We start from the raw sequence: 72,089 nt of genomic DNA on the forward strand, positions 1-72,089 counted from the left end.
AGGGTAAGGGTAAAGGTAAAGGTAAAGGTAAAGGTAAAGGTAAAGGTAAAGGTAAAGGTAAATGTAAAGGTAAAGGTAAAGGTAAAGGTAAAGGTAAAGGTAAAGGTAAAGGTAAAGGTAAAGGTAAAGGTAAAGGTAAAGGTAAAGGTAAAGGTAAAGGTAAAGGTAAAGGTAAAGGTAAAGGTAAAGGTAAAGGTAAAGGTAAAGGTAAAGGTAAAGGTAAAGGTAAAGGTAAAGGTAAAGGTAAAGGTAAAGGTAAAGGTAAAGGTAAAGGTAAAGGTAAAGGTAAAGGTAAAGGTAAAGGTAAAGGTAAAGGTAAAGGTAAAGGTAAAGGTAAAGGTAAAGGTAAAGGTAAAGGTAAAGGTAAAGGTAAAGGTAAAGGTAAAGGTAAAGGTAAAGGTAAAGGTAAAGGTAAAGGTAAAGGTAAAGGTAAAGGTAAAGGTAAAGGTAAAGGTAAAGGTAAAGGTAAAGGTAAAGGTAAAGGTAAAGGTAAAGGTAAAGGTAAAGGTAAAGGTAAAGGTAAAGGTAAGGGCAAGGGTAAGGGTAAGGTTTCAGTTTCGGTTTCGGTTTAGATTTCGGTTAAGGTTAAGGTTTAGTTTTAGGTTTAGAAATAGTTTGAGGCTAACGCTAAGGCAAAGCTTGAAGTTGAGGTTGAAGTTTAGGTTAAGGTCAACCTTAAGAGTAAGGGTAATGGTAAAAATAAGGATAAGGGTTAGTGCTTGTGTTAGTCTCATTGTTACGTTTAAGTTTACGTTTATAGCTACTGCCACAAGATTCGAAAAAAAAAAACACACTAAGAGGCTAACACACATACACACACACGGACGCAAGACTGCACACTTCATGCACGCAAGCATATACACACGCACACACGTATACATGCCTTATGTTACAATCAGCGCTATAGTAGAGGTTAGAGAACAAAGAAACGAGGAAGCTATATGAACTATTCGCTAGCACCGGCTCGGATAAGCACATACAGTGTTTCTTCCAGACATTTTTCTCAGTGGGGGGTGGCACTTGATATTTTCATGGGGGGGGGGGGGCGGACAACATTTTCCGGGGGGCGGACACTGCTAAAAGTATATGTTTACTCTATAAATTCCATTTCTTTCGGCAGGGGGGGGGGGGCGGTAGACTGTCTTCGGGGGGGGGGGGGGGGCTTACCCCGAAGATATGCCTGGAAGAAACTCTGAGCACATACAAACCTAAATTATATGTATATCTAGGAGAGACACTCAATTAAGGTGTAGATCGAGAAAGTCTTTAAAAAACGGGGAAATGGGAATTAAATTTTTTTAATAAATCTAGAAGCGGGAAATATAGTACTGCCTCCCGTCAATTCATTAAAAAAATGGCAAAGGTTTGTCTTGTCAACCAGGTTTATTACAGACATTTTTCTTGAGTAGACACTTGAAGTTTCCGTGAGCGGGGTGTTGGAAGCGGGGGTAGTTGGGGTGAGGACACTGGTTGAATATATACATTTTCTATATAGATTTAAGTAATAGATGGCCAGTAAGCTCATGGCTACTAAGACGAAAAGTCCCGAGTTCGAAACCCACAGAGCTGATGAGACTCGATTAATGGGGACAATAACACATTTAGGAAAAAAAAGCTCCATGAATCAAACAACTTTTGCCTTCTAGTTTGTTCTTGATTGGACAAACGTTCTAGAAACAAATAAAAAATAAACCGGGAGTGATCTCCCCTTAACTTTCTCGAATATTCGTTTATAACACTACGAGGGATAGCAACTCGGGATATAGACAAGATTTTTAATCCATTTTTAATTACTTAAACTTTTAAAATAGAGTAGAATCTAGTAGAAAAAAAGAATTGCGTACCAAGTAATCGCAAAAAAATAATATGTGTATAATAGTGTGGAATATTATTATTACTTTATAAATTTACATGCGTTTTTTGAGAAATCGGAAATAGCGTAAATTACGTCTTCCGGTCAACGGAAATAACTCAAATAACTTCAAATGCTGCAATCAGATCTGGGCAGTCTAAGTTCTCTTCAGGTTCCCATGTGTTCTCTTAATCTGGATATCCTTTCCTTTTTAACAAGTAGGCCTATTCCATTTTTCCACCACGCATTCCTGAATCAACAACTTTTTCTACTGTAAATTCTTCTTCTTCACCTTCTTCCTCTTTCTCCTCCTCAACTGGATCATCCTTAGATTTTTCAGCCTGGTTGAAGAGAGGCCCAAACTTACCAGACATTTTTAAAATCAATGTATGGGGGGTCGAGCCGAATGACAAATCGAAAGTTTGCCTACGCTAAGCTTTGGACACTATTATAACCTAACATCATAGAGAAATCAGTTATTTTAAAGCTTCTTATTATTACGGTTTGTTTTATATGCTTTATTTAGCTCTCATAAGCGACCACAGTTATTATGTTCTTATTTTCAGTGCATTTAAAAAATCTGTGTTATAATAGCCGTTTATGTTTGTTTTATTTTATAGCGCAGACTACTGGTGTATTATTTAACCGTTCTATTTAAAAAGCTTGACTGACTTATCTCCCATGTTTACTCTACTTGTCACCAAGACCGACATTGTGATCACAGTCAAAGACCACAGAATATGGTTCTCAGGATATCGTAGATGTGACCTCGATGTTTTCTTACGGTGGGAGGGTTAGTTTGTCCCAAGGGGACTAGTTTCTGGACAGACCAGGGCCAAGTTCTAAAGTTGTGTATAGTGTGACTCACGTCCCTCCTGAAGGAAGGTGTAGACAAAATTTTCAGGTGGTTCCTTGTCGAAAAATATCAGACACTTTAGAAATTGTATATTTATACAAAAATAAAATCATCCTATAATATTATACTGTTTTAGTTATATCAATAACTAAGAAAAATAACTTTTCAGATGGAAATCCTAAACCATAAAGATGAAATTTAAAAAAAAGTTAACGCAATTTTAATCTAATTTAGAGAGGTACCCGTAATACATGTTTGATATATTTCAAAGTCCTGAAGTTTTTCAGTCACTGGCCGTTCAACATCTAGGCCAACCCGAATATGTTAAGATAAAATCCAAATAGGCAACGGGCCTGACAATACGAGGCTCCGTGGTGTGACCGACAGGTTTACTTTGGTCTAGATAATTATCTAATCCCTGTCGTAGGCTTACACAGACGTTATCAACGGGAGCATAACGTAAGTAGTGACTGTATGTAATCGTATGATTGTATGTCTCCATATAGCAAGGTAGCATAACGTAAGTAGTGATTGTATGTAACCATATGATCGTATGTCTCCATATAGCAAGGTAGCATAACTTAAGTAGTGATTTATGTAATCGTATGATTGTATGTCTCCATATAGCAAGGTAGCACAACGTAAATAGTTATTGTATGTAACCGTATGATCGCATGTCTCGATAAAGCTAGGTAGCATAACGTAAGTAGCGATTATATGTAACCTATGATCGTATGTGTCTTCATAGCCAGGTACAACAACGTAAGCAGTGATTGTATGTAACAGTACGATCGTATATTTCTTCAGAACCTAGTAAAACAACGTAAGTAGTGATTGAATGTAACTGTGTAATCGTATGTCTTTATAGCCAGGTAGCAAAACGTAAGTAGTGATTGTATGTAGCGTGCGTGTGATCATATGTGTCCTTATAATTCGGTAACACAAAGTAAGTAGTGTTTGTATGCAACCGTATGATCGCATATGCCTCCAGAACCTGGAGACATATGCAGCTTCAAGCATGTAACTAGCTTTTGTTTGATTACAAATGTGTTGGCCGAATGTATCAGAATGAAAACGGTAGATAAACTAACCTGAATTCGGGTGTGTTTCTGTGGCATAACTTTATGATTAGTTTTAACATTAATTTCTGCGAGCGTAATGTCACAATTGTTTTAGAACGTTGTGTTAGAGTACTAAACTGAACCTTCAAGTTTGAGTAGTGTTCCCCTACTCGAGTTAGCAGCAGCCATGAATCCAACCCGGTTAAATGATCGAATTAACGGCAGCAAAACACGACCACCGCCTGTCCCAAAGTAACTGAAACAGGTATGCGCTCCTTCATGAATCTAATAGACTGAATCATGTAACTTCATGTTTCTACGTTTTTATTTTACACCGTATTGCCTACACTGAGGTTATCTTTAAAAATTGAAATATATATCTCAGTGGGTTTTTAACATTTAGATTTAGCCTTTGATTGCGTTAGCTTTAGAACTTTTGTTACGGTCTTTAAATAAATTATACCCTGCACCAAATAATAGAACTCTAAAAAAAGTGTGTCATTTCAACTTTCAGACCATAAGAGAACCATTAAAACAGGATTTCAGGATTGAAAATTGAAAAACCTGAAAGTTTAAACATGACTGTAGCAGAACTATAAAGAGAAAACAAAATGAAGTCATTTGCTTTGCACGTGCTCTTCTTGTCCATCACGTGGTACGTGACGTGTACACTCGGACTAGCGAATCAAATATCGGACAATGTGACGTCATTGGCGAATGACAAAAATGAATCATTAGCCAGTGTCAGTGTTGGTGTTGATGATAAATCAGTTGCCAGTGTTGCTATTGATGATAAATCAGTTGCCAGTGTTGCTGTTGATGATAAATCAGTTACCACTGTTGCTGTTGATGATAAATCAGTTACCAGTGTTGGTGTTGATCATACAACAGTAGCCAGTGTAGGTGATACAACATTAGCCAGTGTCAGTAATTCAACAGCTGCCAGTGTCAGTAATTCAACAGCTGACAGTGTCAGTGCTTCAACAGCTGCCAGTGTCAGTGATTCAATAGCTGCCAGTGTCAGCGCTTCAACAGCTGCCAGTGTCAGTGCTTCAACAGCTGCCAGTGTCAGTGATTCAACAGCTGCCAGTGTCAGTGTTTCACCAGCTGCCAGTGTCAGTAATTCAAAAGCTGCCAGTGTCAGTGCTTCAACAGCTGCTAGTGTCAGTGCTTCACCAGCTGCCAGTGTCAGTGATTCAACAGCTGCCAGTGTCAGTGATTCAACAGCTGCCAGTGTCAGTGATTCAACAGCTGCCAGTGTCAGTGATTCAACAGCTGCCAGTGTCAGTGCTTCAACAGCTGCCAGTGTCAGTGATTCAACAGCTGCCAGTGTCAGCGCTTCAACAGCTGCCAGTGTCAGTGCTTCAACAGCTGCCAGTGTCAGTGCTTCAACAGCTGCCAGTGTCAGTGATTCAACAGCTGCCAGTGTCAGTGATTCAACAGCTGCCAGTGTCAGTGCTTCAACAGCTGCCAGTGTCAGTGCTTCACCAGCTGCCAGTGTCAGTGATTCAACAGCTGCCAGTGTTAGTGCTTCAACAGCTGCCAGTGTCAGTGCTTCACTAGCTGCCAGTGTCAGTGATTCAACAGCTGCCAGTGTCAGTGATTCAACAGCTGCTAGTGCCAGTGCTTCACAAGCTGCTAGTGTCAGTGCTTCAACAGCTGCCAGTGTCAGTGCTTCAACAGCTGCCAGTGTCAGTGCTTCACCAGCTGCCAGTGTCAGTGATTCACTAGCTGCCAGTGTCAGTGCTTCAGCAGCTGCCAGTGTCAGTGATTCAACAGCTGCCAGTGTCAGTGCTTCAACAGCTGCCAGTGTCAGTGCTTCACCAGCTGCCAGTGTCAGTGATTCAACAGCTGCCAGTGTCAGTGATTCAACAGCTGCCAGTGTCAGTGATTCAACAGCTGCCAGTGTCAGTGATTCAACAGCTGCCAGTGTTAGTGCTTCAACAGCTGCCAGTGTCAGTGCTTCACTAGCTGCCAGTGTCAGTGATTCAACAGCTGCCAGTGTCAGTGATTCAACAGCTGCCAGTGTCAGTGATTCACCAGCTGCCAGTGTCAGTGATTCAACAGCTGCCAGTGTCAGTGCTTCAACAGCTGCCAGTGTCAGTGCTTCAGCAGCTGCCAGTGTCAGTGCTTCAGCAGCTGCCAGTGTCAGTGATTCAGCAGCTGCCAGTGTCAGTGATTCACTAGCTGCCAGTGTCAGTGATTCAACAGCTGCCAGTGTTAGTGCTTCAACAGCTGCCAGTGTCAGTGCTTCAACAGTAGCTAGTGGTGGTGACGCATCAGTTGCCAGTGTTGATGATAGAGACAACACAACAACACAACCACAGCCAACCACTCTCTCACCAGACAACACAACACAGCCTGCTTTAAGTACAGTAGCCGTACCCAGTCCATCAACCTCTGATGCTAACAACACCATCACCGTTGTAACACCTGTAATCAACACCATCACCATTGTCACGCCTTTAATCAACACCACCACCGTTGTAACACCTTTAATCAGCACCACCACTGAAGATATTCCAGTTGATAACACAGGTATGCCAACTAATGTTTTTAAAGCCATTTTGACTCTTTATTTATCAGCACTGAATAATCAAATCACTGATAGAGTGAAGTCCCTTGCTATAATCTTTCTCTACTATTGTTCTTAGGCTTAAATAGTGTACACATATTTTACACGTGTAGTAGATCAGTACACAACGTGTGAATCAGGCGGTAATAGACATTGTATGATTAACTTTATATTGCTCACGGTTACTAAGAAAGTATGTATATTTACTCGCACTATACTAGCACATCGTGTTAAGTATATATGTTTGAAACATACAAATTATGGATTTGATGTTTAAATTTAAGTCAACTTGTAACGTCGATTCACATTGATTAAATTAGTAAATGTAAGCTTTTTTTTTAAACCTGATGTAAATTATTTTACACTTTAAATATCGAGATAAAAACTTGATTTGCCTAACATTATAAATACAACTGGGAAGCCTGCTGTCTTATAATAAAACATGTTTTACTCTCCATCTCACTTAGATCAAGCGGAACTAAAGCTTTTATTAGTCGTAAAGATTGATCGAGAGTTTGTGGCTGATCTAAATGATACGAATTCTGAAGTGTTTAATGAAACATCTGTTTTCTATTCTCTAAAGGTCAGTGTTTAAGTTGTATTTATTTCGCTAAATCTTACCCTAATACAACACCACTTAAATCACAGTTGTCTAGTGTTTTTTTTGTTACACTTTGAAATATAAAGTATGTAGCAGAAGATCTATTAGGTCTACCACAGAACCATTGTGTTGATAACTTGACATTTTATTGTTAGTAATTATAATTCAAAATAGATTACTGAAACATATTGCAAGATAGAAAAAAACCCACCATGATTAGTAATTTTCGGATACCAAATGTGTTTCAAAGTTATACTATGTTAAAGTATGCGCAACTATTAAGCTTATTTAGTCAAAAATTACATACGGCGTGCATACGCAGATTTTTGGGGTCGGGGCAGCGGCAAGACCAGAAAAAGGCGCCATTTATTTGATATTTTCAATATTACAAGACTGACAGAGATCCTAAAATCCAAAGATAGTAAAAAAGGTATCTCATATCAGAGACGAACTGCCAAATTGAGCGTAAACTCTCAAGTAAAAGCTACAGCCGTGAAGTATTGTGGTGTAGATGTAGATGTACAGATGCTAAAGGGGACTGACTTGACAAAAAGGCGTCTGGTTCTGTCAAGCGCTCAACTAGGGGGTCAAGATGTATTTTTTCTCCTTCTTCGTTTTAAACGTATTATTGAAGGTGATTTCTTCTAACGCGGGTAGGACGTGTCAACGTGTGGTACGACATATTGCCCTTTAAGTCCGACTTCAGGTTTCATTTCACGATTTTTCTGAATGATTTACCAGGCAGTGGTTGTTTGACTTTAACGCTTCCTCTCCTTGACGAGTTTCTGTCCCCAGCTAACAAGCCTCATACCCTCCCCGCCCGACCGCATCTAACCCCGGCGAATTATTAAAATAAAAGATATTTACAAAACATATAATAGACAATTGATAACTGCAGTTTCAATTTATGAATTTTATGCATTCTTATGAAATATATTTTTAGCTGGAAGTTGTTTAAATGTGTTTTTGAATTAATCTCCAAAAAGGCGCCGTTATCCTGAAATCTGTCCCAGGGGGTGCGCCTCTCCCACATCTCCTCTGCATACGCCTTTGCTTAATATCTTCGTATTGTCCCCAGCTAAGCCACGCCTATGAAAATGTCACAAATTTCAAGACAATTGAAATTTTAGATTTTCGGTAAGCTATTTGTACACATTTTAGAAAGATTACCACACATGTATTAAACTCAGGGGCGTAGCGAGAGGGGGGTGACACCATTTAGGGGGGTGACACATAGGCAAAAAATAGCAAAATATATAGAGAAAAACTTGAGGGGGGGGGGTGCAAATCGAGAGTTTGAGGGGGGGGGGGTGCAAATCGAAAATTTGAAAGTTTGTTCCCGGGAAGGGTCGCTACGCCTCTGGGGGGGGGGTGACACCATTAAGTGCCGCACCGGGTGACACCCGACCTCGCTACGCCACTGATTAAACTTAACAGCTATATGCAAGGATTAAATTATACATTAATCTCAAAACATTTTAACCTCATTTTAGAGTCTCTTTTCACCTAGAGAACATGAGAAGAGAGGCTATTAATCTATTTTTGTAACTTCATGTAAAATTAATTGAATTAATTTGACTTACCTTGGTTGTTTTAATTACTGCTGTGGTTTTTATGTAACATCAGACCAGGGAGCATTTTGATTGATTACAATGTTGTGTTGGAGGCGACGTCATCCACCAACTTCACTATCGACACGTCGAGACTGAGAACAGATCTAGATGAGGCTCGAGCAGAGCTGGAGAACATCCCACAGATGAACATCACTTACCTGGATAACACATACGAGGGGGCTGTGGAAGCAGGTATAGTGAATACACAAACAGAACACTTAAAACATGCGTTTTTTCCTAAAGCTACATCGTGTGATTTATTTCTTGACCATGCGAGTTCTATTAAGATATCACTTGCAATGATGACACTGATAAAGTATTTTCACGTGAGATTCTTCTACTTATAATTTTATAGACTGTCAACATCATTTATCTTGTAGGAAGTGAAGATGTTTTATAGGCCGAAGATGGGGTTCGAGGTGGGGTTATTGGTTCTAGTATCTCGAATAATACGTAAAAAATACAATTAAACATTAAATTCTTCATTGATTACGTAATTAGGTTATTTAGTTAAGTCCTGAATAGGGAATATCCGTGACCTTGGTAGTGTGGTGAGAAAACAAAGGGGAACGAACTCTGCATGTCTTGTGTACTAACATTACTAGAGTCGTATCCCTTGACATATTTGGTAGGTTCCTAAGTGCTTTTGAAAAATTTTGTCTAATGCTGAAATATTACTCAGTTCAAAATATCTGACTCTTATCACAAAAAATCAAGGTACTTTATAATTCCCTACATGTAAAGTTACCCCTTCTAAGCTAGTTCCAGGGGACAAATGAAGTAGAGCTCACCTATTTCACCTGTACCTTATATGTCTGTATGTTGTGTTGAGTAATGCAACTCGTGATATTCGCCTCTAGCTTATATGTCTATATGTTGGGTTGAATAATGCGACTCATAATATTCTCCTCTACCTTATATGTCTGTATGTTGTGTTGAGTAATGCGACTCATGATATTTTTCTCTACCTTATATGTCTGTATGTTGTGTTGAGTAATGCGACTCATTACATTCTCCTCTAGCTTATATGTCTATATGTTGGGTTGAGTAATTCGACTCATGATACTCTCTACCTTATATGTCTATATGTTGTGTTGAGTAATGCGACTCATGATATTTTTCTCTACCTTATATGTCTGTATGTTGTGTTGAGTAATGCGACTCATGATATTTTTCTCTACCTTATATGTCTGTATGTTGTGTTGAGTAATGCGACTCATGAAATTCTCCTTTAGCTTATATGTCTGTATGTTGTGTTGAGTAATGCGACTCATGATATTCTCCTCTACCTTATATGTCTGTATGTTGTGTTGAATAATGTTACTCATGATATTTTGCTCTACCTTATATGTCTATATGGTGGGTTGAGTAATGCGACTCATTACATTCTCCTTTAGCTTATATGTCTATATGTTGGTTTGAATAATGCAACTCGTGATATTCGCCTCTACCTTATATGTCTATATGGTGGGTTGAGTAATGCAACTCATGATATTCTCCTCTAGCTCTGACAAACGTGAGCTCCGAGCTTAAGGACGAATGCTTCATCTACAACATTTGCTCAAGACAATGCTCCAACGTCACCAACTCAACAACATGCAGCAGGTACGTCACGTGATAGAAACTACAACAACATTGTTCATGTTGTTTTGGTTTGCTTTATGTTTGTTTAACACTTGCTATTCCTTATAGATATGATTTGGACTTTTTACTTTTGTTTTGGTTAAATAGACGCCATGCAGCAAAAAAGTGTTTAAAAACATCACCAACTATAGTTTAAATAACTTTAAATTTATTACTTTCAGCGTGTTTTATTTAAAGTCTAGGATTACTTTTAAAATTGTTTAAACAATGACATATCTTCACACTGTATGCTCAAAATCAGGCTTAAAATCAATTAAATTATTGATTGCTAATACATGACTGGATGCTAATCTAATGATACAAGTTAAACACTTCAAAGTCCAATAAATTAGTTGTGACAAGCAGAATAATCTGCTGTTTGAAAACACTCACGTAGTCTGATGTTGTATCTTTGAACAGGTGTGTGGAAGCTAAAGTCACGTGCCAGAAGCAGAAGACCAGCGACGATCTATCGACCAATGATATCATCTTCCTAGCCATTGGCTGTGGCTGCGCATGCGCCGTCATCTTACTGACCATCATTGTGCTTTGTAAAATAAGGTAGGCTCTACAGTTTACATTAGCACACCCAACAAAAGATAGAAAAGTGATGTGTGTATGCAGTTGTTTCATGATTGTGTTATCGTCCTCTCCCTGCCAAATATTATGTAGTCAATCATTATACACAATAACAGTTATGTAATGTGGTTTTAAAAATACAACAAAGTAAAGGTAAATAATTACATTAAGTAAAAATCGATCACTAAACTTAACGTATTTCGTATTAATTTTCTTAAAGATATGTTATTCATTTATTTCATGATTGCGATATATTCAGGAGAGATACGATTCGGTCGAAGAAAGGGTTAGATGACATGGACGGCAAAGTAGATGACTTAGAGGGGAAACTAGATGACTTAGAGAGAAAGTCAGACAAACAGGAGTCAACCGAACATCAGGCCATGGCTTATAAATCTTCCAGCAGGTCCGCTATAATAGACCCGGAGTTTTATGAAGGTAAGTGGCATTAAGTCAAGCTATATTAGACCCGGAGTTTTATGAAGGTAAGTGGCATTAAGTCAGGCTATATTAGACCCGGAATTTTATGAAGATCAGTGGCATTAAGTCAAGCTATAATAGACCCGGAGTTTTATGAAGGTAAGTGACACTAAGTCAAGTTAATCTAGACTGCTAACCCGGATTCGAACTCGAGACTTTCTTGTTAGCTGTCTAGTTTTCTACCTCTAGACCACGCCGGCTACACACTTTGGAGCTAACGTGTTGGAATACTTTACGCTGCGTAAAGGGACATAACCAAAATAATTTTTTTGCAAGCCTTTACAAAGAATCTGATTTTAAAACCTGTATAATTGTATTCAAACTTCAGGTGCCAGGGGCAGTAAGCGAGGGGGACAGGACAACAAGGGATACTCGCACGGAGCCAGCCAGCGGTCAGACAGGGATGGCTGGTCCTCCCATGGCTTGTCGGGACGGTGGGGGACATTGAATGAGAGGAAGGAGACCCGCCCGGCAGTCGGCACCACGCTGCGTCATGACGACATAGAGATGACGTCACGGACTGGGGGGCAGGGCTGGAGAGACACCGCCTCTAGTACTGTGAGTACATAGAATTTTTAAAATTCGAAGTCTAAAAACTGAAAAAAAAAACATATTTGCAACTAAAGATGTCAAGAAAAAGAACCTCTTATATTTTCTAGAGGCTCTTAAAATACAAAAAAAAAAAAAAACCCACTGTAGCCTATATGTTTAAAATATGAGTTGAGGGTTTGTTAATTAACAAATTACTCACTTCGGTTCCAGTTATAAATATCAAAATCGTTGGTTTTCAATTAAAGACACGCTTCAGTAACCACCAGCTGCTCAGTCCTACCGCACAAACCAGACTTTACCAACATACTTTTTTTTTCTTTCTTTACAACATCACCGACTCAAGATGTGTCTCCCATTAGCCAGGCAGACCCTCAACACGGCAAACTCCGACTAACTGGCTTAGATATCGGTTTGATTGCCGTGTATCGGCCACTTCTGTCTTTCGAACCTCACCAGGCTTATCTTCCGCCTCACTGAACGCAGGGTAAACTCGTACCCCACCGTCCAGTACCCGGCTTGACCATAGGGGTAGTTCGGACCAACCGTCAATATCCTCCTCATCCAGACTATGTCATATCAGATCATTTTTCTACCATTACTCCCAGCAGACGCCTAGTCATTCCTGGCTCCTCTTCCACTCTGAATTCCTCCCTAGTGGTGATGGTTTTGTTGCTAACGTTATCCCCTCTCCAACCTCAAATCCAAACTAATCTTGGGAGACGGCAAACTTTGGGGTTTATGTAAATGCTGAAGTAATAGGGTGATTTACATACACAACTATTAAGTAAGTCCTCCCATATATTTCATGCAAGCAGTGACTAAATTGTGGATTTACTGATTTCTGAAAACATAGATAGGCTTTGTAAATTATCCAAATTATCAAGTGCTATGAGGGACTCTTTTTATTTTGTCATTGCAATAATCTAATATTTAACGTTCCATTTGCTTTCAGAAATCTTACAACATTCCAAGGGTATATTTGAAAGAGGATCTGCGCTAATTCAGGATTTTTTTCATCTGATTTTAGTGATTGTAATAATGGTTTGCTAATTCAACTAGTATATATTTCATGGCAGGGTATTGTATTTTTGGAACCCTGAAAACGTACCTTTGTCTGTAATTAAATACCCATCATAACCTGTTTTAGAACTGTAAATTTTAATTAAGTCATTTTGAATTAGCTGCTTTTCATACATTTATAAAAACATGCTGACACATTTATATATTTTATCCTTCAACCAATGTAGCTAGGAAAATAATGACATACACAGCTATAGTTTTCCTTACACATTGTGTTTTATATACTTTGATATTCAATGAGTGTGATTGTGTAAATTATATCTAATGTAGTTGTATGTTTGATGCTTCATATATTCATGTATAAACGATTGTACGCATAACAATAAAAATATAAATAAATCACATAGATCTACTTTGTCTTTAGCAACAACGTTAGTACTTTAAATACGTATTTTTAGTTTCTTCCAGGCAACACTTTGGGGTGGGGGGGGGGGGCTACGGAGAAAGTCTACCGCCCTACCCCCTCCTCGAACGAAATGGAATTTATATAGAAAACGTTTACTTTTACCAGTGTCCGCCCCCGGGTAAGCCCCCCCCCCATTCCCGGAGAAAAAAGTCTGGAAGAAACACTGTAGGCATACATATTTCTTTTTGTTATACACAGTACGTTGCATTACTAGACACATGAAAACATTTTTTCTTAACACCAATTCTAATTAGACCCCTCTATAATAATTTGTTCTTCCGTACTGCTGTCTATTATAATACGTTTTTATTGGATGCTATAAACTTTATATAAAGAAAGGTCGAATATAATACATTTTATATGCTCTCTTTATATCAGATTCCAACACAATACACACAACTTTCTCAGATCTTCACAATAAGAAGTTCTATAAACATAAGCTTAAATCAAGACATTCATCTCTCTCGGAATGCGGCACAAACAATCATTCTTATTTTCTGTTCATTTTGTTGCCTAACTTATATAAACATTTTATAAGGAGTAACGAACACGTTTAGGCGTGTCGTTATTTGGACCACAAACATAACTAATGGCTACAACCAAACAGGAAGTAACGGCAGTTGTAGATAACAGAGAGCATCCGATTTGGTCGCTATAGAAACGTCATAAACACACTTTTTTGTGGGTTGAGAACTATCAAATGTCACATTTGTTTCTTTAAAAAATATACCGGCCAACGAAAGACAGAAACTGTTGTAATTTAAGAACAGAGTTGAAGCTTATATTATTACGCCTACTATCATCGATTAAAAGAGATTTAAAAAAAAAATTCACTCCAATATTTTGAAGTGTTTTAATTGTTCCAAATTCGGACACTTTAGATATATACTTCAGGTGAGTTATCGAAATATGCATTTCTAGACTAGGTACATCAGAATTTCGTTACGTCGATTTCTTCAAAACTTGACAAATTTATTTTAAGAGTCAGATATTAATGCAATCCTAATATTATAACCTTTGATTTTTCCATACACATTGAACAGATATTTATAAAATCTGAAAATATAAACATTGTTAACGAATTGTCTAAACACTTTTTATCATATCGGTTTAAATAACATTAAAAATCATTGATGCTGCATTTCTTTATTTAAATCGTCTATTTTAATACTGACTGAACTCGATAACGATTACAGAGAAAGGACCTTTTTTTTAACTTCACATATATCTAGAATAGAGGACTTAAATTATAATCGAAATACTGTTAGGGGGAACTTAACGTTTTTACTCCTACTTGAATCTAAAAACCTAATTTTGCAATTATACTGTTTCTTTCTCTTCTCTCTCTCTCTCTCTCTCTCTCTCTCTCTCTCTCTCTCTCTCTCTCTCTCTCTCTCCCCCCTCTCTCTCTTACTCAGTATTACATCGAATTTGTAAGTTTTTTAACAAATTTGAGTGATTCTCGTGTACACATGAAGTAATTAACTCTATTTTCACATTCAATCCCAAACTTTACTGTAACAAAAAAAAATGAACAAAAATGTATCAATTATTAATGTAGAAAAACGATGTTAAATATAAAATAACACTTGAAAAATAAAAAAAAAATCATATGTTAAAGTTAATTAAAAATCTTCTGTTCAATTTTTCTGTTGTTTCAGCGTTATACAATTTACACAACGACAGCACAAGATTACTGCTTTGAAAACATGATGGAATACACAGCATCAGTAACACTTACTACACTTGTAATAGCATCCGTTATGCCAGCTTCTATACAAATTACTAGCCCCACTGAGATAACTTCATCTAGCCCCACTGAGATAACTTCATCTAGCCCCACTGAGATAACTTCATCTAGCCCCACTGAGATAACTTCATCTAGCCCCACTGAGATAACTTCATCTAGCCCCACTGAGATAACTTCATGTAGCCCCACTGAGATAACTTCATCCAGCCCCACTGAGATAACTTCATCTAGCCCCGCTGAGATAACTTCATCTAGCCCCACTGAGATAACTTCATCTAGCCCCACTGAGATAACTTCATCTAGCCCCACTGAGATAACTTCATCTAGCCCCACTGAGATAACTTCATCTAGCCCCACTGCGATAACTTCATCTAGCCCCACTGAGATAACTTCATCTAGCGTTACTGAGACTTCATCTAGCACCAGTAAGACACCTTTATCTAGCCCCACTGAGATAACTTCATCTAGCGTTACTGAGACTTCATCTAGCACCAGTAAGACACCTTTATCTAGCCCCACTGAGATAACTTCATCCAGCCCCACTGAGATAACTTCATCTAGCGTTACTGAGACTTCATCTAGCACCAGTAAGACACCTTTATCTAGCCCCACTGAGATAACTTCATCCAGCCCCACTGAGATAACTTCATCTAGCGTTACTGAGACTTCATCTAGCACCAGTAAGACACCTTTATCTAGCCCCACTGAGATAACTTCATCCAGCCCCACTGAGATAACTTCATCTAGCGTTACTGAGACTTCATCTAGCACCAGTAAGACACCTTTATCTAGCCCCACTGAGATAACTTCATCCAGCCCCACTGAGATAACTTCATCTAGCGTTACTGAGACTTCATCTAGCACCAGTAAGACACCTTTATCTAGCCCCACTGAGATAACTTCATCCAGCCCCACTGAGATAACTTCATCTAGCGTTACTGAGACTTCATCTAGCACCAGTAAGACACCTTTATCTAGCCCCACTGAGATAACTTCATCCAGCCCCACTGAGATAACTTCATCTAGCGTTACTGAGACTTCATCTAGCACCAGTAAGACACCTTTATCTAGCCCCACTGAGATAACTTCATCCAGCCCCACTGAGATAACTTCATCTAGCGTTACTGAGACTTCATCTAGCACCAGTAAGACACCTTTATCTAGCCCCACTGAGATAACTTCATCCAGCCCCACTGAGATAACTTCATCTAGCGTTACTGAGACTTCATCTAGCACCAGTAAGACACCTTTATCTAGCCCCACTGAGATAACTTCATCCAGCCCCACTGAGATAACTTCATCTAGCGTTACTGAGACTTCATCTAGCACCAGTAAGACACCTTTATCTAGCCCCACTGAGATAACTTCATCCAGCCCCACTGAGATAACTTCATCTAGCGTTACTGAGACTTCATCTAGCACCAGTAAGACACCTTTATCCAGCCCCACTGAGATAACTTCATCCAGCCCCACTGAGATAACTTCATCTAGCGTTACTGAGACTTCATCTAGCACCAGTAAGACACCTTTATCTAGCCCCACTGAGATAACTTCATCCAGCCCCACTGAGATAACTTCATCTAGCGTTACTGAGACTTCATCTAGCACCAGTAAGACACCTTTATCTAGCCCCACTGAGATAACTTCATCCAGCCCCACTGAGATAACTTCATCTAGCGTTACTGAGACTTCATCTAGCACCAGTAAGACACCTTTATCTAGCCCCACTGAGATAACTTCATCCAGCCCCACTGAGATAACTTCATCTAGCGTTACTGAGACTTCATCTAGCACCAGTAAGACACCTTTATCTAGCCCCACTGAGATAACTTCATCTAGCGTTACTGAGACTTCATCTAGCACCAGTAAGACACCTTTATCTAGCCCCACTGAGATAACTTCATCTAGCGTTACTGAGACTTCATCTAGCACCAGTAAGACACCTTTATCTAGCCCCCCTTTGACATTTCCTAAAATAACTTCCCACACCACACCGTCTACAGGATATGCTAAAAGTACAAATATTATTTTGAGAACCAACTACACCGTGACACGTTTAATTACTCTCATTACTGAGGCCACAATTCTAGCCACGAACAAATTACCCACTACAGCTTATAACAGCATCGATACACAGACAGCAGCAACTTTAGATACGACTCAGAATAAAACCTTGACAAGGCTACTAAATGGTAAGCATCTACCTTTAAGTTATTCCGATTTTGTAACAATGTCTAGTACACCTGAATATTTGTTTTCGTTTTAATGTAATATCAGAATACACTTACGTTATGAACAGGAAACGCGGCGAAATCGATTGGAGAATTCAAAAATAGAGCCCTGAATTAAAAAAATTAAAAACTTTAATAAGAGAAAACTAAAAACTTGACAAGATATCGTATCACGAAATATTCACTAACGAAGAATAATACAAATATTTAAAAATTCGCTCATACCCTGTCCCATAAATGGAAAATTAAACTATGCATCGAAATGAATATATTATATATATATATATATATATATATATATATATATATATATATATATATATATATATATATATATATATATATATATATATATGTGTAGTAATCCCTTAGTTAAAAAATTTAATAGATCCAGAATCAGCCGCGATTAATGAAAACTGCGAAGTAGTGTATGTATAATATTAATAAGTGCATATGAAACCATGCAAGTGCATAAATAATCATCTTTATCATCATTATCATACATTCACTAGAGAATTTAAAGGGTTGAGACCGTTTATAGCCATTTTCAAGGTTTTCACAAGTAATATATTTTTTAAACAAACAGACAAACGAGAACAGCAAATAAAAATAATAATAATTCCCCAATGTATAGACGCCGCGGTAAATGAATCACGAAGTATCTAAGGAATACTGTATATATATATATATATATATATATATATATATATATATATATATATATATATATATATATATATATATATACATATGTGTATTTGTGTGTGTGTGTGTGCCTGTTTGTGTTCGCATTATTGATAGTGTTGATTATTTGCTATCATTTTGAGTTAACATCTTCTTATTTTATTAAAAGAAGTAAAGATTTACATCTAGTTCAAATAATTTTAAATAATTTAATATGTCAACAATTTCATATTCCAGTATCAGACTCAATTCCTATTAGCATCAATTTTTCAATCGAGTTTAACCTATCTTTCAATGACCAACTCAACGATAGACATTCAGAAATGTACAACGAAACAGCCAACAACTATACTAAACTGGTAAACACATTTGGTCAAAGTGTTTGTTTTTTATGTTAACTAGGTGCAAATAATATCATAATTTAGCATAACACAGCTGTGTGTAGTTTAACCTTGTGAAATTATATTTTTCAGCTAGCTAAGCAATATGAAAACGTAACAAACTTTGTTCAAATAGATATCAAGCAGTTTAGGTGAGAATCTTTTAAATATCCCTATCAAAGCAGCATAATGCAACATTTTTTTTAATATATGAGATTCAATAACTATTGCAATACCTACAACAAGAAATCAGTGTAATTAAATAAAACAGATATAGAATTTGTATTGATTGTAGTTATAATATGCAGTTATTAAACTGTTAAAACTAATTCAAATTAATTTGCTTTTTAATTTTCTTCAATCAGGTTTCTCGTGTTCTGTTCTCAATGTTAATATTTTAAAATTAATCACACATATTTGCTTTAACGATAGAATCATTTTATCTCCTTATGCATCAGACCAGGCAGTATTATAGTGGACTATGACGTCATCATCAATGCCTTCACCAATAGCTCCGTGTTGGTCAATGTGTCTTTGGTCAGGTCCGACATGCTAAAGGTGTTGGACGCACTGTCACAGTTGCCGGATGTCAGCTTAACATACCTGAAGGAAAACTTCAACAGATCTCTGGATAAAGGTAAATTAAAATACTCATATGAGAACACGTTGCTTTAAAAAAACTGTTTAATAAGCTGTCAATATCTGCCAATTTGTTAGACCCAATTTTTTAAAAGCGGTAGCACTTCAAAATACATTCGACAATACGATATCTATTACATTAAAGTTAGTATAATTCACTTTAAAAATACTAATTCTAAAAACGTTTTCGTAATTTCATAAATATAAATTGCCATTAAAAACCCCGTAAGGTAGGTTTTCTAACATTTTTTTCGTATTGTCCTTTCAGGTGTGGCATATTTAAATAATGTAACGGACAACTTTTGTCTGATCGAGAGTATATGTCCGGCTAATTACAGCTGCGATCGCCAGCAAAAAGTCTGTGTGTATGAGTATGTGAACAGTGAATGTTGTGATGTTACCACTTCAACTGTTTATGATAGATCAGGGTAAGTTTAACGAACACGCTAATATTACAATCAAACACATCCCAGTTATATATATATATATATATATATATATATATATATATATATATATATATATATATATATATATATATACATATATATACATACATAAATATAAATATAAATATATATATATATATATATATATATATATATATATATATATATATATATCTAGATAGATAGATATATATATATACATGTGTGTATAGCTGAGAACAAAACCTACTATTTCTCAGTGAACTTTTATCCATTACGATCTCGAACCAAGAAGATTCCGGTATGAAAGTATCATCCATCATAGCCATCTCTCTTTCTGTGTCGACTGCTGTTGTTATTATAGTGTCCGTGGTGGTGGTCTTTGTTCTACACAAACACAAACACAGGTGAGTTCTTGTTGGCTTTGTCTTGGATGCCTTTAGATAAATTTGCAAAAGTGTTCTTAACTATAGAAATATTTTTATAAGATTATAGCCATGTTCTATTCTATAAAGAAAATAACGTTTTAATACACCTTTATTTTTCGAATTTAATATTATTCAAGTCTATAGGTGATGTGGTTTTATAAGTATTGTTAAAATTGTGAAACAAGATCAATAAAGTAAAGTTTTTAAAAATTGATATTGTGTCTATTTATAGATTTTTTTTTCTTGCCAGAAATAAGGTTGGGACTCTGCTTGAAGATGGCAGCTAAACTCCGATGTGTGGCGTTAAAATCGTGAAACCTACGTCATATTATTTTGTTATTTGCTGCTTGTAAACATGAATTTGTTACCATTATGTTCCACTGTGTTAATGCTATTACAATTGTTCTTTAATCTGCTATGATATGGAAGCTCTACCTGAATATCCAAACCAGCTTTTTAATCTATGACCTTGCTTTGTCTACTTTGCTAACATTGATCCCTAGCACTTCAAGCTAACCATAATATCAAACTACATACCCCATATACCCGAATGGACGACGTGGTCGAATGGTAGAGCGAGTACATGTCCCAGGTTAGAGTCGTAGCGTGTACCTAGGTCCACCAGACCATGAAGGGTACTTGACTTACGTTAAAGCGGCTGGTCATATTTTTTTACCACACTATCCCTTTATATGTCACACGAAAAGGTGAGCTCTACACCTGCCCCGTTAAGCCTCAATTCCAGTTTCATCTTCACCCCCCCCCCCCCGGCAACCGAGCTAATCCAATACCTTACCTCCAAACCAACTGTTACATCTCCCCCCACCTCCCACGCACCCCTAACTTATCCCGAACTTATCCCCAAACCCCTTGTTTCATCTTCTCCCTCACTCCCCCACACGCACCCCTAACTTATCCTGTACCTTACCTCAAAACCCCTTGTTTCATCTCCCCCCACGCACCCCTAACTTATCCCATGCCTTACCCCCAAACCCCATCCTTGAAACACCTCCTCACACCTTTCCTCACGCCCCAGCACCCCTAGGTTATCTCGGCCCCGTCCTACAGGTACAAACATCCCATTACACTAAACTGCCCACATCCGTAATGTCAAGACCAAAAAAATACATTACCATTTGCCAGCCAGATAACACTAATCTCAGTACTAAGATTTTAAAAAATCTCAGCATATAAAAAAAACACCTCTCTTTATCTATTATTTAGTATTTAATTTTTTTTACATTGAGTTTTATTTTTTATGCATTTATATCATTACATTTGTATTTTACTCTTTAAATACAAAATGCTTTTCCTTTAAAATGTGGCTCTGTATTATGCTCAATTATAACACACACTAAAATGATATAGTTAGAATACAACATATCGTTATAGTTACAATTGATGTATTGTGTGGTGATCGTGCGTACGTTTTTTCAGTGACAATTCAAATGTATTAAAATATTGTTGTTTATAATAGAGTATCTAGCCAGACTCTTTATCTGCAGTGCTTTGAAAAAGATTGTCTGAGGAAAAATGTTAATAATCGAAAAAAAAAAGAGCAACAATCATTGACATTTGGATGGGAAGTTAAAAACAATTCCTAGGCCTAAAAACTGTTTATGTTTGGTTTTATATCTATTGTAACCATGGTTTCCATACTGGTTGAGCCTTATTTATCTCCCTTCTTGACTATGTGTCAAAATCCAGATAGAGGCTTGCAGTTGACACAACTTGCTGAAAGGTCGAGATTTTTTTTGGCAGTGGAGTGTCTTATAGGGGTTCAGTTACTACACGCTAACTACTTTAGGGTCATGAGACGTTTAAATAACAATTTATGTTGCTCTTGTTAATTTAAAAAAATGCAATTTCAAATAAAAAGTAGACATTTAAAAGCAAAGTTGAAACAAATATGTCATTCTATTTATTACGGAATTACAGCAACACATAATATTATTTAGTTGAATAGTTGCTCAAAATGTTCTGTGTGTCGAAATACGATTGAGCCAACATTGTCAAGTCACAATAACAAAACATCAAACATATTTCATCAATGTTCGGTCTTTCTAAAGTTAGCTCTATTGTTGGTTTATTTTATTTTGAATGTTTCAGCATCTATCAGCTTGACCCATTAAAACTGAATTGAACGTAGCGTTTTGTAGCGCTAGTTATTAACCGAAATATCTCAAATTAATCTTCAAATATGATTCATTATATAATTAACGAAACAAAATAAATTTTAACATTACATATTTCATTTTAATTCATATTTTGATTGATTGTAGAGGAATAAATTCCAAAGACATGCAACCACACATAGTTATGTGCTTACGTTTAATAACAAACGTTTAATTTATGGCAAAAATATATGAAATCACTCACGTTATTTCTTTAGGCAAATAGTGGGGGCAGAAAAATCAGAAAATGCCATTATGATCTGGCAAATATATAAACGTAAATGTAGCAAATTAAAAATGAAAGTTTTCATCCTATAACTGTACACAGCAGAGGCGGAGCGAACCCTCCCGGCGCCCGGAGACAAACTTTCAATTTGGCTCCCTCCCAATAAATTTTTTATATTTATAATTCAAAATAGCAGCTAAAATGATTTTAACTTGGCGCCCCCAGGGCCAGCACCCGGGGGGGGGGGGGGGGAGGACATATATACCCCCCCCCCACCCCCGCAGCTACGCCTCTGGTATACAGGTTTATATATGTGATGTTTTTAAAATCATTCTTTGTTTTGAATGTGTTCAACTCTTTGTGTCAATTCTTTGACATCCTCGAACAAATTTTGCAGTTCTTTTTTTCTAAGTTCTTTTTGCTTCATTGTTTTTGTCAAGTTTGGAACAGATTGAACGAAAGCGTTATCTGCCCTTTCCTCATGAGTTAAGTGGTTGAACCCAGGTAGAGGGGTGGCAGGTTTAAGTACAATATCAGGAGCGTCCATGTTCGATTTCGATACATTGGAAAACAAATAGTTCTCTAAATGTGTGGGTGATTGTTTGTTTAACTCATCATGCAATGTTGAATCATTGTGTTTAAAACTATCAGTGTCATCTTGTGTCAGAGTTTTTGTTCGTGATTGTACAGGGTCGTCGTCGTGAGTTATCTTATCACCATGGTTGGGAGTTAACTCCCTTTCGTCGTCTGAATCCTGGTCAGAGTTGTAGAACGTGAAGCCGCTGATCTCCTGACTCGACTGGTCGGGTAGAAACACGCTGATGGTGTTTCTAGCCTCGGGTTCCAGTACCCTAGGGGTGGGAAGGGTGTCGATCAGGGGTTTGACAGTCTGTGAGGTGTGGGGGATGGAATGGAGGGACTGGCGGAATGACGTATTTGGTGTGTTGTAACGCCTGCTCAGTTTACGCTCGCTGTGTGTGTCGTGTCTTGATTTGTCCGTGTCGATGACGTCATCATCGTCGTCACTCTCCTGACGTCTCAAGCTCCCACGGCTGACGTAATAATCGTAAGAAAAGTTTTGAGACAACTCCAAGTCAGTGTTTTCTTGGTTATTCCCCTTTTTAACGTGTAGAGCGTGGTTTGAACTTGTATAAACGCTGTATGGCGATAAGGATAAGGGACTTAACCCTTGGGTGGTCAGACTTTGGGCTGGCAGATATGGACTGACCATCTGCCGTCCTGCCGGTCTAGGGGCACGTGACCTCAGCTGGGGCAGCTGTCTGGGCCTGACCTCCAGCTGTTCCTGGACCTTGACCGACTTCCTGCCGACGTTTGGAATGCTGCTAGTCGGTTGGATCAGCCTCTGGAGATTTGCCTGGACAGTCTCATCCAGCTGTAACACAACGGGGTACGATTTAAAACTGTGAACGTAATCTAAGGATCAGTACCTACATGTATCGTTAACCAGGTGTTGTGCTTATAACTGTTTATAACAGTTTACGTCAGTATTAAAATGCTTACACTATGAATCCATTATAAATATTAAAAAAATGAATAATTCAGTAACACTTATTTAGGTCGTAGGGGTAGATTTATGTGGTGTGTCTAGGGCAGCGGCGTAGCGAGGTCGGGTGTCACCCGGTGCGGCACTCCCCCCACTCAAACTTTCGATTTGCACCCCCCCCTTCAAACTTTCGATTTGCACCCCCCGCCCCCCTCAAATTTTTATCTATTTATTTTAATTTGTTTGGCCTTGGTGTCACCCCTCTTAATGGTGTCACCCGGAGCGGTCCGCCCCCGCCCCCTCGCTACGCCTCTGGTCTAGGGCTAAGTGTCGCAAGGCGGCGCCCTCTCCTTCCACTTTGAACAACCACTGCCGGATGCCTCCATCTAGGTGGCTCGTCTTGGTCACGAACACCTCCCCTTTGAAGTTTATCTAGGAACTCTAGCGCCCTAGCCTGGTGACCTTTACTGGAAGGCCATACGTCACACTGTTGCCGTGCTAGCATCAGTTGATTGATTTTAGAGTTGTCTCTCCTAGATGGGTTGCTGTCCCTAACTATCAAGCCGGATCTTCCCGTGAGTTTGAGCTCAGGACATTGCGTTGAACAACAATAAGCTTTACCAACCCAACCACGCCGACCCACAAGAATCCATTACATCTATTTAAGTAGTTTGCAATAATATTTATAGCAAAGTATTATAATTAAAAAAAAACGGATGCTACCGAAAAGACGACTGCACTAAGTTGGTAGAAATTAACCGTTAAATAATACATCTTGTGAATGTCAGCTCTAACCAAATCCCTAACCCGAAACCTAACAAGTCCTACAATCAATTCCTTTGACTCATTTCTTAAATTACTACAATACAAAGTAACCAGTCTGATTTCTTGGAAGAATCGTAGTGGGGAATGTTAAAAAGGAAGACTATATTTTGAATTATAATATAGTGTAAAAACTAAATGTATTATATTCGATGGAGATCATTACCTTAGAGTTAGCTGACCTTGGTGTATGTTGAATTATCTCCCTGCTCTGCCTAGGGTCAGCACCAAAGTGAGAACTTGTATCCGGGATTTGTTTCGTCCTGACTGGGATTTGTTCCAGCAGGGGCGTGCCCTGTAGGGGGGCGATGGTGGGGTAGTGGGGCCTGGGGCGCATCTGTCGGAACTTCTCCACTGTGGTCAGCAGGTTACGCCCCTGGGCTACAGGGCCTGACCGCTTGACAGTGTCGTCGCCAGTAAACTTGAGACGGTAGGAGCTGGACTTGCTGGTCAGTGAGTGGAGTCGTAAGCGGTCAAGGGCTTGGGCCAAGTACACCTGGGGGGGGGGAGTGGGGGGGGGGGTGGACATGATCATAATCAGTCTGATCTCATAGTTAAACTTTGTATTACAATATACATTTTTTTTTACTTTTATTATTATTGTTTTTGTAGTTGTTACAATTAATGGGACGGTATGGTCGTAAGGTTAGAGCGTAATATTACTAACTTGGAAATCTTGAGTTCGTATCCAGGGATAAACATCCCTGAGTCCACCCAGCTTTGATGGGTACCTGACTCTCGTTAGGGAATGTTAAACCGGCTGGACATAGTGCTGACCACACTATTCCTTCATATGATGTGGTCACAGAAACAGGCAAACTCTACTTCGTCTGCCCCATGGACCTCCAGGTTCGTAAGGGTAACTTAAAATATTTTAAATTTCTTTTATATAATAAATTATTTTAAACAACATCAGCAAACATAAGTTAAATGCTAAGATTACAAAAGGTGAACAGCGATACATAATTAGCTGTCCTGCATCACGTGACTTTTAATGACGTCAGAAAATAAAATGCTTGCCTGCTCCTGGTCCAGCAACGAGTCCCTCAGTGACGTCAGACGGGCGATGTACTCGGCGTGACCCAGTTCCACCCCGCCCGTGTCACGTGACTTGAGCCAGAACGAGGCGACCTTGGGTCGTTTTGACTCGACGCTGGACCGCTCCATCAATCTAACAATACAAAGATAAACATTGTGATACAATCTGGCAACACAAAGATAAACATTGTGATACAACAAAATCTGGCAACACAAAGATAAACATTGTGATACACCAAAATCTGGCAACACAAAGATAAACATTGTGATACAATCTGGCAACACAAAGATAAACATTGTGATACAATCTGGCAACACAAAGATAAACATTGTGATACACCAAAATCTGGCAACACAAAGATAAACATTGTGATACAATCTGGCAACACAAAGATAAACATTGTGATACAATCTGGGATTGAGGGTAAATATAGAAGTGTATTACCATGCATTTTTTTAGTAAATGTCCCTTATAAAAGGGAATGTGAAATACATAGTGGGAGTTGGATGTTTGTATAGGTGAAGTGTTTACTAATGAGACAAGGAACTGAACATGTCTCAATTCGTCCTACCTTTATCTCTATAGAATCTAGTATACTGGGTTTTTTTTTCCTTTTTTTTTTGCCTCAGACATGTAATATATAGCGTCAGTTTGCCTTAAATGTTCGCTTTAGTATAACAGTTTTTATCATCTGCTTGTGAGGACTGATACAGATTTACAGTAGAAAATAAAATTAATACAATTACACATTAGATCGTTTCAATAACGATGAAAGCTAATTTCCGTGTTTAAAATATTACATTGTTTATTATGTAGCTTGTTTCATTAATAACACTTAAACCTATAAACCTATTAATAATTTTACTCTTTATAATTAATAATATTTGAACATATATATTCATGTTTTTATATTTATTATAATAAAAAAATTATCTTATAAAAATGTTGATACAATAAAACATATAAGTATTTTATACATCATTTTGAAACATAAAGGTAAGGTTTTTTCCCCTTAGTTTTTTTAAAAATAGAATTTTTATGCACGATTAAATATTCAATGTAAACGCATTCCATTTTTTTATCACTGCAAGCAATGTGTCTAAACTTCTGAAAAATACTGACTTACTGTATTGTAATATTAAGTCTATTTGCATGTTAACGAAGTAACAAAAAATAAATGCATAAAATGTATTGGCCTAATAATTATCTAGGCCTAAATATTATTATATTAAAAACAAGCAAATACTTAAAATAATTAAATAGATGAATAAATAAACTAATCAATGAATCAACGAAAAAACGAAAAAACGAATAAACGAATTAACGAATCAACGAATCAAAGAATCAACGAATCAACGAATCAACGAATTAACGAATCAACGAATCAACGAATCAATCAATCAATCAATCAATCAATCAATCAATCAATCAATCAATCAATCAATCAATCAATCAATCAATCAATCAATCAATCAATCAATCAATCAATCAATCAATCAATCAATCAATCAATCAATCAATCAATCAATCAATCAATCAATCAATCAATCAATCAATCAATCAATCAATCAATCAATCAATCAATCAATCAATCAATCAATCAATCAATCAATGTGATACAACAAAATCTGGTAACACAAAGATAAACATTGTGATACAACAACATTGTTATCCAACCAGAAGCAAAGTTTCCACCTGAGGACATGTCGCCTCAAGGTAAAATAAAAACATGGTTTTTAACTAAACTGGAGAATTCCATTTTGTTTTTCACTCCTACAAATGTCTTAAAAAATTAGATTAAAGTTTCCTTTACCTCCTAAATCACATAAGTCTTAGAATAATTCTCCACTTTATCGTTCAGGGGATACTTAAACATTCTGAGAAATTTGACACTCGGCTAAAAATAGAATTCTTCCACGAAGAGTGAAGATAACAACCCCTCAACAACTGGGATAAAGTTTGTTATTGTGTAGCAGCCTTGAATTTATAGTTTCCATGTATTGAACAATAGCCCTAACCTTAACCTTAATCCCTACCCAAACTCACCCCCATCCCAACCTTAACAGTATTAAGTTTAGGAGCGATTAGTAATCGTTGTAATGTACAAAGACAGTTTTTTTTGGCCGAGGGTAATATAGAAGGGGAAGGTGATAATTCATCTGTTGGGCTAAATACTGGGATGGAGGGTAAATATAGAAATGTATTCCCATACATTTTTAGCGCAATTTCCATACTGACAATTGCGATTATTAATTCGTTATTTCTGGATGGGTGGATGTGTGTCCGCAGCTTTAAGTCGTATCTCCTCCTCAACGAAGCAATATCGAGGACTAGTTCCAAAAGCAAATATGTTAAGCAATTTCCGAGGATGGTTGTGGGCCCAAAAAATTCCCGGAATTCCTTCCTGGATTTCCCGGAAAAGATAAAAAAACCTCGAACAAATGCAGTTTTTGGCCCATATCTAGGCTACCAGACCACTTAGCGACTTGAAACATTTACCAATCGATTTCTGCCATAATTTAGAATAATATTGCCGAAGAAAGTTTTCAAAAATATCCTTTCGTTCGGTCACAATTTTTTTTTAAATTACATTATACATAATACACTACAGTACTATATTATTGTGTTGCATTATTTATTTGCTGAATATATGATTTATCTCGATTTAAAATTGTTATGGATAACATAAGGAAATTGCGCTTAAATTGTCACTAGACTTTTTATTAACTTGTTTTAGTAAATGTCCCTTATAAACGGGAATGTGAAATACATAGTGGGAGTTGGATGTTTGTATAGGTGGAGTGTTTACTAATGAGACAAGGAACTGAACATGTCTCAATTCGTCCTACCTTTATCTTTATATAATGTTTTTTTTCTTCTTTTTTTTTTGCCCCAGACATGTAATTTACAGCGTCAGATGCCTTAAATGTTCGCTTTAGTATTACAGTTTTCATCATCGGCTTGTGAGGACTGATACAGATTTACAATAGTAATATTTCTTTCTTACTTATAGCCTGTTTTTATTCATTTAAGTGGGTTTACTTATACATAGATCTAATACAATACGTCTAATTTTACAATTTTATTTTTTTAAAAACCCTGAAAATGCAAATGTGTAATGAAATGGTGATTCAAGGGATTTTTTTTTTTCCTCGGCGTGGTGGAAAGAGGGGGCTTGGGCTTTTAAAGAGAGCTGAAATGAATTTGGGATTAAAGAAAAATAGTATTATAGCCTACTTATTATAAGCATCTGGAATGTTATGTTGAGTATAAACCAAGTATTTTTTTTTTAAATTCTTAGCTTTTATTTTAAATTAAAACATGTTACAACTCATTATTTAGTGAGTGCCATTAGTCTGCTTTCACCCCCCCCCCCCCCGCCGCCTCAGACATGTAATTTACATCGTCAGTTGTGTGTTCGTTTTAGTATTACAGTTTTCATCATCGGCTTGTGAGGACTGATACAGATTTACAATAGTAATATTTCTTTCTTACTTGTAGCCTACTTTCATTCATTTAAGATGGTTTACTTAAACATAGAGCAGGGGTCGGCAACCTTTTGAGACGGAAGAGCCAAAAGTTACAATTTTCAAAATTTCCCAGTTTTTTAAAAGCCACTAACATTTTTATTTTAATATTTTATTATTTGATTAGGACTAAGTAAATAAATGTGATTTGTTATTTAAAATAGTTTTAAAAATGAAATAATATTTATTCATATAAAAACATACACATGTTTTGCTAGAATAATACATTTAGTAATCTAATAGTATAACTATAGGACTATCCCAATCCACTTTAGAAGCTGTTAACGTTTTTTTTCTTTCTTTACGGATATCACCGGCTCAGGAGGTGTCTGCCATTAGCATAGCAGGCCTCACACGGCCAACTCCGACTACCGGGTTTGAATATCGGTTCGATTACCTTGTATCGGTCGCTTCTGTCCTTCGGCTATCACCAGGCTTATTTTCCACCCCACTGAACGCAGGGTAAACTGGTACCACATAGTCTAGTACCCGGCTCAACAGTAGTAGGCTAATAACTAAAAAAAAAACTACGTCACTCACGTCAAATTTATGATTACTGACACACATGGAAATGCATTCTGAATAAAATAACATTCCCATTTAAAAACATTCGAAAAAGTCGGCACTTGGGCAGTGGCAAGCATGGGATTGTTGCCATGGGGCTGTGGGGCTGGGCCTGGTGCCCAAGCTGCTGTCAGCTGTCCGTATACTTTCTACTGCACATATCCTCAATGTTCTCTGATAAGTGTTTTAATTTTGTTTAAAGTTGATTTTGTTTACATTATGATATTTGATGAGTTTTGAAAATGAAATAATACACGCAACTTCATGTCAATTACAATATAGTTATTATACATAATGGTGAGCCGCATCTTGACCGCAAAAGAGCCGCATGCGGCTCGCGAGCCGCAGGTTGCCGACCCCTGACATAGAGTATAAAAACCTAGTAGAAGATAGAATTGATCCAGAAGAGCAAAGGAAATCGCACAGCGCAGTTAAATGCTCATTTACATATTTTAAAAATTACATTGTTTATAATGTAGCTTGTTTCTTTATTAACTCTCAAACCTATTAATAATTGTACTCTTTATAAATAATAATATTTAAACATATATATTCATGTAACGTAAATCATTTTCATATTTATTATAATAAAAAATAATTATTTTATAAAAATGTTGGTACAATAAAACCTTTAAGTATTTTATACATCATTTTGAAACATAAAGGTAAGGTCTTTTCCCCTTATTTTTTTAAAAATAGAATTTTTATGCACGAATTAATATTCAATGTAAAAGCATTCAATTTTTTTAATCACTGCAAGCAATGTGTCTAAACTTTTGCAAAATACTGACTTACGGCATTGTAACATTAAGTTTGCATGTTAACGAAGTAACAAAAAATTAATGCATAAAATGTATTGGCCTATTAATTATCTACTTATTATTATATTAAATACAAGCAAATACTTAAAATAATTAAATAGATGAATAAATAAACTAATCAATGAAACAACGAATCAACGAATTAACGAATCAACGAATCAACGAATCAACGAATCAACGAATCAACGAATCAACGAATCAACGAATCAACGAATCAATCAATCAATCAATCAATCAATCAATCAATCAATCAATCAATCAATCAATCAATCAATCAATCAATCAATCAATCAATCAATCAATCAATCAATCAATCAATCAATCAATCAATCAATCAATCAATCAATCAATCAATCAATCAATCAATCAATCAATCAATCAATCAATCAATCAATCAATCAATCAATGAAAAAGATTTGTATGTAAGTTACCTTTGAAATACAAAGTTCATTCATTCATACTTTGGTGACGCACGATTGAAATATAGGTGAAGGACAAGCGAGAGGTAAATTAGCATAGGTCAGCTAGAAAATTGGTCAAGCGGAACCAATAGATGCAGTGGCACCAACGGACCGGTCACGTGAGACGGTCAGCTGACTACTGAAGCGTCACTTGGGAGTTGGGAGATAGCATTAGGTCATTGAAGTGTGTAGGGGAAGGTTGAGGATTAGTTAGCAGGTGCAGAATGAGAAAGTTTTGTGTAAATAGCAGTTGTAGTGAGAATAGAGATAGAGTATTGTTAGGAAATAGTGGAAGCAGTCGAAGTAGTGTATAGTAGGGTAGTGTTGAGTAAGAGACGGATTATGTGCAAAAAAAAAAAAGAAACATAAATTGGCCTTGTGTTTGATCTCACACACTGTTCTAGGCTACAGAAGATTAAGAAGAGACGATCCCCGGAACTAGAATATATTATAGTATACATTACAGTGTTCGAAAAATATAAATCAAACCACAGCTAAAGACTTTTTTGTACAGTAAATATTTATACAATTATATTTGTTTTGTTTAATTGCAGATGTGGTCTGGATCGCCAGTGGAGGTTAAAACAAACCCGGCGGGCTACCAGGAACGTGAAGTGAAGTAGAGTTCACTTGTTTCTGTGATCTCGGCATATGAAGAGATAGTGTGGTCAGCACTATGCCCAGCCGCCTTTACTTTCCCTGACGTGAGTTAGGTACCCATCAGAGTTGGGTGGACTCAGGGACGGTCTACTGACTTGAACCCGGATTCGAACTCGTGACTTACGGGTGAGCAGTCCAGCTCTCTACCGCTAGACCACACCGTCCCACTCAGGTCTATGTCTATTGGATTTAAAAAAAAAATGATTTATCGCATGAGTTTACATCAAGCTGGGGTTAGGGGGGGGAGGATTAAAGTTTCCCGGGCCTCTTGGACACATCTGGTCCATCCATGTTCAATTGTATTACTTAATGTTGTTATTTACAACCTAGAGGAAACTTAGACACGGGCTTAAAGCTTATATCAGTAACCAATACTGAAATTTAATCCTAACAGTAACCCAAGAACAATATAAACCTAACAGTAACCCTAACTCAAGTTTCTCTTAACAGTAGCCCTAACTCAAGTTTATCCTAACAGTAACCCTAACTCAAGTTTATCCTAACAGTAGCCCTAACTCAAGTTTATCCTAACAGTAACCCTAACTCAAGTTTATCCTAACAGTAGCCCTAACTCAAGTTTATCCTAACAGTAGCCCTAACTCAAGTTTATCCTAACAGTAGCCCTAACTCAAGTTTATCCTAACAGTAGCCCTAACTTAAGTTTATCCTAACAGTAGCCCTAACTCAAGTTTATCCTAACAGTAGCCCTAACTCAAGTTTATCCTAACAGTAGCCCTAACTCAAGTTTATCCTAAAAGTAACCCTAACTCAAGTTTATCCTAACAGTAACCCTAACTCAAGTTTATCCTAACAGTAACCCTAACTCAAGTTTATCCTAACAGTAACCCTAACTCAAGTTTATCCTAACAGTAACCCTAACTCAAGTTTATCCTAACAGTAGCCCTAACTCAAGTTTATCCTAACAGTAGCCCTAACTCAAGTTTATCCTAACAGTAGCCCTAACTCAAGTTTATCCTAACAGTAGCCCTAACTCAAGTTTATCCTAACAGTAGCCCTAACTCAAGTTTATCCTAAAAGTAACCCTAACTCAAGTTTATCCTAACAGTAACCCTAACTCAAGTTTATCCTAACAGTAACCCTAACTCAAGTTTATCCTAACAGTAGCCCTAACTCAAGTTTATCCTAACAGTAACCCTAACTCAAGTTTATCCTAACAGTAACCCTAACTCAAGTTTATCCTAACAGTAGCCCTAACTCAAGTTTATCCTAACAGTAACCCTAACTCAAGTTTATCCTAACAGTAGCCCTAACTCAAGTTTATCCTAACAGTAATCCTAACTCAAGTTTATCCCAACAGTAACCTTAACTCAAGTTTATCCTAACAGTAGCCCTAACTCAAGTTTATCCTAACAGTAACCCTAACTCAAGTTTATCCTAACAGTAACCCTAACAAGTTTATCCTAAAAGTAACCCTAACTCAAGTTTATCCTAACAGTAACCCTAACTCAAGTTTATCCTAACAGTAACCCTAACTCAAGTTTATCCTAACAGTAACCCTAACTCAAGTTTATCCTAACAGTAACCCTAACTCAAGTTTATCCTAACAGTAGCCCTAACTCAAGTTTATCCTAACAGTAATCCTAACTCAAGTTTATCCCAACAGTAACCTTAACTCAAGTTTATCCTAACAGTAGCCCTAACTCAAGTTTATCCTAACAGTAACCCTAACTCAAGTTTATCCTAACAGTAACCCTAACAAGTTTATCCTAACAGTAACCCTAACACAACTTTATCCTAACAGTAACCCTAACTCAAGTTAATCCAAACAGTAACCCTAACTCAAGTTAATCCAAACAGTAACCCTAACTCAAGTTAATCCAAACAGTAACCAAAACAAGATATTTAAAATGACATTCGTTAGATCTCTGCTACCACACCTTAAAATTAATATTTTAAAAAATCCAAACAATCATTTTTGTTCTCAGTCAAAGGACGTTCGGGAGTTAGACCAGTTGACTTTAGACACGTTAGTCGAGGATGACTCCAGTCATAAGTTGGGCATAGGCTGACTTAAGTCGGGCATATACGGATTTAAATCGGGCATTAGCTGACTTAGTCGGGCATTAGTTGACTTAAGTCGGTCATTAGTTGACTTAAGTCGGGCATTAGTTGACTTAAGTCGGGCATTAGTTGACTTATGTCGGGCATTAGTTGACTTAAGTCAGGCATAGGCTGACTTCACCTGTTGTTTGCATACCCCAGCCAGGTGCAAACACAGACGATCCCCAATAGGGAAACGTTTCCCCAATCAATCGCTGTCACACATCGATACAATCTCGCTTCGATTTTTGACGTTTGCTCTTTGATAACTCGTTTAATTATTGGTTGATCTGACGCAGTGCCACTAATTTGAATTTCAAATCTTGGTTGATAAGCCTTCGGTTATCAGGATTAGACTTATTGTTGAATGTAAGAAATGGTTCTCAATGTTTATATACAAGAACAAATATTTGAATGTGGTAGCATATGGGGTGACATTTAGTCATTTATATTTCCTTCCTTGTATGTTACTGCGCTTGAAAAGTAAAACCTATAATACAGATTTGAATTAAGGTTTTAATTAACTGTACCCAAAAACTTCAATTTGAAGTAATAAGTTACTCTAATTATGATAAATGAATCATGAAATAAATCATGGGATATATTTATGTATATTATAATATGTACTATTGTTGAAGAAATTTATTTGGTTGAAATAAAGAAAATATAAACTGTTTTATATGGGGATCTACCATTGTGGTCGGGTCGGTAAAGCTCCTGGTTGCTGAACCGAAATGTCCCGAGTTCAAACCCACGGGCAGATGAGGCTAAATAGCTTTGGTTGGACAAAGGCTACAGACTTAAATCGGAATCAACGGCCGATATAGCGCACACAATCTGCCTCAAGTAGTCAGACATCAGACAGTCAGTTATGGTTATTCTCTCATGTTTATTGTTTGATAAATTCAAACTGATTTCGTTTTGAGCGGCTGGGTAAAGTACTGACCATACTATCCCTTCATAAGGTCTCTGTGTCTTGTGCACGAAAGGTAAAATGTGGGTGATGAGGTGGTTTTATTTTGAAGTGTGGTGATGGTGTAGAAGTGCATGTGTAAGTAATACAGATGCAACACGCGATATGGCAGGAGTATAAAATACAATGTGGGCCGGTGTGGTCAGCGTGCTAACCTGAAAGCCTCGGGTTCGAATCCCGGGCTTGATCCAGTGAGACTTCCTTCAGTTAAACTCGCTTTTGTCGAGTACCTGACTCACTATAGAAAAACTAGGGCAGCTAGGTATAGTGCTGGTCACGCTATTATTCTGTATAGTGCTATTATTCTATAGTCACACTATTATTCTGTAAGTCGATGTCAATAAAACAGAAGAATCATTCTCCGTGTGTTTTGGGTAAGAAAAAACAGGTTGTTGATTAAGATAACCAATATATTTTTACAACATGCGATAGTGTATGATTTAAATCTAAACATCGATGTACGTTAACTAAACACCACTTTTACTGAAGTTAACTCCGATCTTCTGATATAATTCACTACACCTGCCGACAATACACAACAACACTTTTACTAAAGTTAACTCCGCTCTTCTGATATAATTCACTACACCTGCCGACAATACACAACACCACTTTTACTATTAGATCTATACACACGTAGTTCCCCCAATCGTTAATCACCGATACAGGTAAACGCCAAGTGTAGTGAAATCTCAGTCATATCAATAACGTGATCGAACAGTGTTTCTTCCAGACTTTTTTCTCCGGGGGGGCACTTGAAACCTTCGGGGGGGCGGTAAACTTTCTTCGGGGGGGCGGACACTGTTAAAAGTATATATTTTCTATGTAAATTATATAAATTTGATTTCGTTCGGGGGGGCGGTAAAAATTTTTCGGGGGGGCTTCGCCCCCCCGAAGAGATGCCTGGAAGAAACTCTGTGATCGAATCCTCGGTCGTGTTGTTATTTTAGACCTACCTAGCACAGTTCACTTTAGCTGGTACCTTTCGACCTAACCACGCTCGCTATACAATAAACACAATGTTTAGATTGGTAAACAGGTTAGTTTGTAAACAGTTGAGTTACCCATCGGTGGTTATCAAGAGCATTTTTTTTTACTATGGTTTAAAGGTTTGTTAGAACTAGAAGCGTGACACTATTTAGTTTTTCTCAAATGTATTGTCTACATTGTTTACATCGGGTAAATAATGAACAGCAAGGTCCAACCTTGAAGATCACACTTCATACGTTTTGTTACATTATGTTACTGTACTAGTGTTACTTGATATTAACAGTTGACGAGAACGGCACCAAATCTCAAGATATTACCCAAAACTGTAGGTGTGGACATAGTACGGTTATGAAATCAGATTAAACTACGGTTACTTTAAAATGAATGCAGCTGGCTACTCTAAGATCTGCTATGTAAACAGCAACCTTCGTTAATTAAAAATGCATGTATTTTCCAAACTTATAATTATGATGATAAAAAAATTATACTAACAGTTTGGCACGAATTTTTTTTTAAAGTTTGGCGTATGAGACCATAATTTGACTATCAATAAGCAGCTGCGGATCAAATTATTAGGCCTGAAAATAAACTTTAATACAGGTTTTGATTTTCAATTACATATAATTATTAAAAAAAAGCAATAACTAAAATATGATTATGGAAGTTTTCAGTTTCTTCCAGGTAGTTGTCGGCACAATTTAATTAAAATAACGGACATAAATAGTATTTATTGCTCGGAATTGTGCTAGTTGTTATCATTATTGATATTGCTGGTAGTTACCGTTCCTGATATTGCTAGTAGTTACCTTCCCTGATATTACCGTTCCTGATATAAAGAAACGCGAAATACCAACAAGACATTGTCCCCTGAAAGTGTAACCAACAGTCAACCATAGTTTTCTAATATTTTTTTTCTTGAACTCTTCTAGTCCACAATATCCTTCTTGTTTAGCGTTGCGCTATCTGTGTTTGCTGTAGCAAGAACGAATCTTAAGCCGAGTTTTAACCGTTCATTAATGGATTATCCTAACGTTCAGCTACAGATTAAACTCCTAACCGTGGGTCTCCAGCAGAGTTAAGCTTTTGATGACCATAAACATTCATAAGCTTGAAAACAATAATACGTCTTTATTTACTTATAATCCCTGTTATTTCTCGTTTAAGCACGTACACATTATCGCTTTGTGATCAGTAGATTAGGATCTTAAGCTTACTTGTAAGTGTATTGAAATATTAAAGATTATACGGCTTAGTAGCATGGTAAAGCGAATTTTACAATCTAGCAGGTCTCGAGTTCTATTTGGGCTAGAGTTTGTAGGAGGTACTGACATTATTATTAGGCGAACTCATTCTTTTGCACTATCCCGATAGCACATCTTCGCTTTACGTTTCCAAGTAAATTATTTTTTTTCTGTGGGTTTTCTTTATGTTAGAAGATTTGGGCAAGGTTTATATACGTTATCTCATTATTGTTTTTTAATCATTTGGTATCGTATCACATCGCTTCAGTCGTGAAGGACGCTAACCCTAAGCTAACACTGACTAAAAACTTTGAATAAATATTTCAATTTAGTTTATATCAACTATCCATATTGTTTTGACTATTTCCTTAAGATACCAAAACAAGATAGATCCAGCGGATTCAGATAACATAGGATTATATATAAATACAAAACTACTTACATTTCTGTTTTAAACTTGTAGCGTGAAATAATCCATTGTGCACAGACTAGATGTACCTATAATTTATAAACTATATATAGCCCATCACTGAATAACAAAGAAAAGTGAGTTTTCTCCCCTAACTGGCACGGTATCCAACGAAATAACGTTGCTGTGGTTTGAAAAGAAAGGTTTGAGTATCCTCCCCTGACAACTCAGTGTTGTGAACTAACCCTGCACCAGTGGATCGAATGTCTCTGGGTTCTGTCCCCTGTCTACTCAGTGCAATGTCCGACCCTTGTATCACTCTTTAAAATGGCTGTTGGTTTCCTCCCCTGTCTGGTGGAGTGATCGAACCCTCGTATATCCCGCAGGGAAAAGGGAGAGAAGCGTCCCCCACATGGTCCAGTAAATCAGCGATCATTGCTGACGCGGAGAGAATTAATTGGATCCCAGTGGAAACTTGTTGAGTGCTGTCTCACGGCGCCGCTTTGATGTATTGTAATCAAATACGGGGGGGGGGGGGGGGGAGATCGAATGGTCGTGCATATCGATTGACAGGGCATATTGACTGGCTGGTGCTATCGATTGGTGCATGTATACTGACAAGGCATATTACATTTTAGGGCATATTGACTGTTGCTATAGATTAGCTACCATATGTCTACTGGCAGGGCATATAAAATGATAGGGTATATTGACTTATGTTATTGATTAGCTGGCATGTCGACTGACAGGGCATATCGGATGTGTATGGTGCTATCGACTAGCGGGCATATTGTCTATAGCAGTAAGCAAATCGTCGGGGCATATAAACAGACAAGGTGTACAGATTGTAGGGGCATTTCAAATGCCGTGGCATTTAGACAGTATAAACAACAGTAGGGACAATGGTAACACCAATTTGAACAAATGAACTTGCATGCGATGGAGTATAATTAGATCTATCGCAAAATAAATGTTCATGATTGCACCCTTACCAAGCAGTAGACACAACAATTTTATGCATGAAGATTGTAATAAATACACAACTATACATTTTTAAAAAGAAATTTCGAATGTATTTACTGAGCTTTGACTAACAATAAAATGTCAAATAAACACCCCTTATTAATTCAGACAAAATGATATTTTACAAAATTTATTTGTCCAAATTGCCCCTTAAATCACCAATAACACAACATTTAGCCAGAGCTAAGCATGAGTTTTTTTTTAATAAAGTTGTTCTATAGTCCATTCAGGATAAGAAGCTGACGAGCTATTAAAGCTTTAATTTAAAGCTACTTCCGGATTTTCATGTTTTGAAAAATTTCCGTTCATTATCTATTTCCGGCGGGTTCTGAGATCAAATCGGCTATCTTTACTACTCATCCCCATCCTGACATCCACGATAGAAGCATTTTTTTTATTCAGACTCACCCAGAACTTGGAATAAAAGCACAATATATTGTGACATTTCTGAGTGGGTTAGAATCTCATTGTTACTAGTGGAGTTTGGACTGAAGTAGAAATTCAAAAAATTTTTTACTCAGTAGCTTGTATTGGTCTGCCTATCAAGATTATTTTAAAGTATACACGTTCTAGAGATTTAAACATAGATAATTGTAATTAATGTTTTATCTGTCTATCTGTAATGCTTATTTGAAAAGAAGATAATACATTTAAAAAAATAAAACCAACATTAAAATTACATACTTAGACTGAAAGCGTTCAACTGTATAAATGCCGACATTAAAGAAAAAGTTAAAATTGAATTAGATTTTCTACAGATCAACTTCAGACATACCAGTGCATTAAAATCTGGCCAATTAGATCACCTTACATAACATTACCAGCCACCTTTATAAATGCCACAGCATTAAAATCTGGTTAATTAGATCACCTGGACAGAACGTGACGACCCACCTGTATAAATGCCAGTACATTAAAATCTGTCCAATTAGATCACCTGGACAGAACGTGACGACCCACCTGTATAAATGCCAGTGTGAACACAGCCCCCATCACGTGATGTCTATAGAAACATGATGTACAGACCGTGACATAGATCGATACCCAATCAATTGACATTAGCCACTGCATCAGGGGAGATTAGCCTTAAATTTTCAACATGAACAAACAAGTTCTTTTTTTCTTGGAATAACAATCATCTAACATCGCCATCCAATAAAACATCACACAACATCACCACGTGTCACACATCAGTGCACTTCCGCCACGGAAATACCCCAGTCAATAGCAGCAGACATAAAACTTCGATCGTCTGCAAATAGCACGTGCTGCGTATGACAGTGTTCGCGCCCATTGACCTGGGCCTAACAGCTCGTTTGAAATGAAACACGGAAGTAGTTTCTTTCGGGAGTCTGGACATTAAACAACTGAGGCGATTCTCTCCCCTGGCCAGATCGAGATGAGGGCAGTAAATATGTGGGGGTTAAAAGGGATATTGATTTTAGAATTGATTTTTTATTATTTAATTAAAGCTTTATATACGCACGTTGCAGTAGTTAAAACCATTGTTAGAGAATTGATTTAAAAAAACATTCTTTTTATTTTATTCGGAGACGAATTTCAGTGTATATACAATCGTAGTTATTTGTATAAAGTATGAATAAATATGTTTAAGCGGGTTTTTGTTAGGCCTATATATCTAATATACTTTAATTAAACTGATATTTGTAGTATATCTGATAGTCGTTTTAGCTGACGTTTATAGTGTGTGTTTGACAATCTAGAAGAGCTAGAGCTAATCAGCTTATATGACCAATAATTAATCTAGCTAGATGATAAAACAATCATTTTTTTTCCGTTCATCTGAAAAGAGAGTCGGCGTGTGTGTATGTAACCCATTAGAGCTTTAGAACGTGACTGGTCGTCTATTCAAGAGCTAGGCAACAAATTTGGCCATCTAGTCTAGAAAAGCAAGGCAACAAGTTTGGCCGTCTAGTCTAGAAAAGCAAGGCAACAAGTTTGGCCGTCTAGTCTAGAAAAGCAAGGCAACAAGTTTGGCCGTCTAGTCTAGAAAAGCAAGGCAACTTATTTGGCCGTCTAGTCTAGACAAGCAAGGCAACTTATTTGGCCGTCTAGTCTAGAAAATCGTACAACATTATCCGGCCGTCTAGTCTAGAAGTCGCACCACACCGTCTATAAGCTTACAGTTAGAATGTTTTAAAAACCTCCCCCGCCCCTTCATTTATACACCTGTGTTTTGTCAATATGAAATGAAGCGTTATAAACACACAAAAACGCACATAAAATCAAGCAATACACACAAAAAAAAAAACAATCCATTCAATGATTTAAAAGGCTTTCACCGCCGCGCGGTTTACCAGAGAAATAGCTCGCCTGTAAAAATGTTGACAATATTGTATGTTTTACGAATGTTTTTTTTGCTGGGTTTTATCAGGTGTACATGTCTTATCCCGGGTACACCAAAGCTTTAATATAGTGTTGATATCCCGCTGTTTACACTGCTGGGGGGGGGGGGGGGTAGGTGAAATATGTGGGGTCGCTGATCAGTGTATTGATACAAGCACCTGTTTATCGATGCATGATCAATGATTTGATTTATTTGGAATCAATCATGGTGATATATGGCATGTAGATTGGTTTAAATGAAAGGTATACGGATGAAGGGTGTAGGTAGATCTGTTTCAATAGACGAACGCCATTTTTAAATACTTGAATGTGAGCTTGTTGAACCAAACTTTAAGTAATGTAAAATTATTGGGCGCCCTACACTTTATTTACTGTAAAAGTATTGGGCGCCCTACACTTTATTTACTGTAAAATTATTGGGCACCCTACACTTTATTTACTGTAAAATTAATGTGCACTCTACACTTTATTTATTTACTGTAAAATTATTGGGCACCCTACACTTAAATTATGTCAAATGTATGCCATCCGCACTTAGATTATTATAAAAATGATTGTTTTTAACTTAAATTACCGTTATACTGATTTTTTCTCACATTTTAATTACTGTAAAACTCTTGTTAATCATACTAAAATAAAATCACAAATGTAATATTGTCCTAACAAGTTATAAAAATAATTTGTAAAAGAATTAGGGACGAATTTCTTTAAAATGTTGTGGAAAGACATTTCCTTACCTTGATCCGCAAAGGATAAAAGAGTTTGGAAAACTGGCTATATCTGGGTGGTGATATTTCATTTTTTTTTCTTGGTTGATTTTTAAATTTACATTTTACATTTACATTTTATTTAGTGTGATGTTTACATAGATTTCCACACAAAAGAAACAATTATTTTGATGCAATTGACGACAAATGCAGTTAGTAAAGAAATAATGAAATCTTATTGATCGAAATAAATCTTTGTGATTTTCATGTATTGAAAGATTATGAAGTACGATCAATATAATTCAAGTTTCATTTATAACATGTTTTTAATCATTTATAAATTAATTAAAATCGAAAATTCCCTTTGATCTACTCAATATTTATCGCCTGAACAAAATGTTCTTAGAATTAACATACAATATGTGATTCATTTAATTAAAAAACAGCCGTGTGATTTAATCCCACTCTTCATTAAAGAAACACACAACTTTTAGAATTTCCACATTGAAAAAGTTGTACTGTTTTGTTGCAAATAAGCCACGGTCGACAACTCAAGCAGTAATAAACCTGCACTGAAGAGGTGCGTTCCTCACACGGACCAAATCTATAGTATCAATCACCGTTAAACGTTATCGATACCGGCCGATCGGTATCAATGAGACGCCAGCACGGATTATCAATGGGACCGGGTCGGGTGTAATCCTTAAGCTAACATTTGCGACCCATTCGGATCATTGACAGGAGCTCAATTGGTAGTTGACTTTCTTGCCAATCTGTTCTATTTATAGACGGCTCTCCAACAAGCATTTTAAACTTTTAGACACTGTATGTGACACCTTTTTTTTTAAGTTACAAAGAAAAAAGATGCCATGCAAATAAATACATTTTAACGATAAAAAAGTAAAGTAAAGTTCCCTTTTCAAACCTGTCGGTCTATAGGGCAAGTGAAGTAGAGTTTACTTGTTTCTGTGACCCCGGCATATGAGGAGTGGTCAGCACTACGCCCAGCCGCCTTCATTTTTCCCTAACGTGAGTTAGGTCCTCATCAGAGTTGGGTGGAATCATGGACTGTCTACTGACTTGAACCCGGATTCGAACTCGAGACTTACGGGTTAGCTGTAAGTTTTGATATATTGGGCTCGTGTCGGTAGGATGTCCATGAGTCCACCCAGCTCTGGTGGGTACCTGAATCACGTTAGGGAAAGGCGGCTGGACACTATACTTTCGTCTACCAAGTACGGCAATAGGTTACCCCATATCACCTACCTTATTGTATTAAATCTTATTTACTTAAAATAATTAAATGCTACTGTTTTCACCCAATTAAGAAGTCTAACTATCTTGTTCTATTCTAGCGGAAAAGCTCTCATAATTATACGTCTTTACAAGATGTAAGGTCTACTTACATACGGCTCAGGAATTAGTAAACATTCTAGATGTTTGCTAAACAATCAGACAGTAAAGAATAGGTTTGTGTTTGTTATCTTAGTCACCACACCAATCATTCGTAATGTTGCGATCAACCCAGTAACTCATATAAACACACACAATCTGACACCAAGCGACATTCAACGATTTCCTACCATGTAGTTACATTCTATATCGACAAAATTAATAGTGTGAAGGTTAGATAAATGTTCATGTTTAATATATTAGACCGTAGCTGATACATATAATTCCTACGGTCTTAACGCTATTAGACCGTATCTGATACATATCATGCCTACGGTCTTAACACAAACAAAAGCAATGTTTAAAAAAAATTAAACTCTAATATGTCTTCTAGCTAAAAACGAGGAGTTATGTAGCTCCTAGATGTGTTATCATATTTTCTAATCTCCACCCGAGCGCCCCTCCCCCTATAGTATATTCTTCATAGCCTCAAATTATCAGATACCTCAGGTTGTTCTATTATTAGTCTGCTGTCAGGGGAGACAAACATGAAAACGTTGTAGAAGACTTCAAAATGAGTTATGTACCCAATTATTTCACAGTTAAAATAAGCTAGCTGTTATATTTTATGACAAAAAATTATCGATTTAAAATCAGTGCACATTAATATCATATCGATCTTTAACAAAGCTAGAGAAGACTTTCTTGTTTCATAGATATGTATGTGTACATTACTAGTCTTATCTAAAATACACTTTCTCTCGTGGCAATAATCTACTCGTTAAAAAATTTGACATGCATAAATTCCAGGTGTACGCTGTAGTATCTAGTACATAGAACGTTTAGGGACGTTAGCACTTACACAATACGAATGCGATTTGGGGAAACTGCTTTTTGATAGACGTATAAAAAAAAGTTTGTGTTGCTTGGATTATGAAGCGGTTTGTATGGATTTTATAATCAAAGAAAAAAAAGTAAAATATAACGTCGCATTTTAACAATTACGATTTCTTCTGGGATCAAATAATGGTCGTATTACTCTTTTGTGTTAGACGTTTCGCTTTCAGAACAATTAAGAGTAAACTGGTCTAAGACAAATATCTCAATGATAAACTCTACTGCTACTGCTCTCGGACGTTTTATTTTCTTGTTCTTGTGTGACACCACAACAAGAGTTTGTCGCTGCGAGATTTATACTTCATATGGTGTACTGTTTTAAACTATAAAAATAGAGGTACAAAACACCACTAACTAGAAAAATACAGGTACAATAAGCCGCTATTTACAAAAACTACAGGTAAGTTAGCCGTTAATTACAAAAATACAGGTAAGTTAGCCGAAAATTCCAAAAATACCAGTACAATTAGCCGCTAATCACAAAAATAACGAATTTAGCCGCTAATCACAAAAATATAGATACAATTAGCCGCTAATGACTAAAATACAGGTGCGATTAGGTGTTAAGTGTTACGTTGCGTGAGGTGTCTGTTTTACCTGCCGTAGGTGATGGATTGCTGCATGTCGCCTAGACTGGCAGTGTGTTGACGTTACCTTTAATTACATTTGCATACCTGGTGCGTTGTTTGAGTGGTACCAACGGTATTGCTATAGACTACAAGACTTCAGTGGCGCAACACACAGTTAAACGACGCAACCCTTACATGCAAAGTATGTATAGCTGTGATTGCGTGTTTCTGTGTGGGTTGGTGTTTCTGAGTGACTTGGTGTTTTTGTGTGGGTTGATGTTTTAATGTGGATTTTGTGAGGGTTGGTGTTTCTGTGAGGGTCGGTGTTTGTGTTGGTTAATGTTTTAATGTGGATTGGTATTTTGTGAGGGTTGGTGTTTTTGAGAGGGTTTGTGTTTCTGTAAAGGTTGGTGTTTCTGTGAGGGTTAGTGTTTCTGTGAAGGTTGGTATTTCTGTGAGGGTTTGTGTTTCTGTTAGGGTTGGTGTTTCTGTGAGGGTTGGTGTTTCTGTGTGGGTTGGTATTTCTGTGAGGGTTGGTGTTTTTGTGAGGGTTGGTATTTCTGTGAGGGTTGGTATTTCTGTGAGGGTTGGTGTTTTTGTGAGGGTTGGTGTTTCTGTGAGGGTTGGTGTTTCTGTAAGGGTTGGTGTTTCTGTGAGGGTTGGTGTTTCTGTAAGGGTTGGTGTTTCTGTGAGGGTTGGTGTTTCTGTAAGGGTTGGTGTTTCTGTGTGTGTTGGTGATTTTTGAGTTATTGGTCTCTCATATTGGACGTTCTTTTAAAAATTTAATTATATTGTTTTTGACCAAGTAACACCTAAAATTCATTCATAGATCTCTAATATTAATTATTAATGCCACCGCCCAATGGATTTCACAATTGTTTTATATCGTAGTTTCCTCTCCTGAGGTTGCTGTCCCCAGTTAATGAGCCTTATCCGCCTGGGGTTTCGAACTCGGGAATTTCTTCTAACCAACCATTTGGCGTCCTACCCAACCACGACTTTACCCCCAACATCTTTAAATTTGGGAAGCTACACCCACCATTCTAAAATTAGCATTTTAAGCCCCACCCACCATATTAAATTAGAGAAGTTCCACCAAACAACCTTAAATTAGCGCTAAGCTCAACATACTATTCTTAAATTAGCGTTAAGTTCCACTCACCATTCTAAAATTAGAATTAAACTCCACCCACCATTCTAAAATTAACATTAAGCTCCACCCACCATTCTAAAATTAACATTAAGCTCCACCTACCTTCTCGACGCCGTCCTCATAAAGCGGGAAGACGGGAACGCCCTGTGTGACGTCCACGGTCTTTGATTGACAGCTCGTTGATCAGGGAGGGGCCCAGGTAGCGTAATGTGGGTGACGCCCCTGGACAGGCATCGTACAGGTTCAGGTGTGTTTGCCACGTTGGCCATCTGCCTCCAGCCTGCGACCTGAGGAGAACATGACGGAAGTGGTCAGAGTGTGAGACAGACACCAGAACACACCGACAGTCGCACAGCTACGCTCTAGTGGTTTGTGTACAGATGTGTTTAAATAATTGTCATCTTCATTTTTCAACCCGTTCATGTCCAAAAGATGAACAAGAATTCAATGACCTTGACATTTAATGGACACTATAGATATAATATTTGGGTGGATTCGGAGATACCCTACAGACTAGAGCATGGAATCCGAACTCGAGGCGTTCAGTCCACAAGTTTTGAGCTCTACCATTTGACCACGCCGCTTCCATGAACTAACAATGATGCCGCCCATGTTGTCTCACGGTCACGTGTCAATGGTGTGGTAATGGAGTGTGTCACACCACTCCTTCCAACAGTTTTGTATTTTGGTTTCATGTCTCAACTATCTCATTATTTTAACTTGATAAAAAATAGCTTTGATAGTACATTTTATAACTTTGTGTCGCCCTCCCCCCCCCCCCCAATAATTAAGTAATGGTGTTATCTGGTGTGGACCGCAGACTCCCCCCCCTCCCCCATTTATCAATCATTAATTTATTTATTAGACGTAGATTTAAATGTAGCCTCAAACCAAGAGAAGAACTGTTTGCAGGAATAGTCCTATTCCTACACGTTATTTATTGCCTCTGCTGTGTTGTGTAGAATAGTTTAACACCAAGCCAGTATACCTCGTTAAGTTTTAGAGCAATCAGGTTGGCGCTATAGTATTGGAATAAAAGGGACAGGTCATTTCAAGTAAGTAATGATGTAGTTAGGTAAACAGATTGGTGCGAAGGAGAGGTGTTTCAACAATATGTTGTGTTATAAGTACGTGTGTAAAGGACAGGTGCTTTACCAAATAATAGTTACAGGTGTAAAGGACAGGTTTTTCACCAAGAAATAGTTAGGTCTACCAGTGTAAAGGACAGGTTTTTCAGAAAGAAATAGTTACAGGTGTAAAGGACAGGTTTTCACAAAAAAAGCTACAGGTGTAAAAGAAAGGTTTTACAGAAAGAAATAGTTACAGGTGTAAAAGAAAGGTTTTACAGAAAGAAATATTTACAGGTGTAAAGGACAGGTTTACAGAAAGAAATAGTTACAGATGTAAAGGACAGGTTTACAGAAAGAAATAGTTACAGATGTAAAGGACAGGTTTTTCAGAAAGAAATAGTTACAGGTGTAAAAGAAAGGTTTTACAGAAAGAAATAGTTACAGGTGTAAAGGACAGGTTTTCACCAAGAAATAGTTACAGGTGTAAAAGAAAGGTATTTCAGAAAGAAATAGTTACAGGTGTAAAGGACAGGTTTTTCAGAAAGAAATAGTTACAGACGCAATAGGCAGGTATTCACCAATACAGTCGCAAAAACTGGTTGTTGTAGAAAAACATCAACACAGGTCGCTTACACCAAACCACGTGATCGTGACCAGTAATCACCTACCATAAACACCAGCTGCGCCTTGTTCGACTTTTAAAATTTTTATTTTATTTAATTGCTTTGTGTACGCTGACTATGCTGTGTTTAAGTATTCTAGGTCAGTCACTGAAAAAGGACTTTACAAATGAACTTAGCAACAGATGCTGGTAGTTGTACACATATTTACTTTCTCCAAAATCACATACGTTACCTAAACTGGTAAATGTATGCTGCAAGGTAGTTGATTCAGCTGAGGTGTTTGATACATACGTATGTGATCCCATAGAGATTATTTTAAAAAGTTCTCTTGGTTGGGGAGTTAAAAAAAACACGCTAGGTCAGCAGAGAATAACATTAGAGTTGATATGACGAAACAAGAAAGTGAAAGTAGACAAAATTCTAACTTTAGTTCCTCCAGAGCTCCGTCACGTGACTGACAGAACCCTACCACGTGACTGACAGACCCCCACCACGTGACTGACAGACCCCCACCACGTGACTGACAGACCCCCACCACGTGACTGACAGACCCCCACCACGTGACTGACAGACCCCCACCACGTGACTGACAGACCCCATCACGTGACTAACGTCACGTCCAGGTGAAAACGAACACGCGACATACACGTTAGAGAAACAAGGTTTTTTTTTACCTATACACAATACTTCATACACAACAAGAAATCACACACATATTATACTAATAAAAAAATGAATTTGCTTTACACACCTAGACTATAAAACATTTATAACGATTTTATAGAAAATAATAATTGTATAATATATACCAGTATTAGCTCCCCCCTCCCCCATACAAACTAGTACACACGTTGGTTATAGGAATATCAAACTAGAATGCTGCTCGGTTTTGATAGTATCAACAATATATTCAACTTCAAATACAAGGTTTCCCCAATCTGATTGATTTAGAGATTGATTGCCCAGACAAAATATTCATTTGATCTTTGGTTATTCAAGATTTCTCCCGGCCATAGGTATGAAGTTTGGTTGTGCTAACTAAATACAAATAGAAATGTTTCGATAAAATCTGTTTATCGATTAATCTCTATTTATGCTTAGCGTCCTATATAAAATCACTTAGCATTTTAATAGCATAGAAATAGATTATGCTAATACACGTGAATTTAGCAATATGCTTGCTCGGGTCAAAATATAGTAGTCACATTCTTGTTTAAGCAAAAAGTTAAAAACTTTTTTTCAGAATTTCCAAAATTATTAAGAGAAACAAAAAACACAATATTATTAAATCCACACTATATTTAGCAACAAAAAAAAAACGATACTTTAATTACACAAAAGATTAATCAAACAAAAAAAAACATACTTTTAAACCAACACGCGATAATCAAACTAAAATAAGATACTTCTAAATCTACGTAATAAGATAATCAAACAAAAACACGATAATTTAAAGTACACATAAGATAAACGCACAAATAAGATACTTCTAAATTTACATAAAAAAATCAATACAAAAACCCCACATTTTTAAATGAACCCCAGTATTGTCAGATGATCTTACCTGTGCAGTTAAAACAATGGGCCTACTTCTTATTCATAAGCTGTTTAGACAAACAAAATATACTTACAGTACGTCTAAATCCACTCTAGATTAGGTAAACAAAAGACTAAGTACTCCGATTTCCACCCAGACTAGACCAGACAAATAATGTCTTACCTGCGCAAAAAGTTAAAACAATACCACTTTATTAAAAGAAGTGTAGGTAAACATAAGGCGATGTACTTGTAATTTGACACCAGATTAAGCCGCTAGACCACCGACACTACCACCACCAACAGCGGCGATACCACCACCAGTCCAAGTGCCCTACCACTACCCACAAACCCCCGCAGCCCTACTGCGCCGTTTCCTATTGTCTGCCCCCTGTGCATTTCAACCCAGTGAATCGGGTGATTTCTCTTGTGATCGATCACCTTTCTTTACACGAGTCATGTCCCCTGTTGTATACGCTGCACCAGAGTTCGCTCCCTATCCTCCGGTTATGCCCCTTGCTGTATAATATACAAGAGTTTTGTCCCTTGCTTTAGAAGGCACAACAGTTCCCTGCCTGTAGGAGTTATGCCCCTTGATGTAGAAGGTACACCAGTTCACTGCCGGTACACGAGTCTTGTCCCTTGAATGTAGACGGAGTTCACCTGAGTTCGCTCCCCTTCCCGAAGCAACAAAAGCACCTGTCAAACGTGAATTTTGCTCGACATTGATCTCTCGGCCGTGGCGTCGTTCTCTATATCACGATACGACTTTGTTTGCACTTTCTAACCAAGGAAGTTAGCGTCCTACACGTCGTATAGTATTTTGCTCTACTACGCTTTTTTTTACGTTACGATTTTCATTAGTACAAAGCGTTTAGTTTTGTCTAAAAATTCGGTTAAAATAATCGAACTATGCTGTATACGGCTTTACGCGGGTATATTTTAAAACCTGTCACCAATATTGATCTCTGTGTCTAACCTATTGAAACATTTGTCCTAGACTTAAACTTAGTACATTAATGTAACGACATAAGCTTTTCAATCAAATATGTCAGGGAGCTGCTTATATATATATATATATATATATATATATATATATATATATATATATATATATATATATATATATATATATATATATATATAGGGGCCCCAAAAAAATTCTGCGGGTGGGCTTTTTTCTAGATCCGCCAATGGATGTGTGTAGCACAGTGGCAAATAGAATGTCATCCAGTACCCGTGTTTGTTTTGACAAGTGCCTAGGATAGTAAAAGTTCATGGTGTGACAGGATATTGTGAGATGACATGCGCAGTGTAGGCCTCTGTTAGTGCAGAATCTAGTCATGTGTCTTTGGGAACAGGCGCTGATCCTTTGGACTGAGACCTCCATCTTGAATTTAGGAATTTCGATACAATGTTTCATGTGTTTGGATAATTTATCTTTCTCATGGCATTGAAATAGCACCGACCTACATAAGAGCATCACCTACATAAGAGCATCACATTAACGACGAGGTGCTCAAATTTCATGTGTCTGGATAACTTATCTTTATTACTGCCATGAAACAACGCTGGTTTACATAACAGCATCACATAGATGACGAGGGTTGAGGTAAGTTTTGTATACTATCATTGTACAGAATATTTAAAATTGATAAGGGCTAACATTTTTAACTTTTTACTTACTCATATAGGTATAAACGAAATAAACAAAGTATATAAAGTAGTTAGTAGCATGAGATATTTACTTTGCATAACCTCGAATACCTATGGTAAACTACTAGCCATCGGTACCCGTCATTATATCCCTCATTTTTGTTATTCTTGTTTGAGAAAAATAATTTATAAAATAGTTATTGGCCAACACTCAATGTTCTGTACTACACGTTGAACGATATAAGTGACAGAATAAAGAAATAACTAAATAGCTAAAAATCCGACACCTTTAAAATAACATAGGCTACCAATACCTATTAGAAAAACCAAATTATATACATTATTAGTCAACGCTAAACCATATTAAATGCACAAACTGATTAACAGACTTAAAAAATGATTCCGTTAAAAGCCCGGATGTTATTCGTGTTGTTTTTTAAAGTATTTTTTTGCCCGAGAAAATTATAAAGGTCTACATTTATAGCATAAGTCTTGATGAGCCGATCTAGAATCTATATATTTAAATCTAATTTGAGCGAAATAGTCCCTTTCTTCATATTCTATAATTGGAAAATGTGGAAAGCAAATATTATTGAAGATGACTTCATTAGTATTGTGTATCATTTTCGACATTCTATTTTTATCCTGAAAGCGATGACGCCATTGTTTTTAAATTTGTTTGTTCTCTAAAGAGTTCTTGTCACAACCATAAACACTTTTCCAGTTGCATGATTTAAAAAGTTTCTACATTCGATAATTCCTTTTTCACCTTCCTTCTTTAAATACAATTAAGGTTATACATTTAATAATCCAACATATAGTTTGCAACAAAAGCCCGTTTCATTTAGGTCTCCATACATCCATATATCGCTGAAGATACTGATCTCATTGCCTCGGAAAATATTTTGCGGACAGAGAAAAAGAGAGAGAGAGAGAGAGAGACAGAGAGAGAGAGTTGTGCACACTGGCTTTCATATCATTAGGATAATTTAGTTATATTATGGGATTTAATACTTTTCGTCAGGAAAGTTGTCTCTTCCCCCGCCCACCCCCTCTTTTTAAAGAAAAACTTTTTTTTTTCAAAATTATGTTATACAAGACCATTTCCTAAACGATTCGAACATAGACACAAAAGACATAATACAATATATATAGAATATAAAATTATTTTAGTAAGATTTAAATTATATCTTGTTAGTTATTGTTACGTCCCTTGTATTATACATATCATAGTTACTTCCCTTGAATGTTCAGTCTGTTAACGTATAGTCAGAGTTGTCTGCTGTAAATAATAAAACACTGAAGTCAATACAAAGTATTCTCCTCTTTGTTCTGAATGATGGAAATAAAGTAATAAACTGTAAGATAAAAATAAATTACCGTATAACAAAACAGCAAGTTTATTAAATCGTTGATAAGATGACAAACATTACAAAATTCTTCATTATGTTATTACTTATTTCAACACAGGGTGATTTGGATACCGGAACTTTCACCGGAAGTTGGGTAGAACATTTATGTGATGCTGTCGACAGCTACTTTACACGCCATCATCGAGTGGACCCATCATCGAGTGGACCCAGCAAGTGGACCCATCATCAAGTCGACCGATCATCGAGTGGGCCCATCATCAAGTGGACCCAGCAAGTGGACCCATCATCAAGTGGACCCATCATCAAGTGGACCCATCATCGAGTGGACCCATCATCAAGTGGACCCATCATCGGCAGATCTCCTGCAAGAGAACTCGGCTAAAGGACTTTAAGGTCTGTTTGATGTGTGTTCGTCTGGTTGTGCGTTTAGGACATGACATGATACGTGAGACATGATACGTGAGACATGATACGTGAGACATGATACGTGAGACATGATACGTGAGACATGATACGTGAGACATGATACGTGAGACATGATACGTGAGACATGATACGTGAGACATGATACGTGAGACATGATACGTGAGACATGATACGTGAGACATGATACGTGAGACATGATACGTGAGACATGATACGTGAGACATGATACGTGAGACATGATACGTGAGACATGATACGTGAGACATGATACGTGAGACATGATACGTGAGACATGATACGTGAGACATGATACGTGAGACATGATACGTGAGACATGATACGTGAGACATGATACGTGAGACATGATACGTGAGACATGATACGTGAGACATGATACGTGAGACATGATACGTGAGACATGATACGTGAGACATGATACGTGAGACATGATACGTGAGACATGATACGTGAGACATGATACGTGAGACATGATACGTGAGACATGATACGTGAGACATGATACGTGAGACATGATACGTGAGACATGATACGTGAGACATGATACGTGAGACATGATACGTGAGACATGATACGTGAGACATGATACGTGAGACATGATACGTGAGACATGATACGTGAGACATGATACGTGAGACATGATACGTGAGACATGATACGTGAGACATGATACGTGAGACATGATACGTGAGACATGATACGTGAGACATGATACGTGAGACATGATACGTGAGACATGATACGTGAGACATGATACGTGAGACATGATACGTGAGACATGATACGTGAGACATGATACGTGAGACATGATACGTGAGACATGATACGTGAGACATGATACGTGAGACATGATACGTGAGACATGATACGTGAGACATGATACGTGAGACATGATACGTGAGACATGATACGTGAGACATGATACGTGAGACATGATACGTGAGACATGATACGTGAGACATGATACGTGAGACATGATACGTGAGACATGATACGTGAGACATGATACGTGAGACATGATACGTGAGACATGATACGTGAGACATGATACGTGAGACATGATACGTGAGACATGATACGTGAGACATGATACGTGAGACATGATACGTGAGACATGATACGTGAGACATGATACGTGAGACATGATACGTGAGACATGATACGTGAGACATGATACGTGAGACATGATACGTGAGACATGATACGTGAGACATGATACGTGAGACATGATACGTGAGACATGATACGTGAGACATGATACGTGAGACATGATACGTGAGACATGATACGTGAGACATGATACGTGAGACATGATACGTGAGACATGATACGTGAGACATGATACGTGAGACATGATACGTGAGACATGATACGTGAGACATGATACGTGAGACATGATACGTGAGACATGATACGTGAGACATGATACGTGAGACATGATACGTGAGACATGATACGTGAGACATGATACGTGAGACATGATACGTGAGACATGATACGTGAGACATGATACGTGAGACATGATACGTGAGACATGATACGTGAGACATGATACGTGAGACATGATACGTGAGACATGATACGTGAGACATGATACGTGAGACATGATACGTGAGACATGATACGTGAGACATGATACGTGAGACATGATACGTGAGACATGATACGTGAGACATGATACGTGAGACATGATACGTGAGACATGATACGTGAGACATGATACGTGAGACATGATACGTGAGACATGATACGTGAGACATGATACGTGAGACATGATACGTGAGACATGATACGTGAGACATGATACGTGAGACATGATACGTGAGACATGATACGTGAGACATGATACGTGAGACATGATACGTGAGACATGATACGTGAGACATGATACGTGAGACATGATACGTGAGACATGATACGTGAGACATGATACGTGAGACATGATACGTGAGACATGATACGTGAGACATGATACGTGAGACATGATACGTGAGACATGATACGTGAGACATGATACGTGAGACATGATACGTGAGACATGATACGTGAGACATGATACGTGAGACATGATACGTGAGACATGATACGTGAGACATGATACGTGAGACATGATACGTGAGACATGATACGTGAGACATGATACGTGAGACATGATACGTGAGACATGATACGTGAGACATGATACGTGAGACATGATACGTGAGACATGATACGTGAGACATGATACGTGAGACATGATACGTGAGACATGATACGTGAGACATGATACGTGAGACATGATACGTGAGACATGATACGTGAGACATGATACGTGAGACATGATACGTGAGACATGATACGTGAGACATGATACGTGAGACATGATACGTGAGACATGATACGTGAGACATGATACGTGAGACATGATACGTGAGACATGATACGTGAGACATGATACGTGAGACATGATACGTGAGACATGATACGTGAGACATGATACGTGAGACATGATACGTGAGACATGATACGTGAGACATGATACGTGAGACATGATACGTGAGACATGATACGTGAGACATGATACGTGAGACATGATACGTGAGACATGATACGTGAGACATGATACGTGAGACATGATACGTGAGACATGATACGTGAGACATGATACGTGAGACATGATACGTGAGACATGATACGTGAGACATGATACGTGAGACATGATACGTGAGACATGATACGTGAGACATGATACGTGAGACATGATACGTGAGACATGATACGTGAGACATGATACGTGAGACATGATACGTGAGACATGATACGTGAGACATGATACGTGAGACATGATACGTGAGACATGATACGTGAGACATGATACGTGAGACATGATACGTGAGACATGATACGTGAGACATGATACGTGAGACATGATACGTGAGACATGATACGTGAGACATGATACGTGAGACATGATACGTGAGACATGATACGTGAGACATGATACGTGAGACATGATACGTGAGACATGATACGTGAGACATGATACGTGAGACATGATACGTGAGACATGATACGTGAGACATGATACGTGAGACATGATACGTGAGACATGATACGTGAGACATGATACGTGAGACATGATACGTGAGACATGATACGTGAGACATGATACGTGAGACATGATACGTGAGACATGATACGTGAGACATGATACGTGAGACATGATACGTGAGACATGATACGTGAGACATGATACGTGAGACATGATACGTGAGACATGATACGTGAGACATGATACGTGAGACATGATACGTGAGACATGATACGTGAGACATGATACGTGAGACATGATACGTGAGACATGATACGTGAGACATGATACGTGAGACATGATACGTGAGACATGATACGTGAGACATGATACGTGAGACATGATACGTGAGACATGATACGTGAGACATGATACGTGAGACATGATACGTGAGACATGATACGTGAGACATGATACGTGAGACATGATACGTGAGACATGATACGTGAGACATGATACGTGAGACATGATACGTGAGACATGATACGTGAGACATGATACGTGAGACATGATACGTGAGACATGATACGTGAGACATGATACGTGAGACATGATACGTGAGACATGATACGTGAGACATGATACGTGAGACATGATACGTGAGACATGATACGTGAGACATGATACGTGAGACATGATACGTGAGACATGATACGTGAGACATGATACGTGAGACATGATACGTGAGACATGATACGTGAGACATGATACGTGAGACATGATACGTGAGACATGATACGTGAGACATGATACGTGAGACATGATACGTGAGACATGATACGTGAGACATGATACGTGAGACATGATACGTGAGACATGATACGTGAGACATGATACGTGAGACATGATACGTGAGACATGATACGTGAGACATGATACGTGAGACATGATACGTGAGACATGATACGTGAGACATGATACGTGAGACATGATACGTGAGACATGATACGTGAGACATGATACGTGAGACATGATACGTGAGACATGATACGTGAGACATGATACGTGAGACATGATACGTGAGACATGATACGTGAGACATGATACGTGAGACATGATACGTGAGACATGATACGTGAGACATGATACGTGAGACATGATACGTGAGACATGATACGTGAGACATGATACGTGAGACATGATACGTGAGACATGATACGTGAGACATGATACGTGAGACATGATACGTGAGACATGATACGTGAGACATGATACGTGAGACATGATACGTGAGACATGATACGTGAGACATGATACGTGAGACATGATACGTGAGACATGATACGTGAGACATGATACGTGAGACATGATACGTGAGACATGATACGTGAGACATGATACGTGAGACATGATACGTGAGACATGATACGTGAGACATGATACGTGAGACATGATACGTGAGACATGATACGTGAGACATGATACGTGAGACATGATACGTGAGACATGATACGTGAGACATGATACGTGAGACATGATACGTGAGACATGATACGTGAGACATGATACGTGAGACATGATACGTGAGACATGATACGTGAGACATGATACGTGAGACATGATACGTGAGACATGATACGTGAGACATGATACGTGAGACATGATACGTGAGACATGATACGTGAGACATGATACGTGAGACATGATACGTGAGACATGATACGTGAGACATGATACGTGAGACATGATACGTGAGACATGATACGTGAGACATGATACGTGAGACATGATACGTGAGACATGATACGTGAGACATGATACGTGAGACATGATACGTGAGACATGATACGTGAGACATGATACGTGAGACATGATACGTGAGACATGATACGTGAGACATGATACGTGAGACATGATACGTGAGACATGATACGTGAGACATGATACGTGAGACATGATACGTGAGACATGATACGTGAGACATGATACGTGAGACATGATACGTGAGACATGATACGTGAGACATGATACGTGAGACATGATACGTGAGACATGATACGTGAGACATGATACGTGAGACATGATACGTGAGACATGATACGTGAGACATGATACGTGAGACATGATACGTGAGACATGATACGTGAGACATGATACGTGAGACATGATACGTGAGACATGATACGTGAGACATGATACGTGAGACATGATACGTGAGACATGATACGTGAGACATGATACGTGAGACATGATACGTGAGACATGATACGTGAGACATGATACGTGAGACATGATACGTGAGACATGATACGTGAGACATGATACGTGAGACATGATACGTGAGACATGATACGTGAGACATGATACGTGAGACATGATACGTGAGACATGATACGTGAGACATGATACGTGAGACATGATACGTGAGACATGATACGTGAGACATGATACGTGAGACATGATACGTGAGACATGATACGTGAGACATGATACGTGAGACATGATACGTGAGACATGATACGTGAGACATGATACGTGAGACATGATACGTGAGACATGATACGTGAGACATGATACGTGAGACATGATACGTGAGACATGATACGTGAGACATGATACGTGAGACATGATACGTGAGACATGATACGTGAGACATGATACGTGAGACATGATACGTGAGACATGATACGTGAGACATGATACGTGAGACATGATACGTGAGACATGATACGTGAGACATGATACGTGAGACATGATACGTGAGACATGATACGTGAGACATGATACGTGAGACATGATACGTGAGACATGATACGTGAGACATGATACGTGAGACATGATACGTGAGACATGATACGTGAGACATGATACGTGAGACATGATACGTGAGACATGATACGTGAGACATGATACGTGAGACATGATACGTGAGACATGATACGTGAGACATGATACGTGAGACATGATACGTGAGACATGATACGTGAGACATGATACGTGAGACATGATACGTGAGACATGATACGTGAGACATGATACGTGAGACATGATACGTGAGACATGATACGTGAGACATGATACGTGAGACATGATACGTGAGACATGATACGTGAGACATGATACGTGAGACATGATACGTGAGACATGATACGTGAGACATGATACGTGAGACATGATACGTGAGACATGATACGTGAGACATGATACGTGAGACATGATACGTGAGACATGATACGTGAGACATGATACGTGAGACATGATACGTGAGACATGATACGTGAGACATGATACGTGAGACATGATACGTGAGACATGATACGTGAGACATGATACGTGAGACATGATACGTGAGACATGATACGTGAGACATGATACGTGAGACATGATACGTGAGACATGATACGTGAGACATGATACGTGAGACATGATACGTGAGACATGATACGTGAGACATGATACGTGAGACATGATACGTGAGACATGATACGTGAGACATGATACGTGAGACATGATACGTGAGACATGATACGTGAGACATGATACGTGAGACATGATACGTGAGACATGATACGTGAGACATGATACGTGAGACATGATACGTGAGACATGATACGTGAGACATGATACGTGAGACATGATACGTGAGACATGATACGTGAGACATGATACGTGAGACATGATACGTGAGACATGATACGTGAGACATGATACGTGAGACATGATACGTGAGACATGATACGTGAGACATGATACGTGAGACATGATACGTGAGACATGATACGTGAGACATGATACGTGAGACATGATACGTGAGACATGATACGTGAGACATGATACGTGAGACATGATACGTGAGACATGATACGTGAGACATGATACGTGAGACATGATACGTGAGACATGATACGTGAGACATGATACGTGAGACATGATACGTGAGACATGATACGTGAGACATGATACGTGAGACATGATACGTGAGACATGATACGTGAGACATGATACGTGAGACATGATACGTGAGACATGATACGTGAGACATGATACGTGAGACATGATACGTGAGACATGATACGTGAGACATGATACGTGAGACATGATACGTGAGACATGATACGTGAGACATGATACGTGAGACATGATACGTGAGACATGATACGTGAGACATGATACGTGAGACATGATACGTGAGACATGATACGTGAGACATGATACGTGAGACATGATACGTGAGACATGATACGTGAGACATGATACGTGAGACATGATACGTGAGACATGATACGTGAGACATGATACGTGAGACATGATACGTGAGACATGATACGTGAGACATGATACGTGAGACATGATACGTGAGACATGATACGTGAGACATGATACGTGAGACATGATACGTGAGACATGATACGTGAGACATGATACGTGAGACATGATACGTGAGACATGATACGTGAGACATGATACGTGAGACATGATACGTGAGACATGATACGTGAGACATGATACGTGAGACATGATACGTGAGACATGATACGTGAGACATGATACGTGAGACATGATACGTGAGACATGATACGTGAGACATGATACGTGAGACATGATACGTGAGACATGATACGTGAGACATGATACGTGAGACATGATACGTGAGACATGATACGTGAGACATGATACGTGAGACATGATACGTGAGACATGATACGTGAGACATGATACGTGAGACATGATACGTGAGACATGATACGTGAGACATGATACGTGAGACATGATACGTGAGACATGATACGTGAGACATGATACGTGAGACATGATACGTGAGACATGATACGTGAGACATGATACGTGAGACATGATACGTGAGACATGATACGTGAGACATGATACGTGAGACATGATACGTGAGACATGATACGTGAGACATGATACGTGAGACATGATACGTGAGACATGATACGTGAGACATGATACGTGAGACATGATACGTGAGACATGATACGTGAGACATGATACGTGAGACATGATACGTGAGACATGATACGTGAGACATGATACGTGAGACATGATACGTGAGACATGATACGTGAGACATGATACGTGAGACATGATACGTGAGACATGATACGTGAGACATGATACGTGAGACATGATACGTGAGACATGATACGTGAGACATGATACGTGAGACATGATACGTGAGACATGATACGTGAGACATGATACGTGAGACATGATACGTGAGACATGATACGTGAGACATGATACGTGAGACATGATACGTGAGACATGATACGTGAGACATGATACGTGAGACATGATACGTGAGACATGATACGTGAGACATGATACGTGAGACATGATACGTGAGACATGATACGTGAGACATGATACGTGAGACATGATACGTGAGACATGATACGTGAGACATGATACGTGAGACATGATACGTGAGACATGATACGTGAGACATGATACGTGAGACATGATACGTGAGACATGATACGTGAGACATGATACGTGAGACATGATACGTGAGACATGATACGTGAGACATGATACGTGAGACATGATACGTGAGACATGATACGTGAGACATGATACGTGAGACATGATACGTGAGACATGATACGTGAGACATGATACGTGAGACATGATACGTGAGACATGATACGTGAGACATGATACGTGAGACATGATACGTGAGACATGATACGTGAGACATGATACGTGAGACATGATACGTGAGACATGATACGTGAGACATGATACGTGAGACATGATACGTGAGACATGATACGTGAGACATGATACGTGAGACATGATACGTGAGACATGATACGTGAGACATGATACGTGAGACATGATACGTGAGACATGATACGTGAGACATGATACGTGAGACATGATACGTGAGACATGATACGTGAGACATGATACGTGAGACATGATACGTGAGACATGATACGTGAGACATGATACGTGAGACATGATACGTGAGACATGATACACGAAACATGATACACGAAACATGATACACGAAACATGATACACGAAACATGATACACGAAACATGATACACGAAACATGATACACGAAACATGATACACGAAACATGATACACGAAACATGATACACGAAACATGATACACGAAACATGATACACGAAACATGATACACGAAACATGATACACGAAACATGATACACGAAACATGATACACGAAACATGATACACGAAACATGATACACGAAACATGATACACGAAACATGATACACGAAACATGATACACGAAACATGATACACGAAACATGATACACGAAACATGATACACGAAACATGATACACGAAACATGATACACGAAACATGATACACGAAACATGATACACGAAACATGATACACGAAACATGATACACGAAACATGATACACGAAACATGATACACGAAACATGATACACGAAACATGATACACGAAACATGATACACGAAACATGATACACGAAACATGATACACGAAACATGATACACGAAACATGATACACGAAACATGATACACGAAACATGATACACGAAACATGATACACGAAACATGATACACGAAACATGATACACGAAACATGATACACGAAACATGATACACGAAACATGATACACGAAACATGATACACGAAACATGATACACGAAACATGATACACGAAACATGATACACGAAACATGATACACGAAACATGATACACGAAACATGATACACGAAACATGATACACGAAACATGATACACGAAACATGATACACGAAACATGATACACGAAACATGATACACGAAACATGATACACGAAACATGATACACGAAACATGATACACGAAACATGATACACGAAACATGATACACGAAACATGATACACGAAACATGATACACGAAACATGATACACGAAACATGATACACGAAACATGATACACGAAACATGATACACGAAACATGATACACGAAACATGATACACGAAACATGATACACGAAACATGATACACGAAACATGATACACGAAACATGATACACGAAACATGATACACGAAACATGATACACGAAACATGATACACGAAACATGATACACGAAACATGATACACGAAACATGATACACGAAACATGATACACGAAACATGATACACGAAACATGATACACGAAACATGATACACGAAACATGATACACGAAACATGATACACGAAACATGATACACGAAACATGATACACGAAACATGATACACGAAACATGATACACGAAACATGATACACGAAACATGATACACGAAACATGATACACGAAACATGATACACGAAACATGATACACGAAACATGATACACGAAACATGATACACGAAACATGATACACGAAACATGATACACGAAACATGATACACGAAACATGATACACGAAACATGATACACGAAACATGATACACGAAACATGATACACGAAACATGATACACGAAACATGATACACGAAACATGATACACGAAACATGATACACGAAACATGATACACGAAACATGATACACGAAACATGATACACGAAACATGATACACGAAACATGATACACGAAACATGATACACGAAACATGATACACGAAACATGATACACGAAACATGATACACGAAACATGATACACGAAACATGATACACGAAACATGATACACGAAACATGATACACGAAACATGATACACGAAACATGATACACGAAACATGATACACGAAACATGATACAACAACTGACTGTTCACTATCACAGACCCAATTTTGGAAGTATTATGTTTTGTTTATCCCCAGATTGTACCACCTTTATTTGGACAAAGCGTCTACAGGACCAGTACAAGAAAGCAAATGTCTCTATCACCCTACTGGACCATTGGAAAAAAAACAGCTGTTTCTATATATATTCAATAATGCAAACATCAATTTTTTTTAAAATCAGTTTCAGAACCTTAGGTCACTAGGAAGACACTGATTAAAAGTATGTTATTTATTTTGACTAGCTTTACAAGATTTTTGTTTGAAATAAAAATAAAATTACTGTATAATCATAAGCTTTTAAGCGGAATAAGAATAATTATGCGTATAAAACCTATCTATTTACAGAATTTAATAATTCTTTCAGTTTTTTTAAGGAAGTCTGTAGCACGTAGTTGTAGAATCTTGCAACTCATCGTAGACAATATTCTTACTCTCTGGTCAGTTATTATATTTAAAACCAACCAGCCGTTATCACCAAGTCATGCCCTCGACTAGCTGATCCAGAGATCGCAAATACTTTAATGGTTATTTGCCCTTTTGAATTGTAGTAGTGTTTTTAAATAAGCTTCATTAGCATAACCTAAAACTAACCCCACGATCTACACCCAGTCACTTATCCCACACCATACACACAATTTACCACACTCCAAACCTCACCCATACCAAAATCCACACCACCTTACACAGTACGACACCACGAACTACACACCTAACCAAACCCCCACACAACCCCGGCCCACACTTCAACACTCTTGAACGCTACCCGACATCCTAAACCACAACATCGCACACCCCACCCCGCAAAAAACACTACACCCTACAATGCACATTTAAAACCCACTGTCCAGGATTTATATCCCTTTACTGTACATTGCCCAACCCACATCTCAGCCGCGCTACTTACATTATCCACACCCTGTTACTTATCCCACGCCATTCCCAATACACCACAGCCTACTTACATTACCCACACCCAGTTACTTATCCCACACCATTCCCAATACACCACAGCCTACTTACATTATCCACACCCAGTTACTTATCCCACGCCATTCCCAATACACCACAGCCTACTTACATTATCCACATCCAGTTACTTATCCCACGCCTTTCCCAATACACCACAGCCTACTTACATTATCCACACCCAGTTACTTATCCCACGCCATTCCCAATACACCACAGCCTACTTACATTATCCACCCCCAGTTACTTATCCCACACCATTCCCAATACACCACAGCCTACTTACATTATCCACACCCAGTTACTTATCCCACGCCATTCCCAATACACCACAGCCTACTTACATTATCCACCCCCAGTTACTTATCCCACGCCATTCCCAATACACCACAGCCTACTTACATTATCCACATCCAGTTACTTATCCCACGCCATTCCCAATACACCACAGCCTACTTACATTATCCACACCCAGTTACTTATCCCACGCCATTCCCAATACACCACAGCCTACTTACATTATCCACATCCAGTTACTTATCCCACGCCATTCCCAATACACCACAGCCTACTTACATTATCCACACCCAGTTACTTATCCCACCCCATTCCCAATACACCACAGCCTACTTACATTATCCACATCCAGTTACTTATCCCACGCCATTCCCAATACACCACAGCCTACTTACATTATCCACACCCAGTTACTTATCCCACGCCATTCCCAATACACCACAGCCTACTTACATTATCCACACCCAGTTACTTATCCCACGCCATTCCCAATACACCACAGCCTACTCCACTACACACAAAAACCTCACAATACACGCAGTATACCAAACCCCAACCCACCCGTCCCAAACCACACCACAGAGGCGTAGGGGGGGGGACAAAATGGGTTGGAAAAAAATTGAAAGGTTGAGGGGGGGGGGTGCAAATCAAAGTTTGAGGGGGGTGGGGTGCAAATCGAAAGTTTAAGGTGGGGGGTGCTAATCGAAAGTTTGAGTCCCTGGGCGCCGAAAAGGGTCGCTACGCCTCTGCCACACCACTCCATTTTCTCACACAACTTCAAGAACCTTAGTATGAGTCAAGTTGGTCAGCACGTACACATGTACTTGATGAACATGTACTTAAATACCTCAGGTAAATTAGGTATAAAAACACTGTGGATAAGACTAAGAGTGAACCTGCCTCCAATATATAAATAAAGTTTATAAACACTGTGGATAAGGCTAAGAGTGAACCTGCCTCCAATATATAAAGTTTATAAACACTGTGGATAAGATTAAGAGTGAACCTGCCTCCAATATATAAATAAAGTTTATAAACACTGTGGATAAGACTAAGAGTGAACCTGCCTCCACTATATAAATAAAGCAAATTTCAAATAAAGAATAACTATAGATCTAGTTGTTTATTTTACAATCAGAATCATAGCATTTGTAACAGGTGAACTTTTGTGAATATTGTTTTTGCAGTTACCAGTAAAGTGGTGTATGAGCCGCACTACAGTACAATGATCTCTCCCATTTCTTATCATTATGTTAAAAATTAATCTTTGAAGAACACAAAAAGCAGTGGCTAATTCAAAGATGTCAAGATCTGAAAGTCACAGTGTAAAGATAAATATCTTGTAGGCTAGTATTGAGACTGATCCATCTATGAATTATAGTGTTATTTTGAAATTAGTTTTTTTTATACCAACTCAGCTTTCACAAACTTTTTTATGCTGTGATATTTTAGCATTTATGTTGGAAATAGTAATAAGCTACTCTATTAAATAGTAAAATAGTTATTGATCTGTTTAAATTTGAAATCTGCAATTAAATAAGTGTATCAATCCATGTCTATATTAAGAGTGATTATTTCCCCTACTGTCGTACGCTTGACTAAATAAAATGCCATTATGTCAAATTTTTTTTTTTTTTTTTTTTTTTTGCAATATTTGGTTGTGTTGTGTGTATATTTTGTTATTTTTTTTGTGTGATAAACTGCTGTGTTGTGTGTATATTTTGTTTTGGTGTGATAAGCTGTTGTATTGTGGACCTAGATCGTTTTTTGTTCTTTTTTTCAGAGTAGCGTATATATACATACATACATATATATATATATATATATATATATATATATATATATATATATATATATATATATATATATATATATATATATATATATATATATATATATATATATATATATATATATATATATATATATATATATATATGGCCAAGTCCCCAGAACATGATCTTATATATGAAGAATGTAATATAACTAAAACAAAAGCAAACCAATATCTGCTATGTCCAATATTCACCTTCTGATGAGGACATGTTAAAAACACCTGTAAGAAACACAGGTTTCACTTTAACTTCTTCTCTGTGTTGGCATGTGAAGTTTTTAAATGCTGGTTTTTAGCAGAGTTGAGGTGATGTGTTCGGTCATCTATTTATAGAACTTAAAACATTACATCTTGATTTATTAAAGGAAAATAAACACTTGAATTGTCTAAATGGATTTGAAATGCAGTTGTGAAAATTGTTAGGATCCCCTTAAATGAAAATAATTACATAACATAATTTACAAAACTAATTTTGTTGTTTTTAATGCTGCAAATGTTTAAATTCTACAGAGGGTTTAAGTCAACAAGTCACAATGTATAAAAACAGCTCCTTTGTTACTTAGAAGGGAGATTACTAAACAATGATTTCTCTGCCTAGCTAGTTTTATTTAATTGCATCTTCCCTTAAATAAAGTAAATGGAAACAACTGATAAGAAAGAACTTAGTAGGAGAGAAAGAGTATTTAATATTTTACTAATGTGGTAGATTTTAAAAAAATTATATCAATACAAAATTATTTCAGCAAATAAAAAAAAAACAGCTCCTGGTAATGTATATCTGAATTGAAAATTGCCTAAAAATGTAGAAACAAGCATTATTTCCAAGTCGCTTGACTTCGGTGATCGGACCGGAAAAGGTGTCATCAACATTGTATGGCCGTATATTTACAATTACAAAAAATAGCATTTTATACTGATGTGTACAGGAAACTTTTGATATAAGCAACACACACTAATAAAACCTAATATTCGTTTATTAAAAATAACTCAAGAAAAATACTTCCAACCTTCGCCCTTTTTTTTTATTTAAAAAAAAAATACAATCAAAATAATATTTAAAAAGATGAAAAAAAAAAGTTAAAAAATTCAATCTACAGCACGTGGTGTTCCCAAGCGGTCACCCATCTAAGTACTAACCACGCCAGACGTTGCTTGACTTCATATGTTTTTAAAACACTCAAAACTAATTTTGGCATCCCTTTTTTCACAATGGTTTGATCTGTTCTGACACCCCTATTTCTCTCAATAATGTAATAAACAATAACTTGTTTCCTTCTCCACAGTTGAAACCAACATTTCAGAAGATTCCATTAATATTGCATTATTGAACAGTGATGATAAAATAAACTCCCCTCCCCCCCCCCTCCCCCAACCCCTTCCTTGTCGAATCAAAATATACTGTTGACTTTTTTTAGCCTGACAATGCCATGTCGTAAATGACGTAACAAGGTCACAGGTTATGTAACATCAGTTACTTCATTCAAAAATGTTATGTAACCAGGCATAAGCTGGTCTCGGCTTTGTGGGCTGTGATTCTAAAACACTCAAAATTAAGTCCTGTCATCCCTTTTTTTCACAATGGTTTGATCTGTTCTGACACCTCTACTTCTTTACTTAATTTTCTGCACGCACATGTAAAAAAAAGTGTCTTAATATTGGTATCAAACGAATAGACTCTTCCTATAAGAGTTGTGTTATAATGAGGGAATCATAGCATTATTACCTACAGTAATTTGGGCAAGAATTAGGGTTTGTGTTTGATTAATAATATATTATGGTTGGCTTCCAATTACCGATGGATGTTTAATAAACAACCTAATAGTTTATTTCTACTACTTTCCGTAGCCTAACACCCCTTTTCAGAAGATTCCATATTTCTTTAAAAATTGTGCCAAGCACAACAAATGATTTTCTTACAGTTTCTAATACTGTTGACTCTCTACAAGCTCCCTAATAAAAGTCAATAGTATTATCTAATCAATAGTAATATAACTTTTACTTCGGCGCCCCACGTTTTTCATCGCTTATAGTAGAGTGATCGCTTGCATTATTGTGATGTATAGTATTTATTTTCTACTTTTTAGTTCAATCAGAAAACGTGGGTTTTTTAAAACTTTTTTAATGATTATTATTTCACAATGGTTTGATCGGTTTTGTCATTCTTACTTTTAATTAATCGATTGTTAGTTACGCGCACTTTAAAAGAATCTCAGTTAATAATCTAACCTTATTTAATTTTTCTGATTATTAAAATAAAACCTATTATATGGCCCTCAGCGGCCCATGTGACATTTTGGGGGCCGAAACAGAAATTTTATTTGCAGCCAAATCGCACCCTACCAGGGCGCCAGTGGACACGCCTGATTCAATTTAGTGAGCATTTGTAACGCTCCATCCTATCCATTGTCTATCACACTGTTTAGACCGGTCGTAGTCACCATAGCGCTCACGGGAAAGACAAGGGCGCCAAATCGCATCCTGCCGGGCGGCCACCCATGCAAAATCAAATCACTCTCCCCCCACCACCCACCCCCACTCCCGCTCCCTAAAGTTTTATGGCACCCGAATAAAATGTGTCGAACGCAATCGTCTTTTATTTTTATTTACCGTATATAGAGAAAAATCCCACCATCCCGTGGCGCCGCCCATGCGAAATTAAAAATGATTTTTTTACAGAACCCTTCCCTGGAGTGTTCTAATCAACTCCCAAAAGTTTGATGGCTATCTATGAACGGTGTGAAACCACAATCGACTTATATTTTTATATACCTTATATAGAGAGAAAACAAATCGCGCCCTGCCGGGGCGCCACCCCTGCGAATTTGAAAATGTTTTTTACCCAAAAACCTCCCCATGAATATTCTCAACATCTTCCTGAAGTTTCATGGCGATCGTGTGAACGGTGTCACTGCAATTCACTTTTATTGTTTTTATTTACCGTACATAGAGAAAAATCGAACCCTCCCGTGGCGCCGCCCTTGCGAAATTAAAAAATGATTTCTTACAGAACCCTTTCCTAGAGTGTTATAATGAATTCCCTAAAGTTTAATGAATATCGTATCTTCTTCTTCGTTCTTAATTTTAGTGTTGAAGGGGTCCGAGATTTATCTGCCAGTGGGTTTGAACTCGAGACTTAGTTCGAATTCATCAACCATGAGCTTTTTGCCGACTCGACCACGCCTCCAACACAATTAAGCGTTACGTGTCAACTGGTTATGCGCCATTGAGGCCATTAACTCTGATTTCAGCCTGCTTTTCTTTTTGGATTTGCTTCCATAGCCTTTGTCCAACCAAGAACAAACTACAAGGCAGCAGTTGCTTGATTTTTGGAGTTGTCTCTCCTGTCCCCAGCTAACGAGCCTCATCTGCCCGAGGGTTCGAACTCGAGACTTTTCGGTTTAGCAACCATGAGCCGACCCCCTACTATCGTATGAAAGGTGTCAAATTAAAATCGACTTTTTTTTAATAGACCGCACATAGAGAAAAATCGCACCCTCCCGTGGCGCCGCCCTTGCGAAATTAAAAATGAATTTTTACAGAACCTTCTCATAGAGTGTTATAATGAAGTCCCCAAAGTTTCATGCCTATCGTATGAACGGTTTCAAATAAAAATCGACTTTTATTTTTATATACTGTATTTAGAGAAAAATCGCACCCTCCCGTGGCGCCGCCCTTGCGAAAATAAAAATGATTTTTTTACAGAAACCTTCCCCAGAGTGTTCTAAGGAACTCACCAAAGTTTGATGGCGATAGGATGAATGGTGTCAAACCAAAATCGACTTTTATTTTTATATACAGTATATAGAGAAAAAAACAAATCGCGCCCTGCCAGGGCGCCACCCCACGAATTTGAAATATATTTTTTCGCAGTAACCTCCGCAGAAATATTCTGAAAAACATCCCAAAGTTTCACGGCGATGTGATAAGAGGTGTAGTAATGCATACAAAACACACACACACATACATACATACATTGTTTTATATATATATATATATATATATATATATATATATATATATATATATATATATATATATAATCAAAACATTTAATGCATTACATCAACTGTGCAGAAAGACTCGCGAATAACGGTAGCCAAAAGTTATCAAACATGGGACGGCGTGGCCTCAGCGGTAGAGCGCTAGGGTGCTAACCCGAAAGATGAGTTTGAATCCGGGTGCAAGTAAGTAGAACGTCACTGAGACTACCCAGCTCTGAAGGGTGCCTAACTCACGTTAGGGAAAGTTAAGTCGGCTGGGCATAGTGCTGACCACACAATCCCTTTCATTTGCCGAGGTCAAAGAAAATATGAACTATACTTCATTTGCCAAATGGATCGCTAGGTCTAAAGAGGATTCTTTTTCTTTTACTTTTATAGGCCTAGTTATATCAAACAACTTCACAAAAAAAAAAAAAAACAAAAAAAAAAAAGAAAAAAAAAACAACATCATAAAATGCTCCATATGTCGAAAGCGGGCAACTAAAACAGCCTACAACACAAAACAGGATTTTCGCTAACTCAAGTTGTTTTTTAGAAATACGATTTACAATGCGTAGTTCCCTGGTGTACTTTTAATCTATTTAGTCAATTCATTATTAGTCTATGTCACACTTGGTTAAAGTTAGCATATTTTGACTTACTTTTCGTACAGCTTCTGTTCATTTTTTTTCTCCAATTAACATAATTATCTTGATCATTCAAGCTGAGATCAGCAATCAGCCGTCTAACTTTGTATATTTGCTAATTAACTTCGACGTTATTTAATTAACTTGAACACTAGTACTAAAAAATTAGCATAAACAAAGTCACGTGATACCAACTCCGAAAACAGACATTTAGTTTCTGTTGGTCGCCTTGTCAAGTCGTCACACGTTTTAGGCGCTAGTTCTCTACCCGCAAACAGCAAGAGTTATCGTTCCTTGCCTGCAAACAGCAAGAGTTATCGTTCCTTGTCTGCAAACAGCAAGAGTTATCGAACTCTACCTGCTTACATTAAGAGTTGTCGTTCGTTAAATTCCAACATCACTCTTACATCCATAATGTTCACTGGTCTTGAATTGCTCATTCTTGCATCTGTCCTCCCCTGTTCTAACCATAGTCACGGTAGGTATATTTTAATCTATGTAGCTGATCTAGTTAAATGCTTAATACTTCTAATACATAAATCAGTTTGAAAAGTTTGAGAAGTTTGAAAAGCACTTGTATTAAATGCAACGGATATTATTAACATTTTAGGGAATACTGAAGTCTTGAATATTAATATTCGTTTCTTACATTCCAGAACTCAGTAAATTTAGACTTTGTGTTTTATTTGACGTTCTGTGTTTATTTATAATTTTTTAGTTGCTGCTGCTCAAAAGTGGGATGGACTGAAAGTCACGTGGGGCCCGACACTTGACCCCCCGTTCTTTGACTCGATGCCACGAACTGAGTCGGAGGCCAAGCGAATGGGGTGAGTAGCCTTGCATAGAGTACTCACGTACATGAACTCACACGGGAAAGTCGCGGGTTCGGATCTCAACTTCGAGTTAGTAGGAATGCCATCCACCCATTCAGGTTTATTGAGTACGTTATCAAAGGTAGGATAATTTAAGGTGGATGTGAATAAATGTGACCACACTGGCCCTTCATTTGTAGTGATCATGGAACCACATGAACTCTACTTCAACTGCCCCATTAACCGTTAGATGCGAAACGGTTTTTAGTATCATATTTTCTATATGTTATAGCTAGAATAAATAAGGTTAACTGTATATTGTTTAATACATTATCATATCGTCATAATTATATCTACGATACGCATTAGGGCTTTGGATTAGGGTAAGGATTAGAAAAAAGAGACTATAGTTGGTATTTGCATTGGGATTAGGAATTATGTTCTGTACAAAGCCTGTACACATCATGCCCGAGAAGGTAATTTACTACCTTTTAGGATGCATTGTATTTGTAGAACATCATTCATCATTAATACATTTATAAAGAAACAGCAGTCATCTCTTCCAAAGTTATAACATAATTTATATTCTATAATATTATAACATCATTCATCTTTCCAACGTTGCAAAAAACACAATCCAACTCT

The 72,089-nt window shown here is 37.7% G+C and overlaps 5 protein-coding genes and 1 long non-coding RNA gene across 7 annotated transcripts in view; 5 read left to right on the forward strand and 1 right to left on the reverse strand.

Moving 5' to 3' along the window:
• Window positions 1-4,588: 4,588 nt before the first annotated feature.
• On the forward strand, window positions 4,589-13,181 carry LOC131943680 (streptococcal hemagglutinin-like). The gene is made up of 10 exons (XM_059303894.1): window positions 4,589-4,638; window positions 4,740-6,307; window positions 6,812-6,927; window positions 8,024-8,082; window positions 8,572-8,750; window positions 10,064-10,163; window positions 10,602-10,742; window positions 11,020-11,198; window positions 11,569-11,798; window positions 12,745-13,181. The coding sequence occupies exons 1-10, from the start codon at window positions 4,589-4,591 to the stop codon at window positions 12,790-12,792; spliced, it is 2,670 nt and encodes an 889-aa protein (XP_059159877.1). The 3' UTR covers window positions 12,793-13,181.
• A 1,806-nt stretch (window positions 13,182-14,987) lies between these two features.
• On the forward strand, window positions 14,988-17,294 carry LOC131943682 (uncharacterized). The gene has a single exon (XM_059303895.1). It carries the CDS (start codon window positions 14,988-14,990, stop codon window positions 17,292-17,294), a length of 2,307 nt encoding a protein of 768 aa, XP_059159878.1.
• Window positions 17,295-18,229: 935 nt separating this feature from the next.
• On the forward strand, window positions 18,230-18,829 carry LOC131943655 (uncharacterized). The gene is made up of 3 exons (XR_009386924.1): window positions 18,230-18,302; window positions 18,417-18,475; window positions 18,782-18,829. It is a non-coding gene; the product is annotated as an uncharacterized LOC131943655 (long non-coding RNA).
• A 43-nt stretch (window positions 18,830-18,872) lies between these two features.
• Window positions 18,873-20,470, forward strand: LOC131943683 (uncharacterized). The gene is made up of 4 exons (XM_059303896.1): window positions 18,873-18,960; window positions 19,231-19,390; window positions 19,651-19,797; window positions 20,069-20,470. Exons 1-4 carry the CDS (start codon window positions 18,873-18,875, stop codon window positions 20,103-20,105), a joined length of 432 nt encoding a protein of 143 aa, XP_059159879.1. The 3' UTR covers window positions 20,106-20,470.
• Window positions 20,471-22,471: 2,001 nt separating this feature from the next.
• LOC131943650 (uncharacterized) lies at window positions 22,472-48,950 on the reverse strand. 2 transcript variants are annotated; one of them, XM_059303854.1, is made up of 5 exons: window positions 48,812-48,950; window positions 45,501-45,685; window positions 25,565-25,715; window positions 24,711-25,040; window positions 22,472-23,611 (listed from the first exon to the last, which is right to left on the reverse strand). In XM_059303854.1, the coding sequence occupies exons 2-5, from the start codon at window positions 45,665-45,667 to the stop codon at window positions 22,547-22,549; spliced, it is 1,713 nt and encodes a 570-aa protein (XP_059159837.1). In that variant the 5' UTR covers window positions 45,668-45,685; window positions 48,812-48,950; the 3' UTR covers window positions 22,472-22,546. The 2 variants fall into 2 exon arrangements, with proteins under 2 accessions (XP_059159837.1, XP_059159838.1); XM_059303855.1 differs by lacking the exons at window positions 45,501-45,685; window positions 48,812-48,950 and adding an exon at window positions 37,324-37,592 and having other exon boundaries at window positions 22,474-23,611.
• A 21,965-nt stretch (window positions 48,951-70,915) lies between these two features.
• The window catches only part of LOC131943653 (uncharacterized), a 6,012-nt gene continuing 4,838 nt past the window's right edge, over window positions 70,916-72,089 (forward strand). Inside the window, exons 1-2 of the mRNA XM_059303860.1 lie at window positions 70,916-71,110; window positions 71,351-71,459. Of these exons, the coding sequence (XP_059159843.1) occupies window positions 71,047-71,110; window positions 71,351-71,459 (173 nt within the window). The 5' untranslated portion in view covers window positions 70,916-71,046. The remainder of the gene's footprint in view (window positions 71,111-71,350; window positions 71,460-72,089) is intronic.

The sequence above is a fragment of the Physella acuta genome, unplaced genomic scaffold (assembly GCF_028476545.2).
Source record: "Physella acuta isolate Inbredline_101_S28 unplaced genomic scaffold, ASM2847654v3 ptg000464l, whole genome shotgun sequence".
NCBI lineage: Eukaryota > Metazoa > Mollusca > Gastropoda > Physidae > Physella > Physella acuta.

Bases quoted from the DNA above. Each gene is read 5' to 3' on its own strand.
- LOC131943680 (XM_059303894.1), top strand. From the start codon at position 4,589: ATGATAAATCAGTTACCACTGTTGCTGTTGATGATAAATCAGTTACCA. The intron at 6,928-8,023 runs GTCAGTGTTTAA...TATTGTCCCCAG, and splicing joins CTGTTTTCTATTCTCTAAAG to CTAAGCCACGCCTATGAAAA. The intron at 8,083-8,571 runs GTAAGCTATTTG...ATGTAACATCAG, and splicing joins ATTGAAATTTTAGATTTTCG to ACCAGGGAGCATTTTGATTG.
- LOC131943683 (XM_059303896.1), top strand. From the start codon at position 18,873: ATGCTAAAGGTGTTGGACGCACTGTCACAGTTGCCGGATGTCAGCTTA. The intron at 18,961-19,230 runs GTAAATTAAAAT...TTGTCCTTTCAG, and splicing joins CAACAGATCTCTGGATAAAG to GTGTGGCATATTTAAATAAT. The intron at 19,798-20,068 runs GTGAGTTCTTGT...TTTTCTTGCCAG, and splicing joins CTACACAAACACAAACACAG to AAATAAGGTTGGGACTCTGC.
- LOC131943682 (XM_059303895.1), top strand. From the start codon at position 14,988: ATGATGGAATACACAGCATCAGTAACACTTACTACACTTGTAATAGCA.
- LOC131943650 (XM_059303854.1), bottom strand. From the start codon at position 45,667: ATGGCCAACGTGGCAAACACACCTGAACCTGTACGATGCCTGTCCAGG. The intron at 25,041-25,564 runs GCAAGCATTTTA...CCCCCCCCCCAG, and splicing joins CGTTGCTGGACCAGGAGCAG to GTGTACTTGGCCCAAGCCCT. The intron at 23,612-24,710 runs GTAATGATCTCC...GTTGTGTTACAG, and splicing joins CAAGGTCAGCTAACTCTAAG to CTGGATGAGACTGTCCAGGC.